The following is a 72089-nucleotide window of genomic DNA, read 5'->3' as shown; positions in this document are numbered from 1 at the left end:
TTCTGTGCGGCAGACCTGTGCTTTTTCCTTCCTGATTTTGTAGCCACATTTTGCGATGCGCCGTAGCAGGGATTTGGTGGCCGTGAGGCAATTTTCTACTGTGGTGATGTCCATGAGGATGTCGTCGACATACTGGATGAGTAGGAGTTCCTTGAGATCTGCCTTCAGGCAGGCGTTGAATATGGTTGGCGTGCATGTGAAACCTCGTAGCATTCTTGTGTAGGTCTAAGAGCATTTTTTAAATGTGAATGCAAACATATCTTGACTTTCTTTGGCCAAGGGGAGGCAAAAAAATGCGTTGGCCAGGTCGATGACGGTGAAAAATTGATGACTCGGGGAGCCTGCATGCAGGGCGACATGGGGGTTGGGCACTTTTTCAGTAATGGGTTGGACCACCTGGTTGATACGTCGCAGATCGTGGACCAGGCGCCATGAGTGTCCTCCAGCCTTGGGTACTGGTAGAATTTGTGTGTTCCACGGTGAATCCGCTGGTCGTAGAACTCCTGCTTGTAAGAGGCCTTCAATGGTGGAGGCTATTCGAGCAGCTGCCTCGGGCTTGACCTTGTACTGACCTTGCCAAATGGGCACAGCGTGGGCTTTCACTTTGATGTGTATATTGTGGTGTGGTGTGCAGCCAACGTGATAGGGGCCGGTGGTCCAGAGGGTTGGCGGTAGTTGGGCGAACATTTCTGCTGCCAGGGGGTGTTCTTCGATGCTTCCTTGATAAGTTCTTTCCAGGACATTTCTTTCATATATGCCTTGTTCGTAGCTGTTGTGTCCTATTCTCCAAACCGATTTGTCTGGCGTGTGTTGCAACAGGGGGTTCGTTGTGGGGACCCAGGTGGGTTGGCGAGGGCTCTTTTGACCATGGGGCCCAATTGTTTGGCTGCATGGTTGGCTTCTACGGCTAGGGTCACATGTGGAACTGCGGTGTCGTGAAGTAGATACCAGGATTGTTGGTCTGGTGTCAGGCGGACCGCTGCTGCAACTCCTTCGTGGCCCAGATAGAAGTCTGTTGTCTGGAGTCGTTCTTGTCGTCCCTCCTTTTTCGCTTCCCAGCCTTCGTCATAGATGTCATCACGGTGGCGTGTGAAACAGAGAGTGCAGTGTACGGGTCCAGCATCGACTTTTTCCAGAGTTGGTAGGTTTACAAAATGCCACCAGCCGGTGAGTGTGGGGTCGGGGGTGGTATCAGGAGTTCCACCTAAGACGAGTATACGTTCGAGGGGTATTAGCTCTTCTTTTGGCTCAGAGAAACTAACTTCCAGACCGTGGAGGTTACATATCACAGATGCCCCTGTTCTTCGGAGAAGGTCCCTTCCCATTAGGTTGGTGGGGCAGCTTGGTGAGTAGAGGTATTGGTGTCTGACTTTGTGAGGACCTATCTTGGTAGGGAGGGGTGCGGTGAAGGGTTGGACTTGTGTCGTCCCAGAGAATCCAACAGTCCGTAATTTCCGAGTGGATAGTTGTATGTAGTACGTAGTATGTTGCCGGCCAGGTTCTTCAAGCAAGACACGTGACAGTGACAGTGACAGTAATTCCTTGGATTGACAGTGATTCCTTGGATTGTACATGGCACTACTGGTTCGGCATTTATTTTTGTCTGTACCACCACTTCCATGTCCCCTGGGCGCCTCTATGCTCCATGCCATGGCGGGGTGTCCATGCGGGGTCCTCCCTTTCCTCTCGAGGAAGCTCCTCTTCCTCTCTGAGGGGGGCGGTAGGATCCTCTATATAATTGCTGGGGTTGTTGGTTCTGGGGGCATTCCCTTGCCCAGTGGTCACTTTGGCCACAGATGAAACATCCTGTAGTTTTCTCGGGTCCTCCCCATCCTCTAGAGGATTGGAATTGTCCTCTCCCTCTCAGTTGCTGCCATTGGGGGGGGCCTTGGGGGTATGAGGGTGCGGGGGCCCCTGGATACTGCCGCTGGGGATATTCATAGGGAGTCCAGGCCTGCTGCCATTGGGGTAGGTGCTGGGCTGGTGGGTAGGCGGGGGTTACAGTTAGGGGCTGTGGTCCTGTCCATTGTAGTGGCGCGGTTTGGGGCGGGGCCTGTGCTTCAGGGGTGGTGACTACTGCTTGCACAGTTGCTTTCTTCTTTTTGTCCGTATTGACTTCATCTTCCAGTTTTTTTACCTGCATTTTTAGTAGTCTGGTTTGTATGGAATCTTTCTCCAGGAATTCGTCTTCTTGCTTTTTGATGTGTCTTTCCAGGTGATGGATGAGATGGCTCTCCCACTGTCTCTCGGTCATGTCTGACAGTCAAACTGTGTCTGCGAGCTACAGCCTGACATCTCCTGGGAGGCCATTTTGGCATTTGGCATCTGCATGTACATGGGGAGACCCACTAGGCAGGGGTCATGACGTTCTACAGTGCTATCACTCCAGAGCTCCTTTGCTCATGTGAGATAGGCGTGTGGTTCTTCCCCATTTTTAAATCTCAGGCCTGCCAGGGCCACTGTGTTGCGTCTGGTCGGCCAGGTTTCTCTCATGGCTGTCCATATGTCATTCCGCATGTGGTCGAATGGGTGCTCGTGTGCCATGGTGAGGGTTCTAACTTCTCTTTCCAGGGAGGTCAGGGTGATGTTTCCTGCTGTGGCGCGGAGAATGGCTCGCACATCTCTTAGGGCTAGTGTGTCAGCCGCTGTGTGGTTTTCGAAGATTCGGATCCATGCTGCAGCTCCTTTGTCCAACGCTGATAGGTTGCCTTTGAGGGCCTGCATGTCGCGGTGGTACCAGGGAACAAATGTTTCTCTTTTGGCAGACTGCTTTTGTTCCTCCTCTCGTTGTCTAATTTTCGAGCGGGTAACTATCCCTATTGCTGACGATCTTCTGGCCTGGCTTTTGGATGATGCTATAAGGGTTCCTTTTCTTCTGTTGTCGTTTGTGTACTCTCCCCGGGAGCTGCCACTGTTTTTGAATGACCACTTTTTTGTCTTAGTCTCGTGGTCTGACATGGGTTCTTCTTCCCAGGAGCGGAGGGGGGTGGGGTGTCTTTGTTTTGTTTTCTTAAAGGTGTATTTGGGGACTACAGGGGTAGGTGAAGGTGTGGGCTGGCTTCGGGTCTTTTGTTTTTCTTTGGGTTGTTGTTTGGCTGTAGCGTCTGCAGGAGGTGCTATGAGATGAACATGGGTTGTGTTGGCATCCTCTGGTAGTAGGCCACATTGTCCAGTCAGTGTGACAGTTGCGTGGCTAACCCTTGTGGTACATTTCTTTTTCCTTTCTTGATGTCTTTTTGTGGTTTGTAGGACTGGCAAGTGCATTCGTCGTCCTCTGTATTAGAGGAGAGAAACTCTTTGTGTCTGTTTGATCGTTAGGGGGCGATGTCTGATCATTGTCCTTGTTCTCACTGTCAGATGGCTTTGGGGAGGGCTGTACTCGGAAATGGATTTGGATCGGGCCTTCCATTACTAATACGGGTGCTTGTATTTCTGGCGGGGGTGGGGTGGCTATTTTCTGGTTGCTCAGCACAGGGGGCGCTGTTGCTTCAGGTGTGTGCTCGGTCTTAGGGTTGTACGGAGAGGGGGGGTGCCGATGTGTTTCTTCATCGGCCAGCAGGGAGGGGTAGAGGGATGGGGTGGTGTGTGGTTGGAGTGGGGTGTGACCTTGGGGGATGGGTTCGGGGAGGGGTGGTAACTTGTCTTCTTGTGGGGGGTAGGGTTCCTTCTGGGCTTCTACCACTGCCTTGGTTGCGGCATTTCTGATTTTATTGCGACGTTCGACAATCATTTCCGCTCGAATCCATGCCGTCATTATGTGCTGAACCAGCGCCCATTGTGCACGCTGCTTGTTTAACTTACGCTTTCAAGCCCCCATTAATCCAGGGTTGTTTTTTGCATCCACTCCTGCTTCAGCCAGCAGTCTTTTTTCTTCCTCTATCACCTTGGTGCGGTTTTCTGCTGTCGGGGTAGTGTCTTTCGACCACCACCCTGCTTTGATCCATTTTTGTTCATATTTATGGAATTTCCAAGTTTCTCAAGCATGGAACTTTGGCTCTGTTCTGTTCTTGAGCTCAGCTACAGCTTCAATACGAATCTCAGGGGGTCTGGGGGATGGGGTCTTTTCCATTATGTTTTTGAATGGCAGGAGAACAAAAGACATGGGAAGAAGTGGGAGGGGGAAACCTCAAATGTTCGGATCTCAATGTGTTTCTGGTGCAGCTACGCCACTAGTGGTCTTTTAGGTTATTACAGGTCAACTTTTTTTTTTTATTTGTATTTTTTTTTAATATATTGCCCTTTTATCTAGGGCAATTTGAGGAGGTTGTTCATACACATACACACACAAAACCTCTATCACACATGCACAGACTCTATCAAACACACACTCTCTTAAACACAAAGACTGTCACAAACACACACACGCCCGCGGTCTCTCTCACATTCAAACACACGCATGGTACCTCTCTTTCCACACACACAAGGTACCTCGTTGCGCACACTCTCACTCACACAGCCGGCAATACAATTTTACGCTAAGTCACGTGAATTGGGCCTTTAACCCTTTAATATTTGGTTTCTCTAAGAACCGGGCCTTTAACCCCTAAATGCTTGGCTTCCTTTTTACTTTAAAAATGATTCCGGGCCTTTCACCCTTAAATGAAATTACCGACTATCGACTACCCTTCTGAAGGCTGAGTTTAACATTTTTCATCGCCAGACATCACTTAGTTTAGGCATTTCGGAGGTCTTTTCAACAACCGGGCCTAAACGGGATTTGGAATTACTTCACGAGTTAAACATTGTTCATCACCAAAACGTCGCTCAGTTTAGGCATACTGGATGTATTCTCTACACACGGGCCCAAACGTTACGTGGAATTACTACGCAATTTAAACACACAGCCGCTTCGAAGGGGGGTTTCCTAACCCGTTCCCTTAACTTACCTTACTACCGTTCTCATCAAACAATCCAATTTCTCCTCTCTACAATATTTAACAATTATTATTCATGCATCATTCAACAATACATCCCCAAAACCACAAAGTTGTTCGTCCAGCCTTAAACAGTACAACACTTCCACCTAAAATATTCCTATCTAATCTATGCAGACTTCATGAAATGGCTCTGCTCACCTTTTAGCGGGTACCCATGGAAGTATCGCAACCGTTCAGGCTTTCGGAACTCCTCTGCAGTCTTGTAATGGGATCACGTCGGGGTCACCAATTTGTCGTGTTCAAAATTTCCAAATCCGGAATGATGGGATGAAACTGGAACTTTGAGCTACGGAGAGTTTATAGGACGGTTTGAGAATCTACCAAAAAATAAAAAACGTTTTACGTCGACGTGGTTAGTCCTAAGCTGCGTGTCTCATCTAGCATACATTTCACCCAGGAGTCTGCAGAAACTTTGTTTCCTCGTCACTTTGTTACAAACGACAGACCCCCCTTTGCGAGGCGGTCCCGCCCTTGTTATTTCCCATCTCCCGAGTATCTAGTTTCAGACTCCCCGCTGTGTGTGCGCCAGATTAACCGTTTCAGTGCCGGTTTCTAACTGGTTGCGTAGTTACACCCAGTGTCTTTAGACATGTTTTAATTTGGGCTCTGACTGATCAATAAAACTGTATTTCATAATTACCCACTATATGAATGATAGTAATGTACATGAATAAATTTATGTAATGTATACTGTAGTATACACACATATAGTTTTGCTATCGAGGATTAGTTCAATCTTTAATGTTATAGTTATAGTAGTATAGTTATATGTAGTACGTAATAGTTATAGTATATGTATATATATATAATTTTTTTTTTTTCTCACAAAACCCAACAGGAAGTCGGCCATTTTTAATTTTCCTGACTTTTTAGTCATATTTATGTTTTGTACTTTAGCGAAACTCCTCCTTGGCGATTTATCGGATCGGCTTCAAACTTGACGAGTGTCTACAAGACACCTTCACAGCTTAACATTATCAAAATATATATATTTTTTGGCACACGGTGTGGGCGTGGCAACACGTTAAATTTCATGTTCCAAAAGATACTTGGAAATTCACGAAACTTTGTGCACTCGTCAGTCCCAGTGTGGCAATTGATATTCTATGGGTTCCGTGCTTGGGCATGGCAAAATGACCGGACACGCCCTGTTGAAAATTTCAAAACATCAAACCTATTCACTTTTTAACATGAAATTGGGTATATTAATGTAACATCACTAGACTCAAAAAAAATTATATTGCCGCCATGACCGACACCCAACCAACAGGAAGGTGGCCATATTGGATTTAATGTGCGCAAACTCCTAGGGGATTCATCAGATCGACTTCAAAGTTCGCGAGTGTCTACAAGACACTTTGGGGATTAAATTTATTAAAACATTGGGTTTTCGTCACACAATGTGGGCATGGCACTGTGTTGAATTGAAGTGTTAACCTGACTTTTGGGGCCTTAAGAAACTCGAAAAATCACAAAACTTTACACACTCAAGATCAAACCTATTCACTTTTTTAGTATCTCCTCCGAGATCTGCATAGAATTCCGGCAGGTTTTCCTCTTGTCTTTCTCCTCCGTCGGCGTATTGGTAAACACAGTGGCGGCAGGACAAAGAGATCTTAGTACGTACTCCGGTAAGTTGCGAAAAAGTCCGTATGAGGTGTCGAACAGACGTCCAGGAGTGCTTGTCGTTCATATTGTAATAGCGACAGTGCACTGCATGCAAAAATAAGAACAATACAAATAGTAATAAACACAAAACTAAGAGTTGAATGCAGAGCCGGTGTGTCCATACTACGGCGCACCCGGAAGTTAGTCCGGGTTAACTCATAAGTTAGCTAGCTTCCTCTGCTGAACCAATATTTTACTAAAATGACTTTTACAACTCTCTTTGCTCCAACTTCCATCCTTAACAAAGAATCCCAAATGCATCATTTGCTAACTTTCCCACTTTCATTGTCTTTCACATCAACTTCCATAATCATTTCAGCCTGTCAACTAACTTTATAGCTCTCTCGCCTTGTTATATTTTTTTCAAATAAATTTAAAGCCTTACAGTATCCTTTCCAGAAATCCTACCAGATATTTAGATTATAACGCTACTTTTAAACCAAGGACTCATGTGGGAAACTAGTTTGACATGTTGTGTACAACACACATACTATGCTTACTGTATCTCACATTTATACATTTGCTTGTTTTTAATCGCGATTTTCATCAGCCATGTAGCTAAACATACCCCGAGACACTGATAAAATGTCTCCGAACTCATCTCATCCATACGTGCTCCAGAGTGATCCATCGGCCAGGCGGTCACACGCCTCAAACACCATTTCAATCACCCAAGGATTCATTCATTCAACGCTTTTGCTAGGATGGGTCAAGAATAATCTATAATAATCATGTATTTAATAATGTCGATTTTATTATTGGATAACATAAAGCAAATAAACAGACAAAAACCACGATTCTCTTGATCAATGCAAAATTGGCTACTTCATAAGTAAGGCATACATTTTTAATGTACAACACATCTCTGAGTACTTAAAAAAGCCCTCTATATAATACATTTCTCTTTATTCTTCTTTACATTTACATTTACATTTAGTCATTTGGCAGACGCTTTTATCCAAAGCGACTTACAAGGGAGAATAACATTCAGCTACATTGCGACAGAGATTAGTGTAACAACAACATTGGTGTAACAATAAATACTGCAAGGTGGTGCAAAGTAATTGTAGATTAGGACAGGAGGTACTCACTGAAGAGCTGGGTCTTCAGGTGCTTCTTAAAGACAGAGAGGGAGGTCCCCGCTCTGGTCATTTTTGGCAGCTCGTTCCACCAACGTGGAACTACAAATGAGAATAGCCTGGATTGCCGTGGCTGTATGGCCGGCAGAGCCAGGCGACGCTCATTTGACGAGCGCAGCATCCGGGGGGCAACATGTGCTCGTACAAGAGCATTTAAGTAGGCGGGAGCATTCCCAACAATCACTCTGTAGGCCAGCATAAGAGACTTGAACTTGATGCGGGCGGCTACAGGTAACCAGTGGAGCTGGATGAGCAGCGGAGTGACATGTGCCCTCTTTGGCTGGTTGAACACCAGTCGCGCCGCCGCATTCTGTATCATCTGAAGTGGCTTCACCGCACAGGCCGGCAAGCCTGTTAAGAGGGCATTGCAGTAGTCGAGACGGGACATCACCAAGGTTTGTACCAGCAGTTGAGTGGCATATTGGGTCAGGTACGGCCTGACTTTTCGGATGTTGAGTAGTGCGAAGCGGCAGGACCGGGAGACTGCGGCAACATGGTCCGAGAATGTCAGTTGGTCATCAATAATGACACCAAGATTCCTTGCAGCCTTGGTAGGAACAAGAGATAGAGAGTCGATTTTAATATCAATGTTGTGATAAATACCTTGTTTGGCCGGGAAGACCAGCAGTTCCGTTTTCGCCAGATTTAGTTGAAGATGATAATCCTTCATCCATGTGGATATGTCAGCGAGACAATCCGAGATCCGCGTCGAGATAGTAGGGTCGTCTGGCGGGAAGGACAGATAGAGTTGAGTATCATCCGCATAGCAGTGATATGAAAAGCCATGTGAGCGGATGATCGGGCCCAGTGAGGTGGTGTATATGGCAAAGAGGAGGGGTCCTAGCACCGAGCCTTGGGGCACCCCTGTGGTGAGGTTGTGAGGCACAGACAGCTGGCCTCGCCATGTCACACTGAACGAGCGCCCAGTAAGGTAAGATTCGAACCAGGAAAGTGCACTGCCCGTTATGCCCATGCTTGAGAGTATGGACAGGAGTATGCAATGATTGACAGTGTCAAAAGCAGCTGATAAGTCTAGCAGAATGATCTTCATAATATTGTTCTTATACTGTAGCTAACCAATAATAAATGAAATACTTTTTACCATTAATGCAACTTCTTGTGCTCCTTCGTTTTGCTGATGGCCTTCTAGTCTGGATCATACGTTGTGAGGTTAAGCTTAATGCAGGCGTTGAGGCTTCCATCAGTTAAACTTAAGCGTAGGATGGTCTTAATGTTTCTCAGATGCGAGAAAGACTGCTCACATGCATTTGTAAAGCCAAACATGGTCAATACGGCATTACTCACACGCTGCATTGTGTGCTGTGTGACGGGACGCTTGTTCCAAGTTTTAAGAATCAGCTGGTCTTCAGTTTCAAGTTCAAGTTCAAGTTCAAGAGATTATTTGTCACATACATATTGAAGTTTTTTCGACTTCTGTCCACTTTTGTTCAGCTGATTGGTCCGACTCGAGGCAGGGAGTTTTCTTAATGTTTGTCTGTCTTACAGAGGGGATCGGCGCATGGGCTCGTAAGCAGTCCAGCAGTGGAACGCCATTCCTCCTGCTCCCAAGAGGATCATTATTATCCACAATTATTATAATGATCCTCAGTGATACATATAATTGTGGCCTGCGTGCCGCAAGTTGAAATGAACAGTAAAACTTTCGCCATGTCGGCGCACCACAGCCATCTCCTTCCCTAAGCCCTTACCTGTGGGCAGAGACTTCCACAAGTTGCGCCTGAGCAGAGACCCGGTAGGGGCAGGGCGCCGAGTAAATGGCGCCCCGGAGTCTTTATGTTGTCCGCAGCCGGTGCTTGACTACTTTGTCCGCCACATTTATATTTTGAATTTTATTTTCAAGGTGTAATTTCTCTTACCTGTTTTACTTTAAAATGACACAGAATAATAATTTATTACTTGTTAATTGTGATGAAAAATTTTAGCTCAAAATTGTATGCGAGCCATATACCGTCATCAAAAGAGCCGTAATTGGCTCGCGAGCCATAGGTTCCCGACCCCTGCTCTAGATTGATTCAATCTTTAAGCTTACTCAGATCTTCCCTGATCGGAACAATATCTCAGTGAGTCGTCACCTTCACTTTTCGGGAATCTTGTGTTGCCTTTGCTGGACCTGTCCAGACGACTCCTTGTTGGATATCTTACGGCCGGTCTCTGACTGCCGCTGGGCACACAACCTGGACATGAAGAGAGTCTCATCATCGTCGCCAGATTGTTGGATAAATTATCCTAGGTGGTCGGTGAGGTTAATCTGCCCGCTACAGGAAAACAAAACTGAGAGTATTAAAGATATTTATTCTGCAAAATAAAGAGAAAGATACCGTCATGCTTCAAAGCAGTGTTCTGATCAGTCTACCCCTATTACTGACGAAGAGGGCTTTATACCAAAGAGAGGTTGTGTGTCAGGTGTCATTTACACAGACACAATCCTACTGTACCATAAAACAAACACACAACGCTCTTTTAAGTCCCTCTTGTCCTTATCCTTATCTCCACACAAGGTTAAGTGAAGGATGGAATGTGGTCTGGTTTTTCCAATACTACAACTGAAATGTTTTAGACAGTTTTTACACACAGACACACAGACAATTTTTTTGTCTCTTTATATTAACTCTGAGTGACTCATAAAAACCCATAGACAATGAGTTTTATAACTAAGTAACATACAAAAGGCTATTGTCCTGTATAAAACATGTAAAACCTCATTCAAATAGTTGATCATGTGCATTTTTCTCTCACAGCCTACATACGTGCAACTGCGGCTCTAGCGCATGCCACTGTGATTGCACTGACGTTTCACCTTCTGGACTTGATAGACCTGCTGGCTAATTTAAGGGTCTTATTGGCCCGACTTAATGGCCTTGTTGGCCGACTTGAAGGACCTGCTGGATGCGTTGCCAAGCCCGCTTTGCGCACTCAAAGTTGTACTGCCACTGCGGTCCAGGCCTTTTGCCCGTTCCTCCAAGCCTGGCTGTCTGTTTGGGCCCACGAGTTCTGTGGAGCCTCAGCCTTCCGAGGGGTCTCAGGGTTCCGTGGGCCCTGGGTGTTCTGACATCATTGCTCTCAGCAATGCCTTGAGGTGAGGCCAATCTTTTTACTCTTAAGCCCTCACCACATGTAGCTGTACTTGGCTATACAGCGAGCTAAACACTCTTGCAATAAGTACCCAGAGACAGGAGCGCACTTTTGGTATCGTTAATGAAAGCGGTGTAAAACTGTGGAACAGTAGAGAAATATGCAGATAAACGATCAATCTCTATGCAGATGTAGATAACGTGTTAATACGTTGTCATAGCTCCCACATTGTATACATACAACAATAACATGAATTATCTCACAAATTGTGCTTTCTCAAGGGCAGTGAAGAGGCTGATGGAAGAGATGTTAATCCGGGTCTGGGACATGATCAGATTGGCTGAGTGCGCCTTGATCTGTTTATGCCTGTTCTGATTTTACTATTATATTATTATACTATCATCCAAATGCTATGATGTTGCAATACTGACTGCGCGGGGGGCGCACCGGGAGGCAGAACAACCGTGTTTTGGTTGCATCTAAATTTTTTAGTATGGCTTTTAAGTTGGTTTTTAACTGTATTTCTGTGTTTGTATTGGAACTGATTTTTTTAATCTGGCTTTTAAATCAGTTTTGAAACTGTATTTCTGTATCAGGATTGGGTCTGAATTTTTGGGACACATCATCAGTAGTGGACCCCAGGACCATGAGGTGTTTGACCATTATCACTAGACACCCTCGCCTGAGGAAGGCCCTCCCGTGGTTGATCAAGCCTCGGAGTGTGTCCCATAGCCAATTGGAGTTCAATTTGGGTTATGCTCGATTGTGGGTAGGCAACGAGTTTTGCTAAGCATTAATTTAGAATGATTTATGCTAAGAGTTTTGCTAAACATTAATTTTGAATGACCAATTTACTAATGCTTCATGCAATTATGCCATGTCAAGGTTGGTATGGTAAATTATAAAACAAAAATAAAAGGTTACGTTTAATAGGTAAGTATTTAGAGGTGTCTTGTGTTCCTACTTTGTGTCAGGGTCTTCTGTAGGTTCAGAATGAAGTTAGCTCCTCGGCACATCTGAATTTATGGGGCATAGCTCCACCCATTTTTTGGAATAAACTCCTTTTATTTTCTTTGTTTTCTTCCAATAAAAATCCTAATTGGTTTTAACCAATTGGGGATGGGGGGATGGGTTTTAACCAACTTCATCTTTCATTTTCATAAACGTCCTTTACTTACTCAACTTACTACGCCGGATCGAGCTGTACACTCTACCTTCATCCACTCCCTCATTTTCATGAGGGAAAGGAGGATAGAAGAGAGAAGATAGAAGATAACGTATTGTCAGACGATTTAAAATGCTGAAAAGGCGGTTAGGTTAAAAGCTTGTATGTGCGCCCCACACTGTGTTGGTGTGGGGCGTGGTTGTGTGTTTGGGCGCCGCGCCCCTGCATCGATCTGGTCGCGATTCGCCTATCTCTCCCAGTGCCAAAACTTATATTCACAAATACACCACACAATAGGCCTAGGGCTTGCGGGATGGGTGGGGTGCAAGCTATATAGGTGGGGATGCAGCGGGCAGCTGCCATCTTGCCTGTCACGCTCCTGCCCCAGCGTGCTTCTCGTCCGTTACGAAATGTTAATCCGACTCATATTGGCTTAGAATGCATACACTCGCACACGAATCCTACTCCAAGCAACACTCCACCAGACCAGGGTCTGCGGGGCAGGAGGGGTGTGAGTGATTCAGGGTCGACTTGCCTGAAGGACTTGCATCCCCAACCCCGCAATTTTGACTGCAATAGGCAACAGTACACATTTAGCACTGGGGTTTTCCGGGATGGACAGACAGGCGGTCCTATCACACACACACACACATGCACACACCACCACACCTTCTTTGAATGCACCCCAGCAGCCTTCTGGTTGCATTACTCTCCTTTTCTCCCTCATTTACTGCCATAACTATGACAGGAAGAGGCCAGGTGACCATTTGTCATTCCAGTTTTCCTGGACCTAATCAACTGTTTTTCATTACATGTTGTCGTCCAATGTTAATTTTTTTGTGTAAATGTTTTCAGGTTCTATGTTTAATTGTCTCACCGGCCATGATTCTCTCCCTCTTGGGGTAGTGATCAGTTGTTTATAGACCCAAACATGATAAATAGTTTTCCAAAGAGGGGAGTTGGTGGTGGTTCTCTTTGACCAAAAACTGTGCTCTTGTCATCCTACAGGTCATCCACTGGACAGAATTATTGCAGCAGTTCTTGATGATTTAAGAATTAATAAAGTGTTGCATTGCAGGTGGAGAACTTGAGCTACACTTGCGGACTAACTCTGTCCTAGATGCAATGGCATGCAAATACTCTTTGTTGTATACCCAGCATGCTGACAGGATGGGTTGAAAATAAATAAATAAAAAATAAAATCTCCACGAATTACTCTGTGTGGCAGGATCAGACAAAAGGTCAAACATGTATTTGTCGAGTTAAAAAACGCATTTTCAGCCCATTTAAACGTCGAAAAGGCGGATCGGTTAAACGCTACAGTCATTACTCTGTGTGACAGTGTCAGGCAGTTTAGATACTATGATGAACTAGTATGTGCTGCTAAAGTGTTGTCTGTCAACGAGTTTTAGGCTCATATAAAATGTATTTTTCGAGTTATGAGTATTTTCAGAATTTTGGACGGTTTGCTGCCTTGCTGAATTAGAGAAACACCGAACCAATGTCTCTTTATAGGTGAATGATTCAGAATGCTGCAGTACACCATATAATTTTAATTAATATGAGGAACAATTATGTGCTTAAGTCTTTCTCAAAGACAGTTTAAATACAATGATAAACTAGTATGTGCTGCTAAAGTGTTGTTTGTCAACCAGTTTTAGGCCCATATAAAATGTATTTCTCGAGTTATGATCATTTTCATCAAAGTCTACACGTGGGAAAAAACGCATTTTCAGCCGATTTAAACGTCGATTTGGCGGAACGGTTAAACACTTCAGTCATTACTCTATGTGACAGTGTCAGACAGTTTAAATACAATGATAAACTAGTATGTGCTGCTAAAGTCTTGTTTGTCAACCAGTTTTAGGCCCAAATAAAATGTATTTTTCGAGTTCTGATAATTTTCATCAAAGTCTACACGTGAGAAAAAACGCATTTTCAGCCGATTTAAACGTCGAAAAGGCGAATCGGTTGAACGCTTCAGTCATTACTCTATGTGACAGTGTCAGAAAGTGTAAATACAATGATAAACTAGTATGTGCTGCTAATGTGTTGTTTGCCAACCAGTTTTAGGCCCATATAAAATGTATTTTTCGAGTTATGATCATTTTCCGAACTTTGGACCGTTTGCTGTCTAGCTGAATTAGAGAAACACCGAACCATTGTCTCTTTGTAGGCGCATGATTTAGAATGCTGCAGTACACCATATAACTTTAATGAATATGAGGAACTATTATGTGCTTCTTAAGTCTTTCTCAAAGACAGTTTAAATACAATGATAAACTAGTATGTGCTGCTAAAGTCTTGTTTGTCAACCAGTTTTAGGCCCATATAAAATGTATTTTTCGAGTTCTGATAATTTTCATCAAAGTCTACATGTGGGAAAAAACGCATTTTCAGTCGATTTAAACGTCGAAAAGGCGAATCGGTTAAACGCTTCAGTCATTACTCCATGTGACAGTGTCAGACAGTTTAAATACAATGATGAACTAGTATGTGCTGCTAAAGTGTTGTTTGTCAACCAGTTTTAGGCCCATATAAAATGTATTTTTCGAGTTCTGATAATTTTCATCAAAGTCTACACATGTGGGGAAAAATGCATTTTAAGCCGATTTTAACGTCGATTTGGTGGAACGGTTAAACGCTTCAGTCATTACTCTATGTGACAGTGTCAGACAGTTTAAATACAATGATAAACTAGTATGTGCTGCTAAAGTGTTGTTTGTCAAACAGTTTTAGGTCCATATAAAATGTATTTTTCGAGTTATGATCATTTTCAGAACTTTGGACGATTTGCTGTCTAGCTGAATTAGAGAAACACCGAACAATTGTCTCTTTGTAGGTGCATGATTTTGAATGCTGCAGTACACCATATAACTTTAATTAATATGAGGAACAATTATGTGCTTCTTAAGTCTTTCTCAAAGAAAGTTTAAATACAATGATAAACTAGTATGTGCAGCTAAAGTCTTGTTTGTCAACCAGTTTTAGGCCCATATAAAATGTATTTTTCGAGTTATGATAATTTTCATCAATGTCTACACGTGGGAAAAAAACACATTTTCAGTCGATTTAAACGTCGATTTGGCGGAACGGTTAAACGCTTCAGTCATTACTCTATGTGACAGTGTCAGTCAGTTTAAATACAATGATGAACTAGTATGTGCTGCTAAAGTCTTGTTTGTCAACCAGTTTTAGGCCCATATAAAATGTATTTTTCGAGTTCAGATAATTTTCATCAAAGTCTACACGTGGGAAAAAACGCATTTTCAGTCGATTTAAACGTCGATTTGGCGGAACGGTTAAACACTTCAGTCATTACTCTATGTGACAGTGTCAGACAGTTTAAATACAATGATAAACTAGTATGTGCTGCTAAAGTCTTGTTTGTCAACCAGTTTTAGGCCCAAATAAAATGTATTTTTCGAGTTCTGATAATTTTCATCAAAGTCTACACGTGAGAAAAAACGCATTTTCAGCCGATTTAAACGTCGAAAAGGCGAATCGGTTGAACGCTTCAGTCATTACTCTATGTGACAGTGTCAGAAAGTGTAAATACAATGATAAACTAGTATGTGCTGCTAATGTGTTGTTTGCCAACCAGTTTTAGGCCCATATAAAATGTATTTTTCGAGTTATGATCATTTTCTGAACTTTGGACCATTTGCTGTCTAGCTGAATTAGAGAAACACCGAACCATTGTCTCTTTGTAGGCGCATGATTTAGACTGCTGCAGTACACCATATAACTTTAATGAATATGAGGAACTATTATGTGCTTCTTAAGTCTTTCTCAAAGACAGTTTAAATACAATGATAAACTAGTATGTGCTGCTAAAGTCTTGTTTGTCAACCAGTTTTGGCCCATATAAAATGTATTTTTCGAGTTCTGATAATTTTCATCAAAGTCTACACATGTGGGGAAAAATGCATTTTAAGCCGATTTTAACGTCGATTTGGTGGAACGGTTAAACGCTTCAGTCATTACTCTATGTGACAGTGTCAGACAGTTTAAATACAATGATCAACTAGTATGTGCTGCTAAAGTGTTGTTTGTCAAACAGTTTTAGGCCCATATAAAATGTATTTTTCGAGTTCTGATAATTTTCATCAAAGTCTACACGTGGGAAAAAACGCATTTTCAGCCGATTTTAACGTCGATTTGGCGGAACGGTTAAACGCTTCAGTCATTACTCTATGTGACAGTGTCAGACAGTTTAAATACAATGATAAACTAGTATGTGCTGCTAAAGTGTTGTTTGTCAAACAGTTTTAGGTCCATATGAAATGTATTTTTCGAGTTATGATCATTTTCAGAACTTTGGACGATTTGCTGTCTAGCTGAATTAGAGAAACACCGAACAATTGTCTCTTTGTAGGTGCATGATTTAGAATGCTGCAGTACACCCTATAACTTTAATTAATATGAGGAACAATTATGTGCTTCTTAAGTCTTTCTCAAAGACAGTTTAAATACAATGATAAACTAGTATGTGCAGCTAAAGTCTTGTTTGTCAACCAGTTTTAGGCCCATATAAAATGTATTTTTCGAGTTATGATAATTTTCATCAATGTCTACACGTGGGAAAAAACGCATTTTCAGTCGATTTAAACGTCGATTTGGCGGAACGGTTAAACGCTTCAGTCATTACTCTATGTGACAGTGTCAGTCAGTTTAAATACAATGATGAACTAGTATGTGCTGCTAAAGTCTTGTTTGTCAACCAGTTTAGGCCCATATAAAATGTATTTTTCGAGTTCAGATAATTTTCATCAAAGTCTACACGTGGGAAAAAACGCATTTTCAGTCGATTTAAACGTCGATTTGGCGGAACGGTTAAACACTTCAGTCATTACTCTATGTGACAGTGTCAGACAGTTTAAATACAATGATAAACTAGTATGTGCTGCTAAAGTCTTGTTTGTCAACCAGTTTTAGGCCCAAATAAAATGTATTTTTCGAGTTCTGATAATTTTCATCAAAGTCTACACGTGAGAAAAAACGCATTTTCAGCCGATTTAAACGTCGAAAAGGCGAATCGGTTGAACGCTTCAGTCATTACTCTATGTGACAGTGTCAGAAAGTGTAAATACAATGATAAACTAGTATGTGCTGCTAATGTGTTGTTTGCCAACCAGTTTTAGGCCCATATAAAATGTATTTTTCGAGTTATGATCATTTTCCGAACTTTGGACCGTTTGCTGTCTAGCTGAATTAGAGAAACACCGAACCATTGTCTCTTTGTAGGCGCATGATTTAGAATGCTGCAGTACACCATATAACTTTAATGAATATGAGGAACTATTATGTGCTTCTTAAGTCTTTCTCAAAGACAGTTTAAATACAATGATAAACTAGTATGTGCTGCTAAAGTCTTGTTTGTCAACCAGTTTTAGGCCCATATAAAATGTATTTTTCGAGTTCTGATAATTTTCATCAAAGTCTACATGTGGGAAAAAACGCATTTTCAGTCGATTTAAACGTCGAAAAGGCGAATCGGTTAAACGCTTCAGTCATTACTCCATGTGACAGTGTCAGACAGTTTAAATACAATGATCAACTAGTATGTGCTGCTAAAGTGTTGTTTGTCAAACAGTTTTAGGCCCATATAAAATGTATTTTTCGAGTTCTGATAATTTTCATCAAAGTCTACACGTGGGAAAAAACGCATTTTCAGCCGATTTTAACGTTGATTTGGCGGAACGGTTAAACGCTTCAGTCATTACTCTATGTGACAGTGTCAGACAGTTTAAATACAATGATAAACTAGTATGTGCTGCTAAAGTGTTGTTTGTCAAACAGTTTTAGGTCCATATGAAAAGTATTTTTCGAGTTATGATCATTTTCAGAACTTTGGACGATTTGCTGTCTAGCTGAATTAGAGAAACACCGAACAATTGTCTCTTTGTAGGTGCATGATTTAGAATGCTGCAGTACACCCTATAACTTTAATTAATATGAGGAACAATTATGTGCTTCTTAAGTCTTTCTCAAAGACAGTTTAAATACAATGATAAACTAGTATGTGCAGCTAAAGTCTTGTTTGTCAACCAGTTTTAGGCCCATATAAAATGTATTTTTCGAGTTATGATAATTTTCATCAATGTCTACACGTGGGAAAAAACGCATTTTCAGTCGATTTAAACGTCGATTTGGCGGAACGGTTAAACGCTTCAGTCATTACTCTATGTGACAGTGTCAGTCAGTTTAAATACAATGATGAACTAGTATGTGCTGCTAAAGTCTTGTTTGTCAACCAGTTTAGGCCCATATAAAATGTATTTTTCGAGCTCAGATAATTTTCATCAAAGTCTACACGTGGGAAAAAATGCATTTTCAGTCGATTTAAACGTCGATTTGGCGGAACGGTTAAACACTTCAGTCATTACTCTATGTGACAGTGTCAGACAGTTTAAATACAATGATAAACTAGTATGTGCTGCTAAAGTCTTGTTTGTCAACCAGTTTTAGGCCCAAATAAAATGTATTTTTCGAGTTCTGATAATTTTCATCAAAGTCTACACGTGAGAAAGAACGCATTTTCAGCCGATTTAAACGTCGAAAAGGCGAATCGGTTGAACGCTTCAGTCATTACTCTATGTGACAGTGTCAGAAAGTGTAAATACAATGATAAACTAGTATGTGCTGCTAAAGTGTTGTTTGTCAAACAGTTTTAGGCCCATATAAAATGTATTTTTCGAGTTATGATCATTTTCAGAACTTTGGACGATTTGCTGTGTGTTGTTTGTCAACCAGTTTTAGGCCCATATAAAATGTATTTTTCGAGTTATGATCATTTTCAGAACTTTGGACGATTTGCTGTGTGTTGTTTGTCAACCAGTTTTAGGCCCATATAAAATGTATTTTTCGAGTTATGATCATTTTCAGAACTTTGGACGATTTGCTGTCTACCTGAATTAGAGAAACACCGAACAATTGTCTCTTTGTAGGTGCATGATTCAGTTTACTGCAGTACAGCATAGAAATTTAATTAATATGATGAACTATTATGTGCTTCTTAAGTGTTTCTCACAGAGTTCAAGGCCCATCTAACATGTATTTGTGGAGTTATGATCATTTTCAGAACTTTGGACGATTTGCTGTCGAGCTGAATTAGAGAAACACCGAACCATTGTCTCTTTGTAGGTGAATGATTCAGAATGCTGCAGTACACCATATAACTTTAATTAATATGAGAAACAATTATTTTGCTTCTTAAGTCTTTCTCAAAGACAGTTTAAATACAATGATGAACTAGTATGTAGTGCTAATGTCTTGTTTGTCAACCAGTTTTAGGCCCATATAAAATGTATTTTTCGAGTTCTGATAATTTTCATCAAAGTGTACACATGTGGGAAAAAATGCATTTTCAGCCGATTTTAACGTCGATTTGGTGGAACGGTTAAACGCTTCAGTCATTACTCTATGTGACAGTGTCAGACAGTTTAAATACAATGATCAACTAGTATGTGCTGCTAAAGTGTTGTTTGTCAAACAGTTTTAGGCCCATATAAAATGTATTTTTCGAGTTCTGATAATTTTCATCAAAGTCTACACGTGGGAAAAAACGCATTTTCAGCCGATTTAAACGTCGATTTGGCGGAACGGTTAAACGCTTCAGTCATTACTCTATGTGACAGTGTCAGACAGTTTAAATACAATGATAAACTAGTATGTGCTGCTAATGTGTTGTTTGTCAACCAGTTTTAGGCCCATATAAAATGTATTTTTCGAGTTATGATCATTTTCAGAACTTTGGACGACTTGCTGTCTAGCTGAATTAGAGAAACACCGAACCATTGTCTCTTTGTAGGCGCATGATTCAGAATACTGCAGTACAGCATAGAAATTTAATTAATATGATGAACTATTATGTGCTTCTTAAGTGTTTCTCACAGAGTTCTAGGCCCATCTAACATGTATTTGTGGAGTTATGATAATTTTCAGAACTTTGGACGATTTGCTGTCGAGCTGAATTAGAGAAACACCGAACCATTGTCTCTTTGTAGGTGAATGATTCAGAATGCTGCAGTACACCATATAACTTTAATTAATATGAGAAACAATTATTTTGCTTCTTAAGTCTTTCTCAAAGACAGTTTAAATACAATGATGAACTAGTATGTAGTGCTAATGTCTTGTTTGTCAACCAGTTTTAGGCCCATATAAAATGTATTTTTCGAGTTCTGATAATTTTCATCAAAGTGTACACATGTGGGAAAAAATGCATTTTCAGCCGATTTTAACGTCGATTTGGCGGAACGGTTAAACGCTTCAGTCATTACTCTATGTGACAGTGTCAGTCAGTTTAAATACAATGATGAACTAGTATGTGCTGCTAAAGTCTTGTTTGTCAACCAGTTTTAGGCCCAAATAAAATGTATTTTTCAGCCGATTTAAATGTCGAAAAGGCGTATTGGTTAAACACTTCAGTCATTACTCTGTGTGACAGTGTCAGACAGTTTAAATACAATGATTAACTAGTATGTGCTGCTAAAGTGTTGTTTGTCAACCAGTTTTAGGCCCATATAAAATGTATTTGTCGAGGTATGAGCATTTTCATAACATTGGACGGTTTGCTGTCTAGCTGAATTAGAGAAACACCAAACCATTGTCTCTTCAGAGGTGAATGATTCAGAATGCTGCAGTACAGCATAGAAATTTAATTAATATGATGAACTATTATGTGCTTCCTAAGTTTTTCTCTCAGATTTCTATGCCCATCTAACATGTATTTGTGGAGTTATGATCATTTTAAGAACTTGTGACGGTTTGCTGTCTAGCTGAATTAGAGAAACACCGAACCATTGTCTCTTCAGAGGTGAATGATTCAGAATGCTGCAGTACAGCATAGAAATTGAATTAATATGATGAACTATTATGTGCTTCTTAAGTGTTTCTCACAGATTTCTAGGCCCATCTAACATGTATTTGTGGAGTTGTGATCATTTTCATCATTGTGTGCACATGTGGGAAAAAAACCCATTTTCAGCCGATTTAAACGTCGAAAAGGGGAATTGGTTAAACGCTTCAGTCATTACTCTGTGTGACAGTGTCAGACAGTTTAAATACAATGGTGAACTAGTAAATGCTGCTAAAGCGTTGTTTGTCAAACAGTTTTAGGCCCAAACAACATGTATTTGTCGAGGTATGAGCATTTTCAGAACATTGGACGGTTTGCTGTCTAGCTGAATTAGAGAAACACCGAACCATTGTCTCTTCAGAGGTGAATGATTCAGAATGCTGCAGTACAGCATTGAAATTTAATTAATATGATGAACTATTATGTGCTTCCTAAGTTTTTCTCTCAGATTTCTATGCCCATCTAACATGTATTTCTGGAGTTATGATCATTTTCATCATAGTGTGCACACGTGGGAAAAAATGCATTTTCAGCCGATTTAAACGTCGAAAAGGCGAATTGGTCAAAAGCTTTAGTCATTACTTTGAGTGACAGAGTCAGACAGTTTAAATACAATGGTGAACTAGTATATGCTGCTAAAGTGTTGTTTGTCAAACAGTTTTAGGCCCATCTAACATGTATTTGTCGAGTTATGATCATTTTCATCATTATGTGCACATGTGGGAAAAAACGCATTTTCAGCCGATTTAAACGTCGAAAAGGGGAATTGGTTAAACGCTTCAGTCATTACTCTGTGTGACAGTGTCAGACAGTTTAAATACAATGGTGAACTAGTAAATGCTGCTAAAGCGTTGTTTGTCAAACAGTTTTTGGCCCAAACAACATGTATTTGTCGAGGTATGAGCATTTTCAGAACATTGGACGGTTTGCTGTCTAGCTGAATTAGAGAAACACCGAACCATTGTCTCTTAAGAGGTGAATGATTCAGAATGCTGCAGTACAGCATTGAAATTTAATTAATATGATGAACTATTATGTGCTTCTTAAGTGTTTCTCACAGATTTCTAGGCCCATCTAACATGTATTTGTGGAGTTATGATCATTTTCATAATTGTGTGCACATGTGGGAAAAAATGCATTTTCAGCCGATTTAAACGTCGAAAAGGGGAATTGGTTAAACGCTTCAGTCGTTACTCTGTGTGACAGTGTCAGACAGTTTAAATACAATGGTGAACTAGTATATGCTGCTAAAGCGTTGTTTGTCAAACAGTTTTAGGCCCATACAACATGTATTTGTCGAGGTATGAGCATTTTCAGAACATTGGACGGTTTGCTGTCTAGCTGAATTAGAGAAACACCGAACCATTGTCTCTTCAGAGGTGAATGATTCAGAATGCTGCAGTACAGCATTGAAATTTAATTAATATGATGAACTATTATGTGCTTCCTAAGTTTTTCTCTCAGATTTCTATGCCCATCTAACATGTATTTGTGGAGTTAGGATCATTTTCATCATAGTGTGCACATCTGGGAAAAAACGCATTTTCAGCCGATTTAAACGTCGAAAAGGGGAATTGGTTAAACGCTTCAGTCATTACTCTGTGTGACAGTGTCAGACAGTTTAAATACAATGGTGAACTAGTATATGCTGCTAAAGTGTTGTTTGTCAAACAGTTTTAGGCCCATCTAACATGTATTTGTCGAGTTATGATCATTTTCATCATTGTGTGCACATGTGGGAAAAAACGCATTTTCAGCCGATTTAAACGTCGAAAAGGGGAATTGGTTAAACGCTTCAGTCATTACTCTGTGTGACAGTGTCTGACAGTTTAAATACAATGGTGAACTAGTATATGCTGCTAAAGTGTATTTTGTCAACCAGTTTTAGGCCCATCTAACATGTATTTGTCGAGTTATGAGCATTTTCATCATTGTGTGCACATGTGGGAAAAAATGCATTTTCAGCCGATTTAAACGTCGAAAAGGGGAATTGGTTAAACGCTTCAGTCGTTACTCTGTGTGACAGTGTCAGACAGTTTAAATACAATGGTGAACTAGTATATGCTGCTAAAGCGTTGTTTGTCAAACGGTTTTAGGCCCATACAACATGTATTTGTCGAGGTATGAGCATTTTCAGAACATTGGACGGTTTGCTGTCTAGCTGAATTAGAGAAACACCGAACCATTGTCTCTTAAGAGGTGAATGATTCAGAATGCTGCAGTACAGCATTGAAATTTAATTAATATGATGAACTATTATGTGCTTCCTAAGTTTTTCTCTCAGATTTCTATGCCCATCTAACATGTATTTCTGGAGTTATGATCATTTTCAGAACTTGTGACGGTTTGCTGTCTAGCTGAATTAGAGAAACACCGAACCATTGTCTCTTAAGAGGTGAATGATTCAGAATGCTGCAGTACAGCATTGAAATTTAATTAATATGATGAACTATTATGTGCTTCTTAAGTGTTTCTCACAGATTTCTAGGCCCATCTAACATGTATTTGTGGAGTTATGATCATTTTCATAATTGTGTGCACATGTGGGAAAAAAACGCATTTTCAGCCGATTTAAACGTCGAAAAGGGGAATTGGTTAAACGCTTCAGTCATTACTCTGTGTGACAGTGTCAGACAGTTTAAATACAATGGTGAACTAGTATATGCTGCTAAAGTGTTGTTTGTCAAACAGTTTTAGGCCCATCTAACATGTATTTGTCGAGTTATGATCATTTTCATCATTATGTGCACATGTGGGAAAAAACGCATTTTCAGCCGATTTAAACGTCGAAAAGGGGAATTGGTTAAACGCTTCAGTCATTACTCTGTGTGACAGTGTCAGATAGTTTAAATACAATGGTGAACTAGTAAATGCTGCTAAAGCGTTGTTTGTCAAACAGTTTTTGGCCCAAACAACATGTATTTGTCGAGGTATGAGCATTTTCAGAACATTGGACGGTTTGCTGTCTAGCTGAATTAGAGAAACACCGAACCATTGTCTCTTAAGAGGTGAATGATTCAGAATGCTGCAGTACAGCATTGAAATTTAATTAATATGATGAACTATTATGTGCTTCTTAAGTGTTTCTCACAGATTTCTAGGCCCATCTAACATGTATTTGTGGAGTTATGATCATTTTCATAATTGTGTGCACATGTGGGAAAAAAACGCATTTTCAGCCGATTTAAACGTCGAAAAGGGGAATTGGTTAAACGCTTCAGTCATTACTCTGTGTGACAGTGTCAGACAGTTTAAATACAATGGTGAACTAGTATATGCTGCTAAAGTGTTGTTTGTCAAACAGTTTTAGGCCCATCTAACATGTATTTGTCGAGTTATGATCATTTTCATCATTGTGTGCACATGTGGGAAAAAACGCATTTTCAGCCGATTTAAACGTCGAAAAGGGGAATTGGTTAAACGCTTCAGTCATTACTCTGTGTGACAGTGTCTGACAGTTTAAATACAATGGTGAACTAGTATATGCTGCTAAAGTGTATTTTGTCAACCAGTTTTAGGCCCATCTAACATGTATTTGTCGAGTTATGAGCATTTTCATCATTGTGTGCACATGTGGGAAAAAATGCATTTTCAGCCGATTTAAACGTCGAAAAGGGGAATTGGTTAAACGCTTCAGTCGTTACTCTGTGTGACAGTGTCAGACAGTTTAAATACAATGGTGAACTAGTATATGCTGCTAAAGCGTTGTTTGTCAAACGGTTTTAGGCCCATACAACATGTATTTGTCGAGGTATGAGCATTTTCAGAACATTGGACGGTTTGCTGTCTAGCTGAATTAGAGAAACACCGAACCATTGTCTCTTAAGAGGTGAATGATTCAGAATGCTGCAGTACAGCATTGAAATTTAATTAATATGATGAACTATTATGTGCTTCTTAAGTGTTTCTCACAGATTTCTAGGCCCATCTAACATGTATTTGTGGAGTTATGATCATTTTCAGAACTTGTGACGGTTTGCTGTCTAGCTGAATTAGAGAAACACCGAACCATTGTCTCTTAAGAGGTGAATGATTCAGAATGCTGCAGTACAGCATTGAAATTTAATTAATATGATGAACTATTATGTGCTTCCTAAGTTTTTCTCTCAGATTTCTATGCCCATCTAACATGTATTTCTGGAGTTATGATCATTTTCAGAACTTGTGACGGTTTGCTGTCTAGCTGAATTAGAGAAACACCGAACCATTGTCTCTTAAGAGGTGAATGATTCAGAATGCTGCAGTACAGCATTGAAATTTAATTAATATGATGAACTATTATGTGCTTCTTAAGTGTTTCTCACAGATTTCTAGGCCCATCTAACATGTATTTGTGGAGTTATGATCATTTTCATCATTGTGTGCACATGTGGGAAAAAAACGCATTTTCAGCCGATTTAAACGTCGAAAAGGGGAATTGGTTAAACGCTTCTGTCGTTACTCTGTGTGACAGTGTCAGACAGTTTAAATACAATGGTGAACTAGTATATGCTGCTAAAGCGTTGTTTGTCAAACAGTTTTAGGCCCATACAACATGTATTTGTCGAGGTATGAGCATTTTCAGAACATTGGACGTTTTGCTGTCTAGCTGAATTAGAGAAACACCGAACCATTGTCTCTTCAGAGGTGAATGATTCAGAATGCTGCAGTACAGCATAGAAATTTTAATAATATGATGAACTATTATGTGCTTCCTAAGTTTTTCTCTCAGATTTCTATGCCCATCTAACATGTATTTGTGGAGTTAGGATCATTTTCATCATAGTGTGCACATCTGGGAAAAAACGCATTTTCAGCCGATTTAAACGTCGAAAAGGGGAATTGGTTAAACGCTTCAGTCATTACTCTGTGTGACAGTGTCAGACAGTTTAAATACAATGGTGAACTAGTATATGCTGCTAAAGTGTTGTTTGTCAAACAGTTTTAGGCCCATCTAACATGTATTTGTCGAGTTATGATCATTTTCATCATTGTGTGCACATGTGGGAAAAAACGCATTTTCAGCCGATTTAAACGTCGAAAAGGGGAATTGGTTAAACGCTTCAGTCATTACTCTGTGTGACAGTGTCTGACAGTTTAAATACAATGGTGAACTAGTATATGCTGCTAAAGTGTTTTTTGTCAACCAGTTGTAGGCCCATCTAACATGTATTTGTGGAGTTATGATCATTTTCATCATTATGTGTACATGTGGGAAAAAACGCATTTTCAGCCGATTTAAACGTCGAAAATGGGAATTGGTTAAACCCTTCAGTCGTTACGCTGTGTGACAGTGTCAGACAGTTTAAATACAATGGTGAACTAGTATATGCTGCTAAAGCGTTGTTTGTCAAACAGTTTTAGGCCCATACAACATGTATTTGTCGAGGTATGAGCATTTTCAGAACATTGGACGGTTTGCTGTCTAGCTGAATTAGAGAAACACCGAACCATTGTCTCTTAAGAGGTGAATGATTCAGAATGCTGCAGTACAGCATTGAAATTTAATTAATATGATGAACTATTATGTGCTTCCTAAGTTTTTCTCTCAGATTTCTATGCCCATCTAACATGTATTTCTGGAGTTATGATCATTTTCAGAACTTGTGACGGTTTGCTGTCTAGCTGAATTAGAGAAACACCGAACCATTGTCTCTTAAGAGGTGAATGATTCAGAATGCTGCAGTACAGCATTGAAATTTAATTAATATGGTGAACTATTATGTGCTTCCTAAGTTTTTCTCTCAGATTTCTATGCCCATCTAACATGTATTTCTGGAGTTATGATCATTTTCATCATAGTGTGCACACGTGGGAAAAAATGCATTTTCAGCCGATTTAAACGTCGAAAAGGCGAATTGGTCAAAAGCTTTAGTCATTACTTTGAGTGACAGAGTCAGACAGTTTAAATACAATGGTGAACTAGTATATGCTGCTAAAGTGTTGTTTGTCAAACAGTTTTAGGCCCATCTAACATGTATTTGTCGAGTTATGATCATTTTCATCATTATGTGCACATGTGGGAAAAAACGCATTTTCAGCCGATTTAAACGTCGAAAAGGGGAATTGGTTAAACGCTTCAGTCATTACTCTGTGTGACAGTGTCAGACAGTTTAAATACAATGGTGAACTAGTAAATGCTGCTAAAGCGTTGTTTGTCAAACAGTTTTTGGCCCAAACAACATGTATTTGTCGAGGTATGAGCATTTTCAGAACATTGGACGGTTTGCTGTCTAGCTGAATTAGTGAAACACCGAACCATTGTCTCTTCAGAGGTGAATGATTCAGAATGCTGCAGTACAGCATAGAAATTTTAATAATATGATGAACTATTATGTGCTTCTTAAGTGTTTCTCACAGATTTCTAGGCCCATCTAACATGTATTTGTCGAGTTATGATTATTTTCATCATAGTGTGCACATGTGGGAAAAAACACATTTTCAGCCGATTTAAACGTCGAAAAGGGGAATTGGTTAAACGCTTCAGTCATTACTCTGTGTGACAGTGTCAGACAGTTTAAATTTTCAATGGTGAACTAGTATATGCTGCTAAAGTGTTGTTTGTCAAACAGTTTTAGGCCCATGTAAAATGTATTTGTCGAGTTATGATCATTTTCATCATTGTGTGTACATGTGGGAAAAAACGCATTTTCAGCCGATTTAAACGTCGAAAAGGGGAATTGGTTAAACGCTCCAGTCATAACTCTATGTGACAGTGTCAGACAGTTTAAATACAATGGTGAACTAGTATATGCTGCTAAAGTGTTTTTTGTCAAACAGTTTTAGGCCCATCTAACATGTATTTGTCGAGTTATGATCATTTTCATCATTATGTGCACATGTGGGAAAAAACGCATTTTCAGCCGATTTAAACGTCGAAAAGGGGAATTGGTTAAACGCTTCAGTCATTACTCTGTGTGTTAGTTTAACATGGGCCTAAAACTGTTTGACAAACAACACTTTAGCAGCATATACTAGTTCACCATTGTATTTAAACTGTCTGACACTGTCACACAGAGTAATGACTGAAGCGTTTAAGCAATTCCCCTTTTCGACGTTTAAATCGGCTGAAAATGCGTTTTTCCCCACATGTACACATAATGATGAAAATGATCATAACTCGTCAAATACATGTTAGATGGGCCTAAAACTGGTTGACAAACAACACTTTAGCAGCATATACCAGTTCACCATTGTATTTAAACTGTCTGACACTGTCACACAGAGTAATGACTGAAGCGTTTAACCAATTCCCCTTTTCGACGTTTAAATCGGCTGAAAATGCGTTTTTTCCCACATGTGCACACTATGATGAAAATGATCCTAACTCCACAAATACATGTTAGATGGGCCTAGAAATCTGTGAGAAACACTTAAGAAGCACATAATAGTTCATCATATTAATTAAATTTCTATGCTGTACTGCAGCATTCTGAATCATTCACCGCTGAAGAGACAATGGTTCAGTGTTTCTCTAATTCAGCTAGACAGCAAACCGTCCAATGTTCTGAAAATGCTCATACCTCGACAAATACATGTATGGGCCTAAAACTGTTTGACAAACAACGCTTTAGCAGCATATACTAGTTCACCATTGTATTCAAACTGTCTGACACTGTCACACAGGGTAATGACTGAAGCGTTTAACCGTTCCGCCAAATCGACGTTAAAATCGGCTGAAAATGCGTTTTTTCCCACGTGTAGACTTTGATGAAAATTATCAGAACTCGAAAAATACATTTTATATGGGCCAAAACTGGTTGACAAACAAGACTTTAGTAGCACATACTAGTTTATCATTGTATTTAAACTGTCTGACACTGTCACAGAGTAATGGCTGAAGCGTTTAACCGATCCGCCTTTTCGACGTTTAAATCGGCTGAAAATGCGTTTTTTCCCACATGTGCACATAATGATGAAAATGATCATAACTCGACAAATACATGTTAGATGGGCCTCAAACTGTTTGACAAACAACACTTTAGCAGCATATACTAGTTCACCATTGTATTTAAACTGTCTGACACTGTCACACAGGGTAATGACTGAAGCGTTTAACCAATTCCCCTTTTCGACGTTTAAATCGGCTGAAAATGCGTTTTTTCCCACATGTGCACACTATGATGAAAATGATCCTAACTCCACAAATACATGTTAGATGGGCCTAGAAATCTGTGAGAAACACTTAAGAAGCACATAATAGTTCATCATATTAATTAAATTTCTATGCTGTACTGCAGCATTCTGAATCATTCACCTCTGAAGAGACAATGGTTCGGTGTTTCTCTAATTCAGCTAGACAGCAAACCGTCACAAGTTCTGAAAATGATCATAACTCCAGAAATACATGTTAGATGGGCATATAAATCTGAGAGAAAAACTTAGGAAGCACATAATAGTTCATCATATTAATTAAATTTCAATGCTGTACTGCAGCATTCTGAATCATTCACCTCTGAAGAGACAATGGTTCGGTGTTTCTCTAATTCAGCTAGACAGCAAACCGTCACAAGTTCTGAAAATGATCATAACTCCAGAAATACATGTTAGATGGGCATAGAAATCTGAGAGAAAAACTTAGGAAGCACATAATAGTTCATCACATTAATTAAATTTCAATGCTGTACTGCAGCATTCTGAATCATTCACCTCTGAAGAGACAATGGTTCGGTGTTTCTCTAATTCAGCTAGACAGCAAACCGTCCAATGTTCTGAAAATGCTCATACCTCGACAAATACATGTTGTATGGGCCTAAAACTGTTTGACAAACAACGCTTTAGCAGCATATACTAGTTCACCATTGTATTTAAACTGTCTGACACTGTCACACAGAGTAATGACTGAAGCGTTTAACCAATTCCCCTTTTCGACGTTTAAATCGGCTGAAAATGTGTTTTTTCCCACATGTGCACACTATGATGAAAATGATCCTAACTCCACAAATACATGTTAGATAGGCCTAGAAATCTGTGAGAAACACTTAAGAAGCACATAATAGTTCATCATATTAATTAAATTTCTATGCTGTACTGCAGCATTCTGAATCATTCACCGCTGAAGAGACAATGGTTCAGTGTTTCTCTAATTCAGCTAGACAGCAAACCGTCCAATGTTCTGAAAATGCTCATACCTCGACAAATACATGTATGGGCCTAAAACTGTTTGACAAACAACGCTTTAGCAGCATATACTAGTTCACCATTGTATTTAAACTGTCTGACACTGTCACACAGAGTAATGACTGAAGCGTTTAACCAATTCCCCTTTTCGACGTTTAAATCGGCTGAAAATGCGTTTTTTCCCACATGTGCACACTATGATGAAAATGATCCTAACTCCACAAATACATGTTAGATGGGCCTAGAAATCTGTGAGAAACACTTAAGAAGCACATAATAGTTCATCATATTAATTAAATTTCTATGCTGTACTGCAGCATTCTGAATCATTCACCTCTGAAGAGACAATGGTTCGGTGTTTCTCTAATTCAGCTAGACAGCAAACCGTCACAAGTTCTGAAAATGATCATAACTCCAGAAATACATGTTAGATGGGCATAGAAATCTGAGAGAAAAACTTAGGAAGCACATAATAGTTCATCATATTAATAAAATGTCTATGCTGTACTGCAGCATTCTGAATCATTCACCTCTGAAGAGACAATGATTCGGTGTTTCTCTAATTCAGCTAGACAGCAAACCGTCCAATGTTCTGAAAATGCTCATACCTCGACAAATACATGTTGTATGGGCCTAAAACTGTTTGACAAACAACGCTTTAGCAGCATATACTAGTTCACCATTGTATTTAAACTGTCTGACACTGTCACACAGAGTAATGACTGAAGCGTTTAACCAATTCCCCTTTTCGACGTTTAAATCGGCTAAAAATGCATTTTTTCCCACATGTGCACACAATGATGAAAATGATCATAACTCCACAAATACATGTTAGATGGGCCTAGAAATCTGTGAGAAACACTTAAGAAGCACATAATAGTTCATCATATTAATTAAATTTCTATGCTGTACTGCAGCATTCTGAATCATTCACCTCTGAAGAGACAATGGTTCGGTGTTTCTCTAATTCAGCTAGACAGCAAACCGTCACAAGTTCTGAAAATGATCATAACTCCAGAAATACATGTTAGATGGGCATAGAAATCTGAGAGAAAAACTTAGGAAGCACATAATAGTTCATTACATTAATGAAATTTCAATGCTGTACTGCAGCATTCTGAATCATTCACCTCTGAAGAGACAATGGTTCGGTGTTTCTCTAATTCAGCTAGACAGCAAACCGTCCAATGTTCTGAAAATGCTCATACCTCGACAAATACATGTTGTATGGGCCTAAAACTGTTTGACAAACAACGCTTTAGCAGCATATACTAGTTCACCATTGTATTTAAACTGTCTGACACTGTCACACAGAGTAATGACTGAAGCGTTTAACCAATTCCCCTTTTCGACGTTTAAATCGGCTGAAAATGTGTTTTTTCCCACATGTGCACACTATGATGAAAATGATCCTAACTCCACAAATACATGTTAGATGGGCCTAGAAATCTGTGAGAAACACTTAAGAAGCACATAATAGTTCATCATATTAATTAAATTTCTATGCTGTACTGCAGCATTCTGAATCATTCACCGCTGAAGAGACAATGGTTCAGTGTTTCTCTAATTCAGCTAGACAGCAAACCGTCCAATGTTCTGAAAATGCTCATACCTCGACAAATACATGTATGGGCCTAAAACTGTTTGACAAACAACGCTTTAGCAGCATATACTAGTTCACCATTGTATTTAAACTGTCTGACACTGTCACACAGAGTAATGACTGAAGCGTTTAACCAATTCCCCTTTTCGACGTTTAAATCGGCTGAAAATGCATTTTTTCCCACATGTGCACACAATGATGAAAATGATCATAACTCCACAAATACATGTTAGATGGGCCTAGAAATCTGTGAGAAACACTTAAGAAGCACATAATAGTTCATCATATTAATTAAATTTCTATGCTGTACTGCAGCATTCTGAATCATTCACCTCTGAAGAGACAATGGTTCGGTGTTTCTCTAATTCAGCTAGACAGCAAACCGTCACAAGTTCTGAAAATGATCATAACTCCAGAAATACATGTTAGATGGGCATAGAAATCTGAGAGAAAAACTTAGGAAGCACATAATAGTTCATTACATTAATGAAATTTCAATGCTGTACTGCAGCATTCTGAATCATTCACCTCTGAAGAGACAATGGTTCGGTGTTTCTCTAATTCAGCTAGACAGCAAACCGTCCAATGTTCTGAAAATGCTCATACCTCGACAAATACATGTTGTATGGGCCTAAAACTGTTTGACAAACAACGCTTTAGCAGCATATACTAGTTCACCATTGTATTTAAACTGTCTGAAACTGTCACACAGAGTAATGACTGAAGCGTTTAACCAATTCCCCTTTTCGACGTTTAAATCGGCTGAAAATGTGTTTTTTCCCACATGTGCACACAATGATGAAAATGATCATAACTCGACAAATACATGTTAGATGGGCCTAAAACTGTTTGACAAACAACACTTTAGCAGTATATACTAGTTCACCATTGTATTTAAACTGTCTGACACTGTCATACAGAGTAATGACTGAAGCGTTTAACCAATTCCCCTTTTCGACGTTTAAATCGGCTGAAAATGCTTTTTTTCCCAGATGTGCACACTATGATGAAAATGATCATAACTCGACAAATACATGTTAGATGGGCCTAAAACTGTTTGACAAACAACACTTTAGCATCATATACTAGTTCACCATTGTATTTAAACTGTCTGACACTGTCACACAGAGTAATGACTGAAGCGTTTAAGCAATTCCCCTTTTCGACGTTTAAATCGGCTGAAAATGCGTTTTTTCCCACATGTGCACACAATGATGAAAATGATCATAACTCCACAAATACATGTTAGATGGGCCTAGAAATCTGTGAGGAACACTTAAGAAGCACATAATAGTTCATCATATTCATTAAATTTCTATGCTGTACTGCAGCATTCTGAATCATTCACCTCTGAAGAGACAATGGTTCGGTGTTTATCTAATTCAGCTAGACAGCAAACCGTCCAATGTTCCTAAAATGCTCATACCTCGACAAATACATGTTGTATGGGCCTAAAACTGTTTGACAAACAACGCTTTAGCAGCATATACTAGTTCACCATTGTATTTAAACTGTCTGACACTGTCACACAGAGTAATGACTGAAGCGTTTAACCAATTCCCCTTTTCGACGTTTAAATCGGCTGAAAATGCGTTTTTTCCCACATGTGCACACAATGATGAAAATGATCATAACTCCACAAATACATGTTAGATGGGCCTAGAAATCTGTGAGAAACACTTAAGAAGCACATAATTGTTCATCATATTAATTAAATTTCTATGCTGTACTGCAGCATTCTGAATCATTCACCTCTGAAGAGACAATGGTTCGGTGTTTCTCTATTTCAGCTAGACAGCAAACCGTCACAAGTTCTGAAAATGATCATAACTCCAGAAATACATGTTAGATGGGCCTAGAAATCTGTGAGAAACACTTAAGAAGCACATAATAGTTCATCATATTAATTAAATTTCTATGCTGTACTGCAGCATTCTGAATCATTCACCTCTGAAGAGACAATGGTTCGGTGTTTCTCTAATTCAGCTAGACAGCAAACTGTCACAAGTTCTGAAAATGATCATAACTCCAGAAATACATGTTAGATGGGCATAGAAATATGAGAGAAAAACTTAGGAAGCACATAATAGTTCATCACATTAATTAAATTTCAATGCTGTACTACAGCATTCTGAATCATTCACCTCTGAAGAGACAATGGTTCGGTGTTTCTCTAATTCAGCTAGACAGCAAACCGTCCAATGTTCTGAAAAGGCTCATACCTCGACAAATACATGTTGTATGGGCCTAAAACTGTTTGACAAACAACGCTTTAGCAGCATATACTAGTTCACCATTGTATTTAAACTGTCTGACACTGTCACACAGAGTAATGACTGAAGCGTTTAACCAATTCCCCTTTTCGACGTTTAAATCGGCTGAAAATGTGTTTTTTCCCACATGTGCACACAATGATGAAAATGATCATAACTCGACAAATACATGTTAGATGGGCCTAAAACTGTTTGACAAACAACACTTTAGCAGCATATACTAGTTCACCATTGTATTTAAACTTTCTGACACTGTCAAACAGAGTAATGACTGAAGCGTTTAACCAATTCCCCTTTTCGACGTTTAAATCGGCTGAAAATGCGTTTTTTCCCAGATGTGCACACAATGATGAAAATGATCATAACTCCAAAAATACATGTTAGATGGGCCTAGAAATCTGTGAGGAACACTTAAGAAGCACATAATAGTTCATCATATTAATTAAATTTCTATGCTGTACTACAGCATTCTGAATCATTCACCTCTGAAGAGACAATGGTTCGGTGTTTCTCTAATTCAGCTAGACAGCAAACCGTCCAATGTTCCTAAAATGCTCATACCTCGACAAATACATGTTGTATGGGCCTAAAACTGTTTGACAAACAACGCTTTAGCAGCATATACTAGTTCACCATTGTATTTAAACTGTCTGACACTGTCACACAGAGTAATGACTGAAGCGTTTAACCAATTCCCATTTTCGACGTTTAAATCGGCTGAAAATGCGTTTTTTTCCCACATGTGCACACAATGATGAAAATGATCACAACTCCACAAATACATGTTAGATGGGCCTAGAAATCTGTGAGAAACACTTAAAAAGCACATAATAGTTCATCATATTAATTAAATTTCTATGCTGTACTGCAGCATTCTGAATCATTCACCTCTGAAGAGACAATGAATTTCTCTAATTCAGCTAGACAGCAAACCGTCCAATGTTATGAAAATGCTCATACCTCGACAAATACATTTTATATGGGCCTAAAACTGGTTGACTAACAACACTTTAGCAGCACATACTAGTTAATCATTGTATTTAAACTGTCTGACACTGTCACACAGAGTAATGACTGAAGTGTTTAACCAATACGCCTTTTCGACGTTTAAATCGGCTGAAAATGCGTTTTCTCCCACATGTGCACACTATGATGAAAATGATCATAACTCGACAAATACATTTTCTATGGGACTAAAACTGTTTGATAAACAACACTTTAGCAGCACATACTAGTTCATCATTGTATTTAAACTGTCTGACACTGTCACACAGAGTAATGACTGAAGCGTTTAACCAATTCGCCTTTTCGACGTTTAAATCGGCTGAAAATGCGTTTTTTCCCTCATGTGCACACTATGATGAAAATGATCATAACTCAACAAATACATTTTAAATGGGCCTAAAACTGTTTGACATACAACACTTTAGCAGCACATACTAGTTATTCATTGTATTTAAACTGTCTGACTCTGTCACTCAAAGTAATGACTAAAGCTTTTGACCAATTCTCCTTTTCGACGTTTAAATCGGCTGAAAATGTGTTTTTTCTCACGTGTACACTTTGCCGAAAATTATCAGAACTCGAAAAATACATTTTATATGGGCCTAAAACTGGTTGACAAACAAGACTTTAGCAGCACATACTAGTTTATCATTGTATTTAAACTGTCTGACACTGTCACACAGAGTAATGACTGAAGCGTTTAACCAATTCCCCTTTTCGACGTTTAAATCGGCTGAAAATGCGTTTTTTCCCACATGTGCACACTATGATGAAAATGATCCTAACTCCACAAATACATGTTAGATGGGCCTAGAAATCTGTGAGAAACACTTAAGAAGCACATAATAGTTCATCATATTAATTAAATTTCTATGCTGTACTGCAGCATTCTGAATCATTCACCTCTGAAGAGACAATGGTTCGGTGTTTCTCTAATTCAGCTAGACAGCAAACCGTCACAAGTTCTGAAAATGATCATAACTCCAGAAATACATGTTAGATGGGCATAGAAATCTGAGAGAAAAACTTAGGAAGCACATAATAGTTCATCATATTAATAAAATGTCTATGCTGTACTGCAGCATTCTGAATCATTCACCTCTGAAGAGACAATGATTCGGTGTTTCTCTAATTCAGCTAGACAGCAAACCGTCCAATGTTCTGAAAATGCTCATACCTCGACAAATACATGTTGTATGGGCCTAAAACTGTTTGACAAACAACGCTTTAGCAGCATATACTAGTTCACCATTGTATTTAAACTGTCTGACACTGTCACACAGAGTAATGACTGAAGCGTTTAACCAATTCCCCTTTTCGACGTTTAAATCGGCTAAAAATGCATTTTTTCCCACATGTGCACACAATGATGAAAATGATCATAACTCCACAAATACATGTTAGATGGGCCTAGAAATCTGTGAGAAACACTTAAGAAGCACATAATAGTTCATCATATTAATTAAATTTCTATGCTGTACTGCAGCATTCTGAATCATTCACCTCTGAAGAGACAATGGTTCGGTGTTTCTCTAATTCAGCTAGACAGCAAACCGTCACAAGTTCTGAAAATGATCATAACTCCAGAAATACATGTTAGATGGGCATAGAAATCTGAGAGAAAAACTTAGGAAGCACATAATAGTTCATTACATTAATGAAATTTCAATGCTGTACTGCAGCATTCTGAATCATTCACCTCTGAAGAGACAATGGTTCGGTGTTTCTCTAATTCAGCTAGACAGCAAACCGTCCAATGTTCTGAAAATGCTCATACCTCGACAAATACATGTTGTATGGGCCTAAAACTGTTTGACAAACAACGCTTTAGCAGCATATACTAGTTCACCATTGTATTTAAACTGTCTGACACTGTCACACAGAGTAATGACTGAAGCGTTTAACCAATTCCCCTTTTCGACGTTTAAATCGGCTGAAAATGTGTTTTTTCCCACATGTGCACACTATGATGAAAATGATCCTAACTCCACAAATACATGTTAGATGGGCCTAGAAATCTGTGAGAAACACTTAAGAAGCACATAATAGTTCATCATATTAATTAAATTTCTATGCTGTACTGCAGCATTCTGAATCATTCACCGCTGAAGAGACAATGGTTCAGTGTTTCTCTAATTCAGCTAGACAGCAAACCGTCCAATGTTCTGAAAATGCTCATACCTCGACAAATACATGTATGGGCCTAAAACTGTTTGACAAACAACGCTTTAGCAGCATATACTAGTTCACCATTGTATTTAAACTGTCTGACACTGTCACACAGAGTAATGACTGAAGCGTTTAACCAATTCCCCTTTTCGACGTTTAAATCGGCTGAAAATGCATTTTTTCCCACATGTGCACACAATGATGAAAATGATCATAACTCCACAAATACATGTTAGATGGGCCTAGAAATCTGTGAGAAACACTTAAGAAGCACATAATAGTTCATCATATTAATTAAATTTCTATGCTGTACTGCAGCATTCTGAATCATTCACCTCTGAAGAGACAATGGTTCGGTGTTTCTCTAATTCAGCTAGACAGCAAACCGTCACAAGTTCTGAAAATGATCATAACTCCAGAAATACATGTTAGATGGGCATAGAAATCTGAGAGAAAAACTTAGGAAGCACATAATAGTTCATTACATTAATGAAATTTCAATGCTGTACTGCAGCATTCTGAATCATTCACCTCTGAAGAGACAATGGTTCGGTGTTTCTCTAATTCAGCTAGACAGCAAACCGTCCAATGTTCTGAAAATGCTCATACCTCGACAAATACATGTTGTATGGGCCTAAAACTGTTTGACAAACAACGCTTTAGCAGCATATACTAGTTCACCATTGTATTTAAACTGTCTGAAACTGTCACACAGAGTAATGACTGAAGCGTTTAACCAATTCCCCTTTTCGACGTTTAAATCGGCTGAAAATGTGTTTTTTCCCACATGTGCACACAATGATGAAAATGATCATAACTCGACAAATACATGTTAGATGGGCCTAAAACTGTTTGACAAACAACACTTTAGCAGTATATACTAGTTCACCATTGTATTTAAACTGTCTGACACTGTCATACAGAGTAATGACTGAAGCGTTTAACCAATTCCCCTTTTCGACGTTTAAATCGGCTGAAAATGCTTTTTTTCCCAGATGTGCACACTATGATGAAAATGATCATAACTCGACAAATACATGTTAGATGGGCCTAAAACTGTTTGACAAACAACACTTTAGCATCATATACTAGTTCACCATTGTATTTAAACTGTCTGACACTGTCACACAGAGTAATGACTGAAGCGTTTAAGCAATTCCCCTTTTCGACGTTTAAATCGGCTGAAAATGCGTTTTTTCCCACATGTGCACACAATGATGAAAATGATCATAACTCCACAAATACATGTTAGATGGGCCTAGAAATCTGTGAGGAACACTTAAGAAGCACATAATAGTTCATCATATTCATTAAATTTCTATGCTGTACTGCAGCATTCTGAATCATTCACCTCTGAAGAGACAATGGTTCGGTGTTTATCTAATTCAGCTAGACAGCAAACCGTCCAATGTTCCTAAAATGCTCATACCTCGACAAATACATGTTGTATGGGCCTAAAACTGTTTGACAAACAACGCTTTAGCAGCATATACTAGTTCACCATTGTATTTAAACTGTCTGACACTGTCACACAGAGTAATGACTGAAGCGTTTAACCAATTCCCCTTTTCGACGTTTAAATCGGCTGAAAATGCGTTTTTTCCCACATGTGCACACAATGATGAAAATGATCATAACTCCACAAATACATGTTAGATGGGCCTAGAAATCTGTGAGAAACACTTAAGAAGCACATAATTGTTCATCATATTAATTAAATTTCTATGCTGTACTGCAGCATTCTGAATCATTCACCTCTGAAGAGACAATGGTTCGGTGTTTCTCTATTTCAGCTAGACAGCAAACCGTCACAAGTTCTGAAAATGATCATAACTCCAGAAATACATGTTAGATGGGCCTAGAAATCTGTGAGAAACACTTAAGAAGCACATAATAGTTCATCATATTAATTAAATTTCTATGCTGTACTGCAGCATTCTGAATCATTCACCTCTGAAGAGACAATGGTTCGGTGTTTCTCTAATTCAGCTAGACAGCAAACTGTCACAAGTTCTGAAAATGATCATAACTCCAGAAATACATGTTAGATGGGCATAGAAATATGAGAGAAAAACTTAGGAAGCACATAATAGTTCATCACATTAATTAAATTTCAATGCTGTACTACAGCATTCTGAATCATTCACCTCTGAAGAGACAATGGTTCGGTGTTTCTCTAATTCAGCTAGACAGCAAACCGTCCAATGTTCTGAAAAGGCTCATACCTCGACAAATACATGTTGTATGGGCCTAAAACTGTTTGACAAACAACGCTTTAGCAGCATATACTAGTTCACCATTGTATTTAAACTGTCTGACACTGTCACACAGAGTAATGACTGAAGCGTTTAACCAATTCCCCTTTTCGACGTTTAAATCGGCTGAAAATGTGTTTTTTCCCACATGTGCACACAATGATGAAAATGATCATAACTCGACAAATACATGTTAGATGGGCCTAAAACTGTTTGACAAACAACACTTTAGCAGCATATACTAGTTCACCATTGTATTTAAACTTTCTGACACTGTCAAACAGAGTAATGACTGAAGCGTTTAACCAATTCCCCTTTTCGACGTTTAAATCGGCTGAAAATGCGTTTTTTCCCAGATGTGCACACAATGATGAAAATGATCATAACTCCAAAAATACATGTTAGATGGGCCTAGAAATCTGTGAGGAACACTTAAGAAGCACATAATAGTTCATCATATTAATTAAATTTCTATGCTGTACTACAGCATTCTGAATCATTCACCTCTGAAGAGACAATGGTTCGGTGTTTCTCTAATTCAGCTAGACAGCAAACCGTCCAATGTTCCTAAAATGCTCATACCTCGACAAATACATGTTGTATGGGCCTAAAACTGTTTGACAAACAACGCTTTAGCAGCATATACTAGTTCACCATTGTATTTAAACTGTCTGACACTGTCACACAGAGTAATGACTGAAGCGTTTAACCAATTCCCATTTTCGACGTTTAAATCGGCTGAAAATGCGTTTTTTTCCCACATGTGCACACAATGATGAAAATGATCACAACTCCACAAATACATGTTAGATGGGCCTAGAAATCTGTGAGAAACACTTAAAAAGCACATAATAGTTCATCATATTAATTAAATTTCTATGCTGTACTGCAGCATTCTGAATCATTCACCTCTGAAGAGACAATGAATTTCTCTAATTCAGCTAGACAGCAAACCGTCCAATGTTATGAAAATGCTCATACCTCGACAAATACATTTTATATGGGCCTAAAACTGGTTGACTAACAACACTTTAGCAGCACATACTAGTTAATCATTGTATTTAAACTGTCTGACACTGTCACACAGAGTAATGACTGAAGTGTTTAACCAATACGCCTTTTCGACGTTTAAATCGGCTGAAAATGCGTTTTCTCCCACATGTGCACACTATGATGAAAATGATCATAACTCGACAAATACATTTTCTATGGGACTAAAACTGTTTGATAAACAACACTTTAGCAGCACATACTAGTTCATCATTGTATTTAAACTGTCTGACACTGTCACACAGAGTAATGACTGAAGCGTTTAACCAATTCGCCTTTTCGACGTTTAAATCGGCTGAAAATGCGTTTTTTCCCTCATGTGCACACTATGATGAAAATGATCATAACTCAACAAATACATTTTAAATGGGCCTAAAACTGTTTGACATACAACACTTTAGCAGCACATACTAGTTATTCATTGTATTTAAACTGTCTGACTCTGTCACTCAAAGTAATGACTAAAGCTTTTGACCAATTCTCCTTTTCGACGTTTAAATCGGCTGAAAATGTGTTTTTTCTCACGTGTACACTTTGCCGAAAATTATCAGAACTCGAAAAATACATTTTATATGGGCCTAAAACTGGTTGACAAACAAGACTTTAGCAGCACATACTAGTTTATCATTGTATTTAAACTGTCTGACACTGTCACATAGAGTAATGACTGAAGCGTTTAACCGTTCCGCCAAATCGACGTTAAAATCGGCTGAAAATGCGTTTTTTCCCACGTGTAGACTTTGATGAAAATTATCAGAACTCGAAAAATACATTTTATATGGGCCTAAAACTGGTTGACAAACAAGACTTTAACAGCACATACTAGTTCATCATTGTATTTAAACTGTCTGACACTGTCACATAGAGTAATGACTGAAGCGTTTAACCGTTCCGCCAAATCGACGTTAAAATCGGCTGAAAATGCGTTTTTTCCCACGTGTAGACTTTGATGAAAATTATCAGAACTCGAAAAATACATTTTATATGGGCCTAAAACTGGTTGACAAACAAGACTTTAGCAGCACATACTAGTTCATCATTGTATTTAAACTGTCTTTGAGAAAGACTTAAGAAGCACATAATTGTTCCTCATATTAATTAAAGTTATATGGTGTACTGCAGCATTCTGAATCATTCACCGACAAAGAGACAATGGTTCTGTGTTTCTCTAATTCAGCTCGACAGCAAATCGTCCAAAGTTCTGAAAATGATCATAACTCCACAAATACATGTTAGATGGGCCTAGAACTCTGTGAGAAACACTTAAGAAGCACATAATAGTTCATCATATTAATTAAATTTCTATGCTGTACTGCAGTATTCTGAATCATGCACCTACAAAGAGACAATGGTTCGGTGTTTCTCTAATTCGGCCTGACAGCAAATCGTCCAAATTTCTGAAAATGATCAGAACTCGAAAAATACATTTTATATGGGCCTAAAACTGGTTGACAAACAACACTTTTGCAGCACATACTAGTTCATCATTGTATTTAAACTGTCTGACACTGTCACATGGAGTAATGACTGAAGCGTTTAACCGATTCGCCCTTTTCAACGTTTAAATCGACTGAAAATGCGTTTTTTCCCACATGTGTAGACTTTGATGAAAATTATCAGAACCCGAAAAATACATTTTATATGGGCCTAAAACTGGTTGACAAACAAGACTTTAGCAGCACATACTAGTTTATCATTGTATTTAAACTGTCTTTGAGAAAGACTCAAGAAGCACATAATAGTTCCTCATATTCATTAAAGTTATATGGTGTACTGCAGCATTCTAAATCATGCGCCTACAAAGAGACAATGGTTCGGTGTTTCTCTAATTCAGCTCGACAGCAAATCGTCCAAAGTTCTGAAAATGATCATAACTCCACAAATACATGTTAGATGGGCCTAGAACTCTGTGAGAAACACTTAAGAAGCACATAATAGTTCATCATATTAATTAAATTTCTATGCTGTACTGCAGTATTCTGAATCATGCACCTACAAAGAGACAATGGTTCGGTGTTTCTCTAATTCGGCCTGACAGCAAATCGTCCAAATTTCTGAAAATGATCAGAACTCGAAAAATACATTTTATATGGGCCTAAAACTGGTTGACAAACAACACTTTTGCAGCACATACTAGTTCATCATTGTATTTAAACTGTCTGACACTGTCACATGGAGTAATGACTGAAGCGTTTAACCGATTCGCCCTTTTCAACGTTTAAATCGACTGAAAATGCGTTTTTTCCCACATGTGTAGACTTTGATGAAAATTATCAGAACCCGAAAAATACATTTTATATGGGCCTAAAACTGGTTGACAAACAAGACTTTAGCAGCACATACTAGTTTATCATTGTATTTAAACTGTCTTTGAGAAAGACTCAAGAAGCACATAATAGTTCCTCATATTCATTAAAGTTATATGGTGTACTGCAGCATTCTAAATCATGCGCCTACAAAGAGACAATGGTTCGGTGTTTCTCTAATTCAGCTAGACAGCAAACGGTCCAAAGGTCGGAAAATGATCATAACTCGAAAAATACATTTTATATGGGCCTAAAACTGGTTGACAAACAACACATTAGCAGCACATACTAGTTTATCATTGTATTTACACTTTCTGACACTGTCACATAGAGTAATGACTGAAGCGTTCAACCGATTCGCCTTTTCGACGTTTAAATCGGCTAAAAATGCGTTTTTTCTCACGTGTAGACTTTGATGAAAATTATCAGAACTCGAAAAATACATTTTATATGGGCCTAAAACTGGTTGACAAACAAGACTTTAGCAGCACATACTAGTTTATCATTGTATTTAAACTGTCTGACACTGTCACATAGAGTAATGACTGAAGTGTTTAACCGTTCCGCCAAATCGACGTTTAAATCGACTGAAAATGCGTTTTTTCCCACATGTCTAGAGTTTGATGAAAATTATCTGAACTCGAAAAATACATTTTATATGGGCCTAAAACTGGTTGACAAACAAGACGTTAGCAGCACATACTAGTTCATCATTGTATTTAAACTGACTGACACTGTCACATAGAGTAATGACTGAAGCGTTTAACCGTTCCGCCAAATCGACGTTTAAATCGACTGAAAATGCGTTTTTTCCCACGTGTAGACATTGATGAAAATAATCAGAACTCGAAAAATACATTTTATATGGGCCTAAAACTGGTTGACAAACAAGACTTTAGCAGCACATACTAGTTTATCATTGTATTTAAACTGTCTTTGAGAAAGACTTAAGAAGCACATAATTGTTCCTCATATTAATTAAAGTTATATGGTGTACTGCAGCATTCAAAATCATGCACCTACAAAGAGACAATTGTTCGGTGTTTCTCTAATTCAGCTAGACAGCAAATCGTCCAATGTTCTGAAAATGATCATAACTCGAAAAATACATTTTATATGGGCCTAAAACTGGTTGACAAACAACACTTTAGCAGCACATACTAGTTGATCATTGTATTTAAACTGTCTGACACTGTCACATAGAGTAATGACTTGAAGCGTTTAACCGTTCCGCCAAATCGACGTTAAAATCGGCTGAAAATGCGTTTTTTCCCACGTGTAGACTTTGATGAAAATTATCAGAACTCGAAAAATACATTTTATATGGGCCTAAAACTGGTTGACAAACAAGACATTAGCAGCACATACTAGTTCATCATTGTATTTAAACTGTCTTTGAGAAAGACTTAAGAAGCAAAATAATTGTTCCTCATATTAATTAAAGTTATATGGTGTACGGCAGCATCCTGAATCATTCACCTACAAAGAGACAATGGTTCGGTGTCTCTCTAAGTCAGCTCGAAAGCAAATCGTCAAAAGTTCTGAAAATGATCATAACTCGAAAAATACATTTTAAAAGGGCCTAAAACTGGCTGACAAACAACACTTTAGCAGCACATACTAGTTTATCATTGTATTTAAACTGTCTGACACTGTCACATAGAGTAATGACTGAAGCGTTTAACCGTTCCACCAAATCGACGTTAAAATCGGCTGAAAATGCATTTTTTCCCACATGTGTAGACTTTGATGAAAATTATCAGAACTCGAAAAATACATTTTATATGGGCCTAAAACTGGTTGACAGACAAGACATAAGCAGCACATACTAGTTCATCATTGTATTTAAACTGTCTTTGAGAAAGACTTAAGAAGCAAAATAATTGTTCCTCATATTAATTAAAGTTATATGGTATACTGCAGCATTCTGAATCATTCACCTACAAAGAAACAATGGTTCGGTGTTTCTCTAATTCAGCTCGACAGCAAATCGTCCAAAGTTCTGAAAATGATCAGAACTCGAAAAATACATTTTATATGGGCCTAAAACTGGTTGACAAACAAGACTTTAGCAGCACATACTAGTTTATCATTGTATTTAAACTGTCTGACACTGTCACATAGAGTAATGACTGAAGCGTTTAACCGATTCGCCTTTTCGACGTTTAAATCGACTGAAAATGCGTTTTTTCCCACGTGTAGACTTTGATGAAAATTATCAGAACTCGAAAAATACATTTTATATGGGCCTAAAACTGGTTGACAAACAAGACTTTAGCAGCACATACTATTTTATCATTGTATTTAAACTGTCTTTGAGAAAGACTTAAGAAGCACATAATAGTTCCTCATATTCATTAAAGTTATATGGTGTACTGCAGCATTCTAAATCATGCGCCTACAAAGAGACAATGGTTCGGTGTTTCTCTAATTCAGCTAGACAGCAAACGGTCCAAAGTTCGGAAAATGATCATAACTCGAAAAATACATTTTATATGGGCCTAAAACTGGTTGGCAAACAACACATTAGCAGCACATACTAGTTTATCATTGTATTTACACTTTCTGACACTGTCACATAGAGTAATGACTGAAGCGTTCAACCGATTCGCCTTTTCGACGTTTAAATCGGCTGAAAATGCGTTTTTTCTCACGTGTAGACTTTGATGAAAATTATCAGAACTCGAAAAATACATTTTATTTGGGCCTAAAACTGGTTGACAAACAAGACTTTAGCAGCACATACTAGTTTATCATTGTATTTAAACTGTCTGACACTGTCACATAGAGTAATGACTGAAGTGTTTAACCGTTCCGCCAAATCGACGTTTAAATCGACTGAAAATGCGTTTTTTCCCACGTGTAGACTTTGATGAAAATTATCTGAACTCGAAAAATACATTTTATATGGGCCTAAAACTGGTTGACAAACAAGACTTTAGCAGCACATACTAGTTCATCATTGTATTTAAACTGACTGACACTGTCACATAGAGTAATGACTGAAGCGTTTAACCGTTCCGCCAAATCGACGTTTAAATCGACTGAAAATGCGTTTTTTCCCACGTGTAGACATTGATGAAAATTATCATAACTCGAAAAATAAATTTTATATGGGCCTAAAACTGGTTGACAAACAAGACTTTAGCTGCACATACTAGTTTATCATGGTATTTAAACTGTCTTTGAGAAAGACTTAAGAAGCACATAATTGTTCCTCATATTAATTAAAGTTATATGGTGTACTGCAGCATTCAAAATCATGCACCTACAAAGAGACAATTGTTCGGTGTTTCTCTAATTCAGCTAGACAGCAAATCGTCCAAAGTTCTGAAAATGATCATAACTCGAAAAATACATTTTATATGGACCTAAAACTGTTTGACAAACAACACTTTAGCAGCACATACTAGTTTATCATTGTATTTAAACTGTCTGACACTGTCACATAGAGTAATGACTGAAGCGTTTAACCGTTCCGCCAAATCGACGTTAAAATCGAATGAAAATGCGTTTTTTCCCACGTGTAGACTTTGATGAAAATTATCAGAACTCGAAAAATACATTTTATATGGGCCTAAAACTGTTTGACAAACAACACTTTAGCAGCACATACTAGTTGATCATTGTATTTAAACTGTCTGACACTGTCACATAGAGTAATGACTGAAGCGTTTAACCGTTCCGCCAAATCGACGTTAAAATCGGCTGAAAATGCGTTTTTTCCCACGTGTAGACTTTGATGAAAATTATCAGAACTCGAAAAATACATTTTATATGGGCCTAAAACTGGTTGAAAAACAACACTTTAGCAGCACATACTAGTTTATCATTGTATTTAAACTGTCTTTGAGAAAGACTTAAGAAGCACATAATTGTTCCTCATATTAATTAAAGTTATATGGTGTACTGCAGCATTCAAAATCATGCACCTACAAAGAGACAATTGTTCGGTGTTTCTCTAATTCAGCTAGACGGCAAATCGTCCAAAGTTCTGAAAATGATCATAACTCGAAAAATACATTTTATATGGACCTAAAACTGTTTGACAAACAACACTTTAGCAGCACATACTAGTTTATCATTGTATTTAAACTGTCTGACACTGTCACATAGAGTAATGACTGAAGCGTTTAACCGTTCCGCCAAATCGACGTTAAAATCGGCTGAAAATGCATTTTTTCCCACGTGTAGACTTTGATGAAAATTATCAGAACTCGAAAAATACATTTTATATGGGCCTAAAACTGTTTGACAAACAACACTTTAGCAGCACATACTAGTTGATCATTGTATTTAAACTGTCTGACACTGTCACATAGAGTAATGACTGAAGCGTTTAACCGTTCCGCCAAATCGACGTTAAAATCGGCTGAAAATGCGTTTTTTCCCACGTGTAGACTTTGATGAAAATTATCAGAACTCGAAAAATACATTTTATATGGGCCTAAAACTGGTTGACAAACAACACTTTAGCAGCACATACTAGTTCATCATTGTATTTAAACTGTCTGACACTGTCACATGGAGTAATGACTGAAGCGTTTAACCGATTCGCCTTTTCGACGTTTAAATCGACTGAAAATGCGTTTTTTCCCACGTGTAGACTTTGATGAAAATTATCAGAACTCGAAAAATACATCTTATATGGGCCTAAAACTGGTTGACAAACAAGACTTTAGCAGCACATACTAGTTTATCATTGTATTTAAACTGTCTTTGAGAAAGACTTAAGAAGCACATAATAGTTCCTCATATTCATTAAAGTTATATGGTGTACTGCAGCATTCTAAATCATGCGCCTACAAAGAGACAATTGTTCGGTGTTTCTCTAATTCAGCTAGACAGCAAATCGTCCAAAGTTCTGAAAATGATCATAACTCGAAAAATACATTTTATATGGACCTAAAACTGTTTGACAAACAACACTTTAGCAGCACATACTAGTTTATCATTGTATTTAAACTGTCTGACACTGTCACATAGAGTAATGACTGAAGCGTTTAACCGTTCCGCCAAATCGACGTTAAAATCGGCTGAAAATGCGTTTTTTCCCACGTGTAGACTTTGATGAAAATTATCAGAACTCGAAAAATACATTTTATATGGGCCTAAAACTGTTTGACAAACAACACTTTAGCAGCACAAACTAGTTGATCATTGTATTTAAACTGTCTGACACTGTCACATAGAGTAATGACTGAAGCGTTTAACCGTTCCGCCAAATCGACGTTAAAATCGGCTGAAAATGCGTTTTTTCCCACGTGTAGACTTTGATGAAAATTATCAGAACTCGAAAAATACATTTTATATGGGCCTAAAACTGGTTGACAAACAACACTTTAGCAGCACATACTAGTTCATCATTGTATTTAAACTGTCTGACACTGTCACATGGAGTAATGACTGAAGCGTTTAACCGATTCGCCTTTTCGACGTTTAAATCGACTGAAAATGCGTTTTTTCCCACGTGTAGACTTTGATGAAAATTATCAGAACTCGAAAAATACATTTTATATGGGCCTAAAACTGGTTGACAAACAAGACTTTAGCAGCACATACTAGTTTATCATTGTATTTAAACTGTCTTTGAGAAAGACTTAAGAAGCACATAATAGTTCCTCATATTCATTAAAGTTATATGGTGTACTGCAGCATTCTAAATCATGCGCCTACAAAGAGACAATGGTTCGGTGTTTCTCTAATTCAACTAGACAGCAAACGGTCCAAAGTTCGGAAAATGATCATAACTCGAAAAATACATTTTATATGGGCCTAAAACTGGTTGGCAAACAACACATTAGCAGCACATACTAGTTTATCATTGTATTTACACTTTCTGACACTGTCACATAGAGTAATGACTGAAGCGTTCAACCGATTCGCCTTTTCGACGTTTAAATCGGCTGAAAATGCGTTTTTTCTCACGTGTAGACTTTGATGAAAATTATCAGAACTCGAAAAATACATTTTATTTGGGCCTAAAACTGGTTGACAAACAAGACTTTAGCAGCACATACTAGTTTATCATTGTATTTAAACTGTCTGACACTGTCACATAGAGTAATGACTGAAGTGTTTAACCGTTCCGCCAAATCGACGTTTAAATCGACTGAAAATGCGTTTTTTCCCACGTGTAGACTTTGATGAAAATTATCTGAACTCGAAAAATACATTTTATATGGGCCTAAAACTGGTTGACAAACAAGACTTTAGCTGCACATACTAGTTTATCATTGTATTTAAACTGTCTTTGAGAAAGACTTAAGAAGCACATAATTGTTCCTCATATTAATTAAAGTTATAGGGTGTACTGCAGCATTCTAAATCATGCACCTACAAAGAGACAATTGTTCGGTGTTTCTCTAATTCAGCTAGACAGCAAATTGTCCAAAGTTCTGAAAATGATCATAACTCGAAAAATACATTTCATATGGACCTAAAACTGTTTGACAAACAACACTTTAGCAGCACATACTAGTTTATCATTGTATTTAAACTGTCTGACACTGTCACATAGAGTAATGACTGAAGCGTTTAACCGTTCCGCCAAATCGACGTTAAAATCGGCTGAAAATGCGTTTTTTCCCACGTGTAGACTTTGATGAAAATTATCAGAACTCGAAAAATACATTTTATATGGGCCTAAAACTGTTTGACAAACAACACTTTAGCAGCACATACTAGTTGATCATTGTATTTAAACTGTCTGACACTGTCACATAGAGTAATGACTGAAGCGTTTAACCGTTCCACCAAATCGACGTTAAAATCGGCTTAAAATGCATTTTTCCCCACATGTGTAGACTTTGATGAAAATTATCAGAACTCGAAAAATACATTTTATATGGGCCTAAAACTGGTTGACAAACAACACTTTAGCAGCACATACTAGTTCATCATTGTATTTAAACTGTCTGACACTGTCACATGGAGTAATGACTGAAGCGTTTAACCGATTCGCCTTTTCGACGGTTAAATCGACTGAAAATGCGTTTTTTCCCACATGTAGACTTTGATGAAAATTATCAGAACTCGAAAAATACATTTTATATGGGCCTAAAACTGGTTGACAAACAAGACTTTAGCAGCACATACTAGTTTATCATTGTATTTAAACTGTCTTTGAGAAAGACTTAAGAAGCACATAATAGTTCCTCATATTCATTAAAGTTATATGGTGTACTGCAGCAGTCTAAATCATGCGCCTACAAAGAGACAATGGTTCGGTGTTTCTCTAATTCAGCTAGACAGCAAACAGTCCAAAGTTCGGAAAATGATCATAACTCGAAAAATACATTTTATATGGGCCTAAAACTGGTTGGCAAACAACACATTAGCAGCACATACTAGTTTATCATTGTATTTACACTTTCTGACACTGTCACATAGAGTAATGACTGAAGCGTTCAACCGATTCGCCTTTTCGACGTTTAAATCGGCTGAAAATGCGTTTTTTCTCACGTGTAGACTTTGATGAAAATTATCAGAACTCGAAAAATACATTTTATTTGGGCCTAAAACTGGTTGACAAACAAGACTTTAGCAGCACATACTAGTTTATCATTGTATTTAAACTGTCTGACACTGTCACATAGAGTAATGACTGAAGTGTTTAACCGTTCCGCCAAATCGACGTTTAAATCGACTGAAAATGCGTTTTTTCCCACGTGTAGACTTTGATGAAAATTATCTGAACTCGAAAAATACATTTTATATGGGCCTAAAACTGGTTGACAAACAAGACTTTAGCTGCACATACTAGTTTATCATTGTATTTAAACTGTCTTTGAGAAAGACTTAAGAAGCACATAATTGTTCCTCATATTAATTAAAGTTATAGGGTGTACTGCAGCATTCTAAATCATGCACCTACAAAGAGACAATTGTTCGGTGTTTCTCTAATTCAGCTAGACAGCAAATTGTCCAAAGTTCTGAAAATGATCATAACTCGAAAAATACATTTCATATGGACCTAAAACTGTTTGACAAACAACACTTTAGCAGCACATACTAGTTTATCATTGTATTTAAACTGTCTGACACTGTCACATAGAGTAATGACTGAAGCGTTTAACCGTTCCGCCAAATCGACGTTAAAATCGGCTGAAAATGCGTTTTTTCCCACGTGTAGACTTTGATGAAAATTATCAGAACTCGAAAAATACATTTTATATGGGCCTAAAACTGTTTGACAAACAACACTTTAGCAGCACATACTAGTTGATCATTGTATTTAAACTGTCTGACACTGTCACATAGAGTAATGACTGAAGCGTTTAACCGTTCCACCAAATCGACGTTAAAATCGGCTTAAAATGCATTTTTCCCCACATGTGTAGACTTTGATGAAAATTATCAGAACTCGAAAAATACATTTTATATGGGCCTAAAACTGGTTGACAAACAACACTTTAGCAGCACATACTAGTTCATCATTGTATTTAAACTGTCTGACACTGTCACATGGAGTAATGACTGAAGCGTTTAACCGATTCGCCTTTTCGACGGTTAAATCGACTGAAAATGCGTTTTTTCCCACATGTAGACTTTGATGAAAATTATCAGAACTCGAAAAATACATTTTATATGGGCCTAAAACTGGTTGACAAACAAGACTTTAGCAGCACATACTAGTTTATCATTGTATTTAAACTGTCTTTGAGAAAGACTTAAGAAGCACATAATAGTTCCTCATATTCATTAAAGTTATATGGTGTACTGCAGCAGTCTAAATCATGCGCCTACAAAGAGACAATGGTTCGGTGTTTCTCTAATTCAGCTAGACAGCAAACGGTCCAAAGTTCGGAAAATGATCATAACTCGAAAAATACATTTTATATGGGCCTAAAACTGGTTGGCAAACAACACATTAGCAGCACATACTAGTTTATCATTGTATTTACACTTTCTGACACTGTCACATAGAGTAATGACTGAAGCGTTCAACCGATTCGCCTTTTCGACGTTTAAATCGGCTGAAAATGCGTTTTTTCTCACGTGTAGACTTTGATGAAAATTATCAGAACTCGAAAAATACATTTTATTTGGGCCTAAAACTGGTTGACAAACAAGACTTTAGCAGCACATACTAGTTTATCATTGTATTTAAACTGTCTGACACTGTCACATAGAGTAATGACTGAAGTGTTTAACCGTTCCGCCAAATCGACGTTTAAATCGACTGAAAATGCGTTTTTTCCCACGTGTAGACTTTGATGAAAATTATCTGAACTCGAAAAATACATTTTATATGGGCCTAAAACTGGTTGACAAACAAGACTTTAGCAGCACATACTAGTTCATCATTGTATTTAAACTGACTGACACTGTCACATAGAGTAATGACTGAAGCGTTTAACCGTTCCGCCAAATCGACGTTTAAATCGACTGAAAATGCGTTTTTTCCCACGTGTAGACATTGATGAAAATTATCATAACTCGAAAAATAAATTTTATATGGGCCTAAAACTGGTTGACAAACAAGACTTTAGCTGCACATACTAGTTTATCATGGTATTTAAACTGTCTTTGAGAAAGACTTAAGAAGCACATAATTGTTCCTCATATTAATTAAAGTTATATGGTGTACTGCAGCATTCAAAATCATGCACCTACAAAGAGACAATTGTTCGGTGTTTCTCTAATTCAGCTAGACAGCAAATCGTCCAAAGTTCTGAAAATGATCATAACTCGAAAAATACATTTTATATGGACCTAAAACTGTTTGACAAACAACACTTTAGCAGCACATACTAGTTTATCATTGTATTTAAACTGTCTGACACTGTCACATAGAGTAATGACTGAAGCGTTTAACCGTTCCGCCAAATCGACGTTAAAATCGAATGAAAATGCGTTTTTTCCCACGTGTAGACTTTGATGAAAATGATCATAACTCAACAAATACATTTTAAATGGGCCTAAAACTGTTTGACATACAACACTTTAGCAGCACATACTAGTTATTCATTGTATTTAAACTGTCTGACTCTGTCACTCAAAGTAATGACTAAAGCTTTTGACCAATTCTCCTTTTCGACGTTTAAATCGGCTGAAAATGTGTTTTTTCTCACGTGTACACTTTGCCGAAAATTATCAGAACTCGAAAAATACATTTTATATGGGCCTAAAACTGGTTGACAAACAAGACTTTAGCAGCACATACTAGTTTATCATTGTATTTAAACTGTCTGACACTGTCACATAGAGTAATGACTGAAGCGTTTAACCGTTCCGCCAAATCGACGTTAAAATCGGCTGAAAATGCGTTTTTTCCCACGTGTAGACTTTGATGAAAATTATCAGAACTCGAAAAATACATTTTATATGGGCCTAAAACTGGTTGACAAACAAGACTTTAGCAGCACATACTAGTTCATCATTGTATTTAAACTGTCTTTGAGAAAGACTTAAGAAGCAAAATAATTGTTCCTCATATTAATTAAAGTTATATGGTGTACTGCAGCATTCTGAATCATTCACCGACAAAGAGACAATGGTTCTGTGTTTCTCTAATTCAGCTCGACAGCAAATCGTCCAAAGTTCTGAAAATGATCATAACTCCACAAATACATGTTAGATGGGCCTAGAACTCTGTGAGAAACACTTAAGAAGCACATAATAGTTCATCATATTAATTAAATTTCTATGCTGTACTGCAGTATTCTGAATCATGCACCTACAAAGAGACAATGGTTCGGTGTTTCTCTAATTCGGCCTGACAGCAAATCGTCCAAATTTCTGAAAATGATCAGAACTCGAAAAATACATTTTATATGGGCCTAAAACTGGTTGACAAACAACACTTTTGCAGCACATACTAGTTCATCATTGTATTTAAACTGACTGACACTGTCACATAGAGTAATGACTGAAGCGTTTAACCGTTCCGCCAAATCGACGTTTAAATCGACTGAAAATGCGTTTTTTCCCACGTGTAGACATTGATGAAAATTATCAGAACTCGAAAAATACATTTTATATGGGCCTAAAACTGGTTGACAAACAAGACTTTAGCAGCACATACTAGTTCATCATTGTATTTAAACTGTCTTTGAGAAAGACTTAAGAAGCACATAATTGTTCCTCATATTAATTAAAGTTATATGGTGTACTGCAGCATTCAAAATCATGCACCTACAAAGAGACAATTGTTCGGTGTTTCTCTAATTCAGCTAGAAAGCAAATCGTCCAATGTTCTGAAAATGATCATAACTCGAAAAATACATTTTATATGGGCCTAAAACTGGTTGACAAACAACACTTTAGCAGCACATACTAGTTGATCATTGTATTTAAACTGTCTGACACTGTCACATAGAGTAATGACTTGAAGCGTTTAACCGTTCCGCCAAATCGACGTTAAAATCGGCTGAAAATGCGTTTTTTCCCACGTGTAGACTTTGATGAAAATTATCAGAACTCGAAAAATACATTTTATATGGGCCTAAAACTGGTTGACAAACAAGACATTAGCAGCACATACTAGTTCATCATTGTATTTAAACTGTCTTTGAGAAAGACTTAAGAAGCAAAATAATTGTTCCTCATATTAATTAAAGTTATATGGTGTACGGCAGCATCCTGAATCATTCACCTACAAAGAGACAATGGTTCGGTGTCTCTCTAAGTCAGCTCGACAGCAAATCGTCAAAAGTTCTGAAAATGATCATAACTCGAAAAATACATTTTAAAAGGGCCTAAAACTGGCTGACAAACAACACTTTAGCAGCACATACTAGTTTATCATTGTATTTAAACTGTCTGACACTGTCACATAGAGTAATGACTGAAGCGTTTAACCGTTCCACCAAATCGACGTTAAAATCGGCTGAAAATGCATTTTTTCCCACATGTGTAGACTTTGATGAAAATTATCAGAACTCGAAAAATACATTTTATATGGGCCTAAAACTGGTTGACAGACAAGACATAAGCAGCACATACTAGTTCATCATTGTATTTAAACTGTCTTTGAGAAAGACTTAAGAAGCAAAATAATTGTTCCTCATATTAATTAAAGTTATATGGTATACTGCAGCATTCTGAATCATTCACCTACAAAGAAACAATGGTTCGGTGTTTCTCTAATTCAGCTCGACAGCAAATCGTCCAAAGTTCTGAAAATGATCAGAACTCGAAAAATACATTTTATATGGGCCTAAAACTGGTTGACAAACAAGACTTTAGCAGCACATACTAGTTTATCATTGTATTTAAACTGTCTGACACTGTCACATAGAGTAATGACTGAAGCGTTTAACCGATTCGCCTTTTCGACGTTTAAATCGACTGAAAATGCGTTTTTTCCCACGTGTAGACTTTGATGAAAATTATCAGAACTCGAAAAATACATTTTATATGGGCCTAAAACTGGTTGACAAACAAGACTTTAGCAGCACATACTATTTTATCATTGTATTTAAACTGTCTTTGAGAAAGACTTAAGAAGCACATAATAGTTCCTCATATTCATTAAAGTTATATGGTGTACTGCAGCATTCTAAATCAGGCGCCTACAAAGAGACAATGGTTCGGTGTTTCTCTAATTCAGCTAGACAGCAAACGGTCCAAAGTTCGGAAAATGATCATAACTCGAAAAATACATTTTATATGGGCCTAAAACTGGTTGGCAAACAACACATTAGCAGCACATACTAGTTTATCATTGTATTTACACTTTCTGACACTGTCACATAGAGTAATGACTGAAGCGTTCAACCGATTCGCCTTTTCGACGTTTAAATCGGCTGAAAATGCGTTTTTTCTCACGTGTAGACTTTGATGAAAATTATCAGAACTCGAAAAATACATTTTATTTGGGCCTAAAACTGGTTGACAAACAAGACTTTAGCAGCACATACTAGTTTATCATTGTATTTAAACTGTCTGACACTGTCACATAGAGTAATGACTGAAGTGTTTAACCGTTCTGCCAAATCGACGTTTAAATCGACTGAAAATGCGTTTTTTCCCACGTGTAGACTTTGATGAAAATTATCTGAACTCGAAAAATACATTTTATATGGGCCTAAAACTGGTTGACAAACAAGACTTTAGCAGCACATACTAGTTCATCATTGTATTTAAACTGACTGACACTGTCACATAGAGTAATGACTGAAGCGTTTAACCGTTCCGCCAAATCGACGTTTAAATCGACTGAAAATGCGTTTTTTCCCACGTGTAGACATTGATGAAAATTATCATAACTCGAAAAATAAATTTTATATGGGCCTAAAACTGGTTGACAAACAAGACTTTAGCTGCACATACTAGTTTATCATGGTATTAAACTGTCTTTGAGAAAGACTTAAGAAGCACATAATTGTTCCTCATATTAATTAAAGTTATATGGTGTACTGCAGCATTCAAAATCATGCACCTACAAAGAGACAATTGTTCGGTGTTTCTCTAATTCAGCTAGACAGCAAATCGTCCAAAGTTCTGAAAATGATCATAACTCGAAAAATACATTTTATATGGACCTAAAACTGTTTGACAAACAACACTTTAGCAGCACATACTAGTTGATCATTGTATTTAAACTGTCTGACACTGTCACATAGAGTAATGACTGAAGCGTTTAACCGTTCCGCCAAATCGACGTTAAAATCGAATGAAAATGCGTTTTTTCCCACGTGTAGACTTTGATGAAAATTATCAGAACTCGAAAAATACATTTTATATGGGCCTAAAACTGTTTGACAAACAACACTTTAGCAGCACATACTAGTTGATCATTGTATTTAAACTGTCTGACACTGTCACATAGAGTAATGACTGAAGCGTTTAACCGTTCCGCCAAATCGACGTTAAAATCGGCTGAAAATGCGTTTTTTCCCACGTGTAGACTTTGATGAAAATTATCAGAACTCGAAAAATACATTTTATATGGGCCTAAAACTGGTTGACAAACAACACTTTAGCAGCACATACTAGTTCATCATTGTATTTAAACTGTCTGACACTGTCACATGGAGTAATGACTGAAGCGTTTAACCGATTCGCCTTTTCGACGTTTAAATCGACTGAAAATGCGTTTTTTCCCACGTGTAGACTTTGATGAAAATTATCAGAACTCGAAAAATACATCTTATATGGGCCTAAAACTGGTTGACAAACAAGACTTTAGCAGCACATACTAGTTTATCATTGTATTTAAACTGTCTTTGAGAAAGACTTAAGAAGCACATAATAGTTCCTCATATTCATTAAAGTTATATGGTGTACTGCAGCATTCTAAATCATGCGCCTACAAAGAGACAATTGTTCGGTGTTTCTCTAATTCAGCTAGACAGCAAATCGTCCAAAGTTCTGAAAATGATCATAACTCGAAAAATACATTTTATATGGACCTAAAACTGTTTGACAAACAACACTTTAGCAGCACATACTAGTTTATCATTGTATTTAAACTGTCTGACACTGTCACATAGAGTAATGACTGAAGCGTTTAACCGTTCCGCCAAATCGACGTTAAAATCGGCTGAAAATGCGTTTTTTCCCACGTGTAGACTTTGATGAAAATTATCAGAACTCGAAAAATACATTTTATATGGGCCTAAAACTGTTTGACAAACAACACTTTAGCAGCACATACTAGTTGATCATTGTATTTAAACTGTCTGACACTGTCACATAGAGTAATGACTGAAGCGTTTAACCGTTCCGCCAAATCGACGTTAAAATCGGCTGAAAATGCGTTTTTTCCCACGTGTAGACTTTGATGAAAATTATCAGAACTCGAAAAATACATTTTATATGGGCCTAAAACTGGTTGACAAACAACACTTTAGCAGCACATACTAGTTCATCATTGTATTTAAACTGTCTGACACTGTCACATGGAGTAATGACTGAAGCGTTTAACCGATTCGCCTTTTCGACGTTTAAATCGACTGAAAATGCGTTTTTTCCCACGTGTAGACTTTGATGAAAATTATCAGAACTCGAAAAATACATCTTATATGGGCCTAAAACTGGTTGACAAACAAGACTTTAGCAGCACATACTAGTTTATCATTGTATTTAAACTGTCTTTGAGAAAGACTTAAGAAGCACATAATAGTTCCTCATATTCATTAAAGTTATATGGTGTACTGCAGCATTCTAAATCATGCGCCTACAAAGAGACAATTGTTCGGTGTTTCTCTAATTCAGCTAGACAGCAAATCGTCCAAAGTTCTGAAAATGATCATAACTCGAAAAATACATTTTATATGGACCTAAAACTGTTTGACAAACAACACTTTAGCAGCACATACTAGTTTATCATTGTATTTAAACTGTCTGACACTGTCACATAGAGTAATGACTGAAGCGTTTAACCGTTCCGCCAAATCGACGTTAAAATCGGCTGAAAATGCGTTTTTTCCCACGTGTAGACTTTGATGAAAATTATCAGAACTCGAAAAAATACATTTTATATGGGCCTAAAACTGTTTGACAAACAACACTTTAGCAGCACAAACTAGTTGATCATTGTATTTAAACTGTCTGACACTGTCACATAGAGTAATGACTGAAGCGTTTAACCGTTCCGCCAAATCGACGTTAAAATCGGCTGAAAATGCGTTTTTTCCCACGTGTAGACTTTGATGAAAATTATCAGAACTCGAAAAATACATTTTATATGGGCCTAAAACTGGTTGACAAACAACACTTTAGCAGCACATACTAGTTCATCATTGTATTTAAACTGTCTGACACTGTCACATGGAGTAATGACTGAAGCGTTTAACCGATTCGCCTTTTCGACGTTTAAATCGACTGAAAATGCGTTTTTTCCCACGTGTAGACTTTGATGAAAATTATCAGAACTCGAAAAATACATTTTATATGGGCCTAAAACTGGTTGACAAACAAGACTTTAGCAGCACATACTAGTTTATCATTGTATTTAAACTGTCTTTGAGAAAGACTTAAGAAGCACATAATAGTTCCTCATATTCATTAAAGTTATATGGTGTACTGCAGCATTCTAAATCATGCGCCTACAAAGAGACAATGGTTCGGTGTTTCTCTAATTCAACTTGACAGCAAACGGTCCAAAGTTCGGAAAATGATCATAACTCGAAAAATACATTTTATATGGGCCTAAAACTGGTTGGCAAACAACACATTAGCAGCACATACTAGTTTATCATTGTATTTACACTTTCTGACACTGTCACATAGAGTAATGACTGAAGCGTTCAACCGATTCGCCTTTTCGACGTTTAAATCGGCTGAAAATGCGTTTTTTCTCACGTGTAGACTTTGATGAAAATTATCAGAACTCGAAAAATACATTTTATTTGGGCCTAAAACTGGTTGACAAACAAGACTTTAGCAGCACATACTAGTTTATCATTGTATTTAAACTGTCTGACACTGTCACATAGAGTAATGACTGAAGTGTTTAACCGTTCCGCCAAATCGACGTTTAAATCGACTGAAAATGCGTTTTTTCCCACGTGTAGACTTTGATGAAAATTATCTGAACTCGAAAAATACATTTTATATGGGCCTAAAACTGGTTGACAAACAAGACTTTAGCTGCACATACTAGTTTATCATTGTATTTAAACTGTCTTTGAGAAAGACTTAAGAAGCACATAATTGTTCCTCATATTAATTAAAGTTATAGGGTGTACTGCAGCATTCTAAATCATGCACCTACAAAGAGACAATTGTTCGGTGTTTCTCTAATTCAGCTAGACAGCAAATTGTCCAAAGTTCTGAAAATGATCATAACTCGAAAAATACATTTCATATGGACCTAAAACTGTTTGACAAACAACACTTTAGCAGCACATACTAGTTTATCATTGTATTTAAACTGTCTGACACTGTCACATAGAGTAATGACTGAAGCGTTTAACCGTTCCGCCAAATCGACGTTAAAATCGGCTGAAAATGCGTTTTTTCCCACGTGTAGACTTTGATGAAAATTATCAGAACTCGAAAAATACATTTTATATGGGCCTAAAACTGTTTGACAAACAACACTTAAGCAGCACAAACTAGTTGATCATTGTATTTAAACTGTCTGACACTGTCACATAGAGTAATGACTGAAGCGTTTAACCGTTCCGCCAAATCGACGTTAAAATCGGCTGAAAATGCGTTTTTTCCCACGTGTAGACTTTGATGAAAATTATCAGAACTCGAAAAATACATTTTATATGGGCCTAAAACTGGTTGACAAACAACACTTTAGCAGCACATACTAGTTCATCATTGTATTTAAACTGTCTGACACTGTCACATGGAGTAATGACTGAAGCGTTTAACCGATTCGCCTTTTCGACGTTTAAATCGACTGAAAATGCGTTTTTTTCCACGTGTAGACTTTGATGAAAATGATCAGAACTCGAAAAATACATTTTATATGGGCCTAAAACTGGTTGACAAACAAGACTTTAGCAGCACATACTAGTTTATCATTGTATTTAAACTGTCTTTGAGAAAGACTTAAGAAGCACATAATAGTTCCTCATATTCATTAAAGTTATATGGTGTACTGCAGCATTCTAAATCATGCGCCTACAAAGAGACAATGGTTCGGTGTTTCTCTAATTCAACTAGACAGCAAACGGTCCAAAGTTCGGAAAATGATCATAACTCGAAAAATACATTTTATATGGGCCTAAAACTGGTTGGCAAACAACACATTAGCAGCACATACTAGTTTATCATTGTATTTACACTTTCTGACACTGTCACATAGAGTAATGACTGAAGCGTTCAACCGATTCGCCTTTTCGACGTTTAAATCGGCTGAAAATGCGTTTTTTCTCACGTGTAGACTTTGATGAAAATTATCAGAACTCGAAAAAAACATTTTATTTGGGCCTAAAACTGGTTGACAAACAAGACTTTAGCAGCACATACTAGTTTATCATTGTATTTAAACTGTCTGACACTGTCACATAGAGTAATGACTGAAGTGTTTAACCGTTCCGCCAAATCGACGTTTAAATCGACTGAAAATGCGTTTTTTCCCACGTGTAGACTTTGATGAAAATTATCTGAACTCGAAAAATACATTTTATATGGGCCTAAAACTGGTTGACAAACAAGACTTTAGCTGCACATACTAGTTTATCATTGTATTTAAACTGTCTTTGAGAAAGACTTAAGAAGCACATAATTGTTCCTCATATTAATTAAAGTTATAGGGTGTACTGCAGCATTCTAAATCATGCACCTACAAAGAGACAATTGTTCGGTGTTTCTCTAATTCAGCTAGACAGCAAATTGTCCAAAGTTCTGAAAATGATCATAACTCGAAAAATACATTTCATATGGACCTAAAACTGTTTGACAAACAACACTTTAGCAGCACATACTAGTTTATCATTGTATTTAAACTGTCTGACACTGTCACATAGAGTAATGACTGAAGCGTTTAACCGTTCCGCCAAATCGACGTTAAAATCGGCTGAAAATGCGTTTTTTCCCACGTGTAGACTTTGATGAAAATTATCAGAACTCGAAAAATACATTTTATATGGGCCTAAAACTGTTTGACAAACAACACTTTAGCAGCACATACTAGTTGATCATTGTATTTAAACTGTCTGACACTGTCACATAGAGTAATGACTGAAGCGTTTAACCGTTCCACCAAATCGACGTTAAAATCGGCTTAAAATGCATTTTTCCCCACATGTGTAGACTTTGATGAAAATTATCAGAACTCGAAAAATACATTTTATATGGGCCTAAAACTGGTTGACAAACAACACTTTAGCAGCACATACTAGTTCATCATTGTATTTAAACTGTCTGACACTGTCACATGGAGTAATGACTGAAGCGTTTAACCGATTCGCCTTTTCGACGTTTAAATCGACTGAAAATGCGTTTTTTCCCACATGTAGACTTTGATGAAAATTATCAGAACTCGAAAAATACATTTTATATGGGCCTAAAACTGGTTGACAAACAAGACTTTAGCAGCACATACTAGTTTATCATTGTATTTAAACTGTCTTTGAGAAAGACTTAAGAAGCACATAATAGTTCCTCATATTCATTAAAGTTATATGGTGTACTGCAGCAGTCTAAATCATGCGCCTACAAAGAGACAATGGTTCGGTGTTTCTCTAATTCAGCTAGACAGCAAACGGTCCAAAGTTCGGAAAATGATCATAACTCGAAAAATACATTTTATATGGGCCTAAAACTGGTTGGCAAACAACACATTAGCAGCACATACTAGTTTATCATTGTATTTACACTTTCTGACACTGTCACATAGAGTAATGACTGAAGCGTTCAACCGATTCGCCTTTTCGACGTTTAAATCGGCTGAAAATGCGTTTTTTCTCACGTGTAGACTTTGATGAAAATTATCAGAACTCGAAAAATACATTTTATTTGGGCCTAAAACTGGTTGACAAACAAGACTTTAGCAGCACATACTAGTTTATCATTGTATTTAAACTGTCTGACACTGTCACATAGAGTAATGACTGAAGTGTTTAACCGTTCCGCCAAATCGACGTTTAAATCGACTGAAAATGCGTTTTTTCCCACGTGTAGACTTTGATGAAAATTATCTGAACTCGAAAAATACATTTTATATGGGCCTAAAACTGGTTGACAAACAAGACTTTAGCAGCACATACTAGTTCATCATTGTATTTAAACTGACTGACACTGTCACATAGAGTAATGACTGAAGCGTTTAACCGTTCCGCCAAATCGACGTTTAAATCGACTGAAAATGCGTTTTTTCCCACGTGTAGACATTGATGAAAATTATCATAACTCGAAAAATAAATTTTATATGGGCCTAAAACTGGTTGACAAACAAGACTTTAGCTGCACATACTAGTTTATCATGGTATTTAAACTGTCTTTGAGAAAGACTTAAGAAGCACATAATTGTTCCTCATATTAATTAAAGTTATATGGTGTACTGCAGCATTCAAAATCATGCACCTACAAAGAGACAATTGTTCGGTGTTTCTCTAATTCAGCTAGACAGCAAATCGTCCAAAGTTCTGAAAATGATCATAACTCGAAAAATACATTTTATATGGACCTAAAACTGTTTGACAAACAACACTTTAGCAGCACATACTAGTTTATCATTGTATTTAAACTGTCTGACACTGTCACATAGAGTAATGACTGAAGCGTTTAACCGTTCCGCCAAATCGACGTTAAAATCGAATGAAAATGCGTTTTTTCCCACGTGTAGACTTTGATGAAAATTATCAGAACTCGAAAAATACATTTTATATGGGCCTAAAACTGTTTGACAAACAACACTTTAGCAGCACATACTAGTTGATCATTGTATTTAAACTGTCTGACACTGTCACATAGAGTAATGACTGAAGCGTTTAACCGTTCCGCCAAATCGACGTTAAAATCGGCTGAAAATGCGTTTTTTCCCACGTGTAGACTTTGATGAAAATTATCAGAACTCGAAAAATACATTTTATATGGGCCTAAAACTGGTTGAAAAACAACACTTTAGCAGCACATACTAGTTTATCATTGTATTTAAACTGTCTTTGAGAAAGACTTAAGAAGCACATAATTGTTCCTCATATTAATTAAAGTTATATGGTGTACTGCAGCATTCAAAATCATGCACCTACAAAGAGACAATTGTTCGGTGTTTCTCTAATTCAGCTAGACGGCAAATCGTCCAAAGTTCTGAAAATGATCATAACTCGAAAAATACATTTTATATGGACCTAAAACTGTTTGACAAACAACACTTTAGCAGCACATACTAGTTTATCATTGTATTTAAACTGTCTGACACTGTCACATAGAGTAATGACTGAAGCGTTTAACCGTTCCGCCAAATCGACGTTAAAATCGGCTGAAAATGCGTTTTTTCCCACGTGTAGACTTTGATGAAAATTATCAGAACTCGAAAAATACATTTTATATGGGCCTAAAACTGTTTGACAAACAACACTTTAGCAGCACATACTAGTTCATCATTGTATTTAAACTGTCTGACACTGTCACATGGAGTAATGACTGAAGCGTTTAACCGATTCGCCTTTTCGACGTTTAAATCGACTGAAAATGCGTTTTTTTCCCACGTGTAGACTTTGATGAAAATTATCAGAACTCGAAAAATACATCTTATATGGGCCTAAAACTGGTTGACAAACAAGACTTTAGCAGCACATACTAGTTTATCATTGTATTTAAACTGTCTTTGAGAAAGACTTAAGAAGCACATAATAGTTCCTCATATTCATTAAAGTTATATGGTGTACTGCAGCATTCTAAATCATGCGCCTACAAAGAGACAATTGTTCGGTGTTTCTCTAATTCAGCTAGACAGCAAATCGTCCAAAGTTCTGAAAATGATCATAACTCGAAAAATACATTTTATATGGACCTAAAACTGTTTGACAAACAACACTTTAGCAGCACATACTAGTTTATCATTGTATTTAAACTGTCTGACACTGTCACATAGAGTAATGACTGAAGCGTTTAACCGTTCCGCCAAATCGACGTTAAAATCGGCTGAAAATGCGTTTTTTCCCACGTGTAGACTTTGATGAAAATTATCAGAACTCGAAAAATACATTTTATATGGGCCTAAAACTGTTTGACAAACAACACTTTAGCAGCACAAACTAGTTGATCATTGTATTTAAACTGTCTGACACTGTCACATAGAGTAATGACTGAAGCGTTTAACCGTTCCGCCAAATCGACGTTAAAATCGGCTGAAAATGCGTTTTTTCCCACGTGTAGACTTTGATGAAAATTATCAGAACTCGAAAAATACATTTTATATGGGCCTAAAACTGGTTGACAAACAACACTTTAGCAGCACATACTAGTTCATCATTGTATTTAAACTGTCTGACACTGTCACATGGAGTAATGACTGAAGCGTTTAACCGATTCGCCTTTTCGACGTTTAAATCGACTGAAAATGCGTTTTTTCCCACGTGTAGACTTTGATGAAAATTATCAGAACTCGAAAAATACATTTTATATGGGCCTAAAACTGGTTGACAAACAAGACTTTAGCAGCACATACTAGTTTATCATTGTATTTAAACTGTCTTTGAGAAAGACTTAAGAAGCACATAATAGTTCCTCATATTCATTAAAGTTATATGGTGTACTGCAGCATTCTAAATCATGCGCCTACAAAGAGACAATGGTTCGGTGTTTCTCTAATTCAACTAGACAGCAAACGGTCCAAAGTTCGGAAAATGATCATAACTCGAAAAATACATTTTATATGGGCCTAAAACTGGTTGGCAAACAACACATTAGCAGCACATACTAGTTTATCATTGTATTTACACTTTCTGACACTGTCACATAGAGTAATGACTGAAGCGTTCAACCGATTCGCCTTTTCGACGTTTAAATCGGCTGAAAATGCGTTTTTTCTCACGTGTAGACTTTGATGAAAATTATCAGAACTCGAAAAATACATTTTATTTGGGCCTAAAACTGGTTGACAAACAAGACTTTAGCAGCACATACTAGTTTATCATTGTATTTAAACTGTCTGACACTGTCACATAGAGTAATGACTGAAGTGTTTAACCGTTCCGCCAAATCGACGTTTAAATCGACTGAAAATGCGTTTTTTCCCACGTGTAGACTTTGATGAAAATTATCTGAACTCGAAAAATACATTTTATATGGGCCTAAAACTGGTTGACAAACAAGACTTTAGCTGCACATACTAGTTTATCATTGTATTTAAACTGTCTTTGAGAAAGACTTAAGAAGCACATAATTGTTCCTCATATTAATTAAAGTTATAGGGTGTACTGCAGCATTCTAAATCATGCACCTACAAAGAGACAATTGTTCGGTGTTTCTCTAATTCAGCTAGACAGCAAATTGTCCAAAGTTCTGAAAATGATCATAACTCGAAAAATACATTTCATATGGACCTAAAACTGTTTGACAAACAACACTTTAGCAGCACATACTAGTTTATCATTGTATTTAAACTGTCTGACACTGTCACATAGAGTAATGACTGAAGCGTTTAACCGTTCCGCCAAATCGACGTTAAAATCGGCTGAAAATGCGTTTTTTCCCACGTGTAGACTTTGATGAAAATTATCAGAACTCGAAAAATACATTTTATATGGGCCTAAAACTGTTTGACAAACAACACTTTAGCAGCACAAACTAGTTGATCATTGTATTTAAACTGTCTGACACTGTCACATAGAGTAATGACTGAAGCGTTTAACCGTTCCGCCAAATCGACGTTAAAATCGGCTGAAAATGCGTTTTTTCCCACGTGTAGACTTTGATGAAAATTATCAGAACTCGAAAAATACATTTTATATGGGCCTAAAACTGGTTGACAAACAACACTTTAGCAGCACATACTAGTTCATCATTGTATTTAAACTGTCTGACACTGTCACATGGAGTAATGACTGAAGCGTTTAACCGATTCGCCTTTTCGACGTTTAAATCGACTGAAAATGCGTTTTTTCCCACGTGTAGACTTTGATGAAAATTATCAGAACTCGAAAAATACATTTTATATGGGCCTAAAACTGGTTGACAAACAAGACTTTAGCAGCACATACTAGTTTATCATTGTATTTAAACTGTCTTTGAGAAAGACTTAAGAAGCACATAATAGTTCCTCATATTCATTAAAGTTATATGGTGTACTGCAGCATTCTAAATCATGCGCCTACAAAGAGACAATGGTTCGGTGTTTCTCTAATTCAACTAGACAGCAAACGGTCCAAAGTTCGGAAAATGATCATAACTCGAAAAATACATTTTATATGGGCCTAAAACTGGTTGGCAAACAACACATTAGCAGCACATACTAGTTTATCATTGTATTTACACTTTCTGACACTGTCACATAGAGTAATGACTGAAGCGTTCAACCGATTCGCCTTTTCGACGTTTAAATCGGCTGAAAATGCGTTTTTTCTCACGTGTAGACTTTGATGAAAATTATCAGAACTCGAAAAATACATTTTATTTGGGCCTAAAACTGGTTGACAAACAAGACTTTAGCAGCACATACTAGTTTATCATTGTATTTAAACTGTCTGACACTGTCACATAGAGTAATGACTGAAGTGTTTAACCGTTCCGCCAAATCGACGTTTAAATCGACTGAAAATGCGTTTTTTCCCACGTGTAGACTTTGATGAAAATTATCTGAACTCGAAAAATACATTTTATATGGGCCTAAAACTGGTTGACAAACAAGACTTTAGCTGCACATACTAGTTTATCATTGTATTTAAACTGTCTTTGAGAAAGACTTAAGAAGCACATAATTGTTCCTCATATTAATTAAAGTTATAGGGTGTACTGCAGCATTCTAAATCATGCACCTACAAAGAGACAATTGTTCGGTGTTTCTCTAATTCAGCTAGACAGCAAATTGTCCAAAGTTCTGAAAATGATCATAACTCGAAAAATACATTTCATATGGACCTAAAACTGTTTGACAAACAACACTTTAGCAGCACATACTAGTTTATCATTGTATTTAAACTGTCTGACACTGTCACATAGAGTAATGACTGAAGCGTTTAACCGTTCCGCCAAATCGACGTTAAAATCGGCTGAAAATGCGTTTTTTCCCACGTGTAGACTTTGATGAAAATTATCAGAACTCGAAAAATACATTTTATATGGGCCTAAAACTGTTTGACAAACAACACTTTAGCAGCACAAACTAGTTGATCATTGTATTTAAACTGTCTGACACTGTCACATAGAGTAATGACTGAAGCGTTTAACCGTTCCGCCAAATCGACGTTAAAATCGGCTGAAAATGCGTTTTTTCCCACGTGTAGACTTTGATGAAAATTATCAGAACTCGAAAAATACATTTTATATGGGCCTAAAACTGGTTGACAAACAACACTTTAGCAGCACATACTAGTTCATCATTGTATTTAAACTGTCTGACACTGTCACATGGAGTAATGACTGAAGCGTTTAACCGATTCGCCTTTTCGACGTTTAAATCGACTGAAAATGCGTTTTTTCCCACGTGTAGACTTTGATGAAAATTATCAGAACTCGAAAAATACATTTTATATGGGCCTAAAACTGGTTGACAAACAAGACTTTAGCAGCACATACTAGTTTATCATTGTATTTAAACTGTCTTTGAGAAAGACTTAAGAAGCACATAATAGTTCCTCATATTCATTAAAGTTATATGGTGTACTGCAGCATTCTAAATCATGCGCCTACAAAGAGACAATGGTTCGGTGTTTCTCTAATTCAACTAGACAGCAAACGGTCCAAAGTTCGGAAAATGATCATAACTCGAAAAATACATTTTATATGGGCCTAAAACTGGTTGGCAAACAACACATTAGCAGCACATACTAGTTTATCATTGTATTTACACTTTCTGACACTGTCACATAGAGTAATGACTGAAGCGTTCAACCGATTCGCCTTTTCGACGTTTAAATCGGCTGAAAATGCGTTTTTTCTCACGTGTAGACTTTGATGAAAATTATCAGAACTCGAAAAATACATTTTATTTGGGCCTAAAACTGGTTGACAAACAAGACTTTAGCAGCACATACTAGTTTATCATTGTATTTAAACTGTCTGACACTGTCACATAGAGTAATGACTGAAGTGTTTAACCGTTCCGCCAAATCGACGTTTAAATCGACTGAAAATGCGTTTTTTCCCACGTGTAGACTTTGATGAAAATTATCTGAACTCGAAAAATACATTTTATATGGGCCTAAAACTGGTTGACAAACAAGACTTTAGCTGCACATACTAGTTTATCATTGTATTTAAACTGTCTTTGAGAAAGACTTAAGAAGCACATAATTGTTCCTCATATTAATTAAAGTTATAGGGTGTACTGCAGCATTCTAAATCATGCACCTACAAAGAGACAATTGTTCGGTGTTTCTCTAATTCAGCTAGACAGCAAATTGTCCAAAGTTCTGAAAATGATCATAACTCGAAAAATACATTTCATATGGACCTAAAACTGTTTGACAAACAACACTTTAGCAGCACATACTAGTTTATCATTGTATTTAAACTGTCTGACACTGTCACATAGAGTAATGACTGAAGCGTTTAACCGTTCCGCCAAATCGACGTTAAAATCGGCTGAAAATGCGTTTTTTCCCACGTGTAGACTTTGATGAAAATGATCATAACTCGAAAAATACATTTCATATGGACCTAAAACTGTTTGACAAACAACACTTTAGCAGCACATACTAGTTTATCATTGTATTTAAACTGTCTGACACTGTCACATAGAGTAATGACTGAAGCGTTTAACCGTTCCACCAAATCGACGTTAAAATCGGCTTAAAATGCATTTTTCCCCACATGTGTAGACTTTGATGAAAATTATCAGAACTCGAAAAATACATTTTATATGGGCCTAAAACTGGTTGACAAACAACACTTTAGCAGCACATACTAGTTCATCATTGTATTTAAACTGTCTGACACTGTCACATGGAGTAATGACTGAAGCGTTTAACCGATTCGCCTTTTCGACGTTTAAATCGACTGAAAATGCGTTTTTTCCCACATGTAGACTTTGATGAAAATTATCAGAACTCGAAAAATACATTTTATATGGGCCTAAAACTGGTTGACAAACAAGACTTTAGCAGCACATACTAGTTTATCATTGTATTTAAACTGTCTTTGAGAAAGACTTAAGAAGCACATAATAGTTCCTCATATTCATTAAAGTTATATGGTGTACTGCAGCAGTCTAAATCATGCGCCTACAAAGAGACAATGGTTCGGTGTTTCTCTAATTCAGCTAGACAGCAAACGGTCCAAAGTTCGGAAAATGATCATAACTCGAAAAATACATTTTATATGGGCCTAAAACTGGTTGGCAAACAACACATTAGCAGCACATACTAGTTTATCATTGTATTTACACTTTCTGACACTGTCACATAGAGTAATGACTGAAGCGTTCAACCGATTCGCCTTTTCGACGTTTAAATCGGCTGAAAATGCGTTTTTTCTCACGTGTAGACTTTGATGAAAATTATCAGAACTCGAAAAATACATTTTATTTGGGCCTAAAACTGGTTGACAAACAAGACTTTAGCAGCACATACTAGTTTATCATTGTATTTAAACTGTCTGACACTGTCACATAGAGTAATGACTGAAGTGTTTAACCGTTCCGCCAAATCGACGTTTAAATCGACTGAAAATGCGTTTTTTCCCACGTGTAGACTTTGATGAAAATTATCTGAACTCGAAAAATACATTTTATATGGGCCTAAAACTGGTTGACAAACAAGACTTTAGCAGCACATACTAGTTCATCATTGTATTTAAACTGACTGACACTGTCACATAGAGTAATGACTGAAGCGTTTAACCGTTCCGCCAAATCGACGTTTAAATCGACTGAAAATGTGTTTTTTTCCCACGTGTAGACATTGATGAAAATTATCATAACTCGAAAAATACATTTTATATGGGCCTAAAACTGGTTGACAAACAAGACTTTAGCTGCACATACTAGTTTATCATTGTATTTAAACTGTCTGACACTGTCACATGGAGTAATGACTGAAGCGTTTAACCGATTCGCCTTTTCGACGTTTAAATCGACTGAAAATGCGTTTTTTCCCACGTGTAGACTTTGATGAAAATTATCAGAACTCGAAAAATACATTTTATATGGGCCTAAAACTGGTTGACAAACAAGACTTTAGCAGCACATACTAGTTTATCATTGTATTTAAACTGTCTTTGAGAAAGACTTAAGAAGCACATAATAGTTCCTCATATTCATTAAAGTTATATGGTGTACTGCAGCATTCTAAATCATGCGCCTACAAAGAGACAATGGTTCGGTGTTTCTCTAATTCAGCTAGACAGCAAACGGTCCAAAGTTCGGAAAATGATCATAACTCGAAAAATACATTTTATATGGGCCTAAAACTGGTTGGCAAACAACACATTAGCAGCACATACTAGTTTATCATTGTATTTACACTTTCTGACACTGTCACATAGAGTAATGACTGAAGCGTTCAACCGATTCGCCTTTTCGACGTTTAAATCGGCTGAAAATGCGTTTTTTCTCACGTGTAGACTTTGATGAAAATTATCAGAACTCGAAAAATACATTTTATTTGGGCCTAAAACTGGTTGACAAACAAGACTTTAGCAGCACATACTAGTTTATCATTGTATTTAAACTGTCTGACACTGTCACATAGAGTAATGACTGAAGTGTTTAACCGTTCCGCCAAATCGACGTTTAAATCGACTGAAAATGCGTTTTTTCCCACGTGTAGACTTTGATGAAAATTATCTGAACTCGAAAAATACATTTTATATGGGCCTAAAACTGGTTGACAAACAAGACTTTAGCAGCACATACTAGTTCATCATTGTATTTAAACTGACTGACACTGTCACATAGAGTAATGACTGAAGCGTTTAACTGTTCCGCCAAATCGACGTTTAAATCGACTGAAAATGCGTTTTTTCCCACGTGTAGACATTGATGAAAATTATCATAACTCGAAAAATAAATTTTATATGGGCCTAAAACTGGTTGACAAACAAGACTTTAGCTGCACATACTAGTTTATCATGGTATTTAAACTGTCTTTGAGAAAGACTTAAGAAGCACATAATTGTTCCTCATATTAATTAAAGTTATATGGTGTACTGCAGCATTCAAAATCATGCACCTACAAAGAGACAATTGTTCGGTGTTTCTCTAATTCAGCTAGACAGCAAATCGTCCAAAGTTCTGAAAATGATCATAACTCGAAAAATACATTTTATAGGGACCTAAAACTGTTTGACAAACAACACTTTAGCAGCACATACTAGTTTATCATTGTATTTAAACTGTCTGACACTGTCACATAGAGTAATGACTGAAGCGTTTAACCGTTCCGCCAAATCGACGTTAAAATCGAATGAAAATGCGTTTTTTCCCACGTGTAGACTTTGATGAAAATTATCAGAACTCGAAAAATACATTTTATATGGGCCTAAAACTGTTTGACAAACAACACTTTAGCAGCACATACTAGTTGATCATTGTATTTAAACTGTCTGACACTGTCACATAGAGTAATGACTGAAGCGTTTAACCGTTCCGCCAAATCGACGTTAAAATCGGCTGAAAATGCGTTTTTTCCCACGTGTAGACTTTGATGAAAATTATCAGAACTCGAAAAATACATTTTATATGGGCCTAAAACTGTTTGACAAACAACACTTTAGCAGCACATACTAGTTGATCATTGTATTTAAACTGTCTGACACTGTCACATAGAGTAATGACTGAAGCGTTTAACCGTTCCGCCAAATCGACGTTAAAATCGGCTGAAAATGCGTTTTTTCCCACGTGTAGACTTTGATGAAAATTATCAGAACTCAAAAAATACATTTTATATGGGCCTAAAACTGGTTGACAAACAACACTTTAGCAGCACATACTAGTTTATCATTGTAT

Source organism: Zeus faber (genome assembly GCF_960531495.2).
Source record: "Zeus faber genome assembly, chromosome: 19".
Classification (NCBI taxonomy): domain Eukaryota; kingdom Metazoa; phylum Chordata; class Actinopteri; order Zeiformes; family Zeidae; genus Zeus; species Zeus faber.
This window is presented reverse-complemented; position numbering follows the sequence as displayed.